The following is a 72,089-nucleotide window of genomic DNA, read 5'->3' on the forward strand; positions in this document are numbered from 1 at the left end:
ACGAATGTATTTTCGAATAGCAACGGAGGGGAACTCGCGGGGGGTCAAGTGACGCGGGCCACGTACCATTAACATGCTTAGTTTGTGGTACCGAGCGCGAAAGAAAGTCATCGTGTTTTTGTTTTGTTACTATGTAAACTAACGTAATTTAATACTTAGGTACATATTCTATAACGGTGCGCTCAAACTGTTAATCTACATTTAATTTAGATTATTATTTGAAATACTAAGCAATGTAGAATTTAAATCACATTCATTCATGTTTTCCTCAGATTTTCGATTTCCTCCGATTTTAAGATTTTCTTATCAGTGTTCAATTTTAATTTAGTTAATTTTTATAAGAGACAATTAAGAACATTCAAAAATAAAGTGTCACGTATTTTTTTTAAACGACGAATGACGAAAAACGACGTAATCGCGGACGAAGTCGCGGGCAACAGCTAGTAAATAAATAAATGAGTAATTAATGACAGTTGTCAGTGCGTTCCGTTCGTCGCAGCATACAAATCTGTGCATTAAGTCGAATTAACATCGTTAAACGAGCGGAATTGTGGCGTTTTTTTTGTTGGCAACACCAATTAGTGTTGGAGGGAAACCAGTATGTAAACTTGTACATGGTCTTGCCAACCGTGAATTTTTTTCTTCACTATTGACATAAGCTTGTTATTTCAGTTTTACAACCACTATAGAGAGTCTAGTATAAAAGTTCTTAATTGGGCAATAACGTGGCAATTAATGTTATGTAAATTTTGTGTTATTTACTCGTTAAAGGTTAGTACGGTAGTTTACTAATTTGTTTTTTGATTCATTAATATTCCGTTATTTTAAACGACCGTAAATTATTTTCACATACGCTTGTCATGCTAAAAATGAGTTGAATGCAATATTTTAACCATTTTGACAAATTTAATTGAGTTTATTACTTACTCGAAAGCATATTAGTTAAATAATGGAATTAATTTGTACGACAAGTACACTTATACATTAAAATGGTTTAAGAAATATGTGGATTGTAGATACATATTTTATTAAAAAAAATAACGTCTGAAATAATTGATAACAGCCGCACATGCACTGCACAGCTTATCAAACTTTTCAGTAATCCTTCTGATTTGTTTTTATTTCATAAGTATCTACCTATATAATATAATCTGATGATTGATTTTGTTTTATATAGTTTTTGTGTCATTTTATGATATTTTACTAGATGTTCAATCCTATCTAGATTTGGAGAGATTTTGAGTCGAAGAGTACAAGTAAGTATTATGTGTACCTATTATTCATTCCTTGTTAAATTTTTAACCGTTGTGAGAGAGACAAATAAAGGTTTTTATTATTTATTATTATAATGATTATAATAAAAAAACTAAATACAGTTGTAACTTCGTTTTATTTAAGAATAAAGGAAACAAAATGCTTGACGATATTTTACATTTACAAGTCTACTATAACAGGAATTCACCTAATACCGAATTGATATTAAACAGTAAATTAACCTTTAAAAAATCTATTTTATAATATTAATCTTACGTATACAATAAATTAATGAATATTTACAATACATTTTTTTCTATCATTACTATAATTTTGTACAAAATAGGCCAAAACATTGGGCATAGCCAAAAATAATTATGTTTATTGGAAGCAGAATTAATAGTTCCATTTAATGTACCTATAATCTATATTATTTATTGAAACATGTATAGATCTATTTATCTAGATAAGAAATGTAGCCTGTAATACACTGTTCGAAAAATCATTCACAAAAAAATACACCATATAGGTATCTGTAGAGCTTTGCGGTATATGTATTTTCACATTAATTTTTAATACAATCGATAACCGAGTTTAGTAGGTAGGTACATAACACAAGTAAATTAATTAAAACAATAATTAATCTGATTGCAATGTTACAAACGGACTTTACATATATTTATGATTGTACTGTGTACATTAGTTTTATTTAAACATTTCAACATAAAGTCGTCTAAACGTAACAAAGTCTGGTATTTGTCAAGCAATTAAGTTTAAACATGATAGGTCAGTCCGAGCTCAGTTGACTTTTGCGAATTTATTAGTGAAGGGACCTTTACAGTCATCTTTAGAACAAGATAATAACTAGCAAAACTATAGTTTAAATTTAAACTTCTATTAGACATAAATTCTTGAAATAAATCTTTTAGAATAAACATTAAAATCAATACATAATTAGTTAGTCACTTTTTTGAAATTTTTACCATTAAACAATGTCAGTCTCGAAAACCCAAATAAATATACTCAGTCTAATAATAAAAATAAATCGACATTATAATTGAATTCGTTACATAATTAATATATATGTATTAACTATAAAGATTATTAGAAGTAAAATAAGTACATAGGTACAAATGCAAACAAGGCAAACAATAGGTAATAATAATATTTAATTTAGACACTTTAATATTGAAGATTGAATTATTGGAAGGCTAGGCTATCTATTAGCTATAACTTAAATGATATCTAAAAAAACTATTACCATGGACTAATAAAATTATATTAGTCCATGCTATTACGGATATAATAGTTAAATGATACAGTATGTACGTGCCTTTATTTACAAATTTTATGAGGGTATGAAACAATGACAATAAGGATTGCACTTATTTGTAATAACAGTATGTCTATGTGTCTAAACCTTTATTCCTATTTATATTTTACTGACTCATATTGTACTAAAACTATGACGTGAGAATCGCAGATCTACCATATATTACACTCAATGCGTTCATGTCACTAAAATCACGTACAAGTATCCGAATTCGATTTTAAATGTCTTCCACAAATCAAGATGGCGGCTGTTCACGCGTTCCCGCGTGTTCCGAATGTCAATGCGGTTGGAGGGAATTCAGGATATTCATATTTATGGCGTGTTGGTGCGACGGTGGACCTCCCAAGAAGCTTAGTTGCGGTCTCGTGGCCGCGGCCATTGCGGCAAAAAGGGGGGGTGCCCCTCCCCCTCCGAATAAGGCAAAAGAGGGTGGAAGCAGAGGCCTCGCTGATAGACGAAGCTTTTCTATTTCAGCTTCTTGCAGACGTTTCGCTTTGGCCCGCCGATTTTGAAACCATATTTTCACCTGCAACGAAAGTACGTGATAATATTGCATAATGGTATAGGTAATATGTTACATGTGTTAAACTGTTGACATACAAATCTTGATAAATGTATTGATAGGTACTAGGACTAATTTGTCGTCAACGACCGTAAGCGTAAAGTATGTTAAATATAATAATTATGCTAAATTAATGCCCATACATGGCCACTTACAGTTCAATCGTACTTGCATACGGTTTTTAAAAGAGATTTAATCAACTATAAGTATTCGAATATTATTACCAAAGCTGGATTGACGATAATGTATTAAAGAACATAAACATGTATAAGCTGAAACAGCCGTTCGAAGATGGAAATATTTATTGAAAATTGATATCATTAATTCGTATCAATTCATATAGGTAAATAAGTAAAAACAGTCATTTAAAACTTCAACTAGTCAATACAAAAATGATGATGACTTATACAATATGGGAGTTCCTACTACCAAGCTACTACCTACTTACTTTATCGCATAAACTTAATATAAAACAAGCGTCAGATGACCAATTCAATATGTTTTAGATCTGTTGTTTTGGTCAAATCTTCAAAAAAAAAATGATCTTTCAAATTATGGCGAATTAATCATCGAGATAAAGTGTTGGAATATTGTTTGTCCTTTTGATTGCACTCATATAAAAATAGGTGGATATGGAAGTAACCTGTACTACAGCTAATAGACACAAAATTGACGCCCCATAAGAATTTAAGGCAGTATATACACATGCAGTATTGACTAATGAAATTACCTGTGTTTCAGTGAGCCTCAAAGACGACGAGAACTCCGCCCTCTCAGCTATGCTTAAGTACTGCTTGTCTCTAAACTTCTTCTCCAACGCAAGCAACTGCTGCGTTGTGAATGGTGTCCGTGGTTTTCTGTTGGGCTTGTGCTTTCGTAGTTGACAACGAACTACTGGCGGACCGCTGGGAGCACCTGCTGTAATAGAAATAAATAAATATTTCAGGACAATTTTCACACACGGCACGATCTGATCCCATACTAAGCTTTCGCTTGTGTTATGGAAACCAGATGGCTGATAAACATATATATAATACATATATAATTTTAAATAAATAATTATATAGATAATTAATTAACACCCAGACACAGAGCAAACATCTATGTTCATCACACAACTATTTGCCCCGGGTGGGAATCGAACCCACGACCTCTGGCTTGGAAGGCAGGGCCACTACCAACCAAGCCAACCGGTCAGTCAGTATAAATAACTATGTACATATTAATAGCCAGTGGGTCGTCTTGTTCCTAACATTCTCTTAGAGAACACTTGATCAATGATATTGGGACTCATTTGTCTTCAACGTAAGCGTAAAGTATCTTAATATCTTAATCTTAATATCTTAATCTTAATACTATTATAAAGGCGAAAGTTTGTAAGTATGTATGGATGTATGGATGTTTGTTACTCTTTCACGTAAAAGCTACTGAACCGATTACAATGAAATTTAGCACACATATAGAGGGTAACTTGGATTAACACATAGGATAGGTTTTATCCCGGAAATCCCACGGGAACGGGAACTATGCGGGTTTTCCTTTGAAAACGCGGGCGAAGCCGCGGGCGGAAATCTAGTGTTGGTATCAAATCAAATCATCAAATCATGGTACTTGGTAGTAGCCTATGTGCTAATCCAGACTGTAATCTATTGTCTATAATCTCTGTTTAATTGAATTAACTGAATAGAAAGAAAGAATAGTAGTACATATATATATTATCCTAGAAGACGAGATAAATCTTTCTATACTGAAAAGCGTGTCCTGAATCACTCGGAGATTCACAACACAACTTAAAGACTATAAAGACAGCTAAGTATAATTTAAATATTCACATTTCTATAGTATTTAAACAGGTCAATAAACGGAAACAGGACAGCCATTATACAGTGCAGCGATTCGAGGTTAATATTCAAAGGAACAATATCGATTCTATACCGATACATCCGGTAAACATTGTATTCGGTAAATTAATTAACGTGTGACGTCATAAATTAGGCGGTAAAATGTTTTAGAGGTTACCATGGCAATTTTTTAAGCATTTCTTTACGCATTATAGTTTAGTGAATAACGTCAAGTGCAATTAGTTAAAAGGATTTTAATTAACATATTTTAGCAAATAGGTAGATTTCCATGAAAGCTAAAAATTCATATAAATATGTAGGTATATATATTGATGTAAGAAATCGATTTTGGATTTTTTTGTGCAAAAAGAATTGGAATAGATGACGTAGATATATTATGTTATTTGTTGTAACAATTTACCAAAAAGATGGTAGGTATATTTTACTTATTGAAGTCATATAATATATAATGTTTGTTTAACATATTCTGACCTATATTAATATTAAGTGTCCAAAGACATGATTATTCAAATGACATAAAGCGATTATAAACACTTTATTTATCGTTCGTTGACTTTATTGTTCCATGACCTACATTAACATACAAACAGCGCAGTCAAATCTATTATGCTATCACTGCTATAATTAACATTAATTAAATGATTAAGGAATGCATATGCATGTGCATATACTTAATTCTACTGTGGTAAAGCTAAAAAAACAAAGATATTGAAAAATATCAGTTTTACTATTGATATCAAACTATAATATGTGACAAGTTTATTTGTGATCAAAGTTATGTGTAGTTACGTATCTAAATAAACTCAAACATTTAATTATTCAATAAGACTTCTTTTAGTCCGGGATACATCGCCCATTTTTGCAAGTGATTACTATCAAGCTAATTTTTCGTGAGTAGCTTTATTTTGATGAGATGCCCAATAATTTCATGTACGAAACTCTCGATTGTGGTAGCTTACAGAGGTAACAAGGATAAAAATTTTTGATTTGACGGTTCTCAAATATTTATTACGCAATTTGTAGGACAATATGTCTGTTGAATTATATAAGTATTAAATAAGTGAAAATAAAAAAATCAGCTGGTTAGTAATCATTTATGATGACTTCGTTATCGATACACATTGGAAAGGGGGACTCTTTGATCAAACCATAGATTTTGTAGGACAAATATTTTTTCGAATAATTTAGATAATTATCTTGAGATTGAACAAAAAAAAACATTCAGTTAGTAATTAATATTTGAGAACCATCAAATCAAAATATTTTATCCTTGTTTCCTCTGGTAGCTACCACAATCGAGAGTTTTGTACATGAAATTATTGGGCATCTCATCAAAATAAAGCTACTCACGAAAAATTAGCTTGATAGTAATCACTTGCAAAAATGGGCGATGTATCCCGGACTATTTTAGAAGCACTTTCGAATCGTCATTACTTATATTCACTAACATTAGTTAATAAGTCACGTACTAACATTAATGGATCTCTGTAATCTAATTGTTTAAATAAATAAATAAATAAATAAATAAAATAAATAAAGCACAATACCGAAAAAAAAAAAAAAAAATTACATATTTTTAACATTTACCACCGATTCGGAAAGCAGCTTGTATATCTATGGAGAAGAACCGGCAATAATTCACAAAGTCATAGACAACCAACCAATACTTATAATTGGTATAAATTGTATAATTTTTTAATACATACAAAGTAGTTTTACAATTATTCTTTCAGTTTTAGTTAGGTCTTCATAAACTAAAGCCTTTCGTTTTGATAGTAAATAAAAAAATCGTACTTATTATTATTCTAACCAAGCGAAGCGAAAGCGAATCATGATTGTTATTAAAGAATTAGCTTTGATCGGAAAAAGCTATAGATTAAAGGATGAAGAAAAGCTAAGAATTTAATAACTACTATAGGTATTATTCGACCAAGCCAATTAGACGCTCGGGTGGAATGCGGCCTCCCCGCCCGCTTACCGCCTCAGGTACCGCGTTCGCCTTAGTACGGTTCGCAGCATCGACGCATTCGTATGTTTCGCATCGCTAGTTATTTCTGTACTTTTTATTGAAATCGTTAAATCTTGTTATTGACTGTTAAGTTTTTAGTTGTTAATTATTTAAGTTTTACTGTGTTGTTATTCCTATGAATAGCCCTCGAAATGGGGAAAAATAAGACTATTCATAGCGGAGAGCGAACAGTGATATTACGAGTGTTACATTTTTTGCTATCTGTAACCGAGACATGGGCGGGTGACGTCACAGTTGAAAAGGGTCTAGTTGGCTTGGTCACGTAGTACCTATATTTCTACAAACAAATAAGCAACTAACTCGGCTTTAGCCATCCGTAACACTTCAATATGGTTGATTGAATTGAATTGTAATTGGCATTGCGAGAAAACTAAAAATATTCGGTATTTTCTCGTTTCTCGATAATTAAACAAAACAATAAGCGCATAGACAAGTGTTTGTGTAAACAACAGTGTTGTTCAATTATTTTGAATAATTGTACTTGTATACGTAGTATATTATTATTAGTCTGTGATTGTACCTAATTTATAAACACGTTGTATGAATTAAAAAAATACGTAGATTACTTCTTCAAAGAAAAGTGCCATTGAAAATAGTATTTTTTTAAAAATTCGATATTTTTATGAAGTAGGTACCTTTTTCACATTCGTTATTCAAATATATTGAGACCCAGATTACCTACTGACTTACTTTAAGTATGAACCGCATGTTAATTTTTTTATTAAACATTGCAAATAAATACCGGACGTCGTTGTTTTAGGACGTTAACGGCATCCTCACAAATAAATGACATGCGAAATGAAGTTAAAAGCAAACAGATGAATGGTTATGATAATCAGCAAGATTATTATTTTAACGGACTGAAATTCTATGAGACAACTGAATTGAATAGAATACAAATATTCTTATATCTTAGTTTCCCACTCATATTGCCAGTAAATACCGCTGCATTGACGGCAGATGTTATTGAGACCCGATACAATACAGTAAGATACAAACTAAAAAGGCAAGTATAAATGCCTTTTGCGAGTGATAAAATACAAACAATTTCAATGGCCCAACCCTTAGACATATCAATGCGATGCCTTACGCTAATGAAGATATAATATCCATCTCTATACGTATTTATTTTCCCGCGCGTACGGCACCGCCATTTTGTTTTGATGACAGACTATAGACAATTTGTGCGTAATGACGCTCAATTATGCGCGCTCTTTGTTTTTAATAGGATTTAGTTGTCAATGTCGAAATTTAATTGGTATTGTAATCTCTTTCGGTCAAATGCGTTATGCAGATGTTTATTAAGGCTTTAAATTGGTTGGATTTATATGAATTGCATATTCACGTTTTCAATGGCTATCTAACGATAGTTTACTTAGCCGTATGATTTATATAGCCATTATTACTGAATATTTCCGTTATAAATATATTTGTTCATTAAAAACTTGCCATATTTCTTCGTAATCTATGTGTTTATTTGTATTTAGATCAAAAACAGAAATAATAAGATATTATCATAATAAAGGGTAATTATGTTTGTACTTACATAAGTTAGTTTTTCAAAGTAATTAATTAAAAAACGTCACGTCCTCTAATGATCTAAAGAAATGATGAAGGGTTATTTGTTTTTCTAATGATAAAATAAATTGACTAGGTGTGTTACGCTTTTATAATATCTAGGTACACCTACTCATAAACACAAAACAAAACCAAACAAGTCTTTTAATTTATACTTCAAAGGGGATTGATAAGTTTCAGTCAACACAATAAAAACACCCTACATACCTATCAACTTATAAAACAACCCCATTTCACATAACCGATATTACACAGAGTGTAACTAAGTAGTTTGTGAATGTGTCCAATTAAATCGGAATATAAACGTGTGTATGATCTGTGCATTTTCCGGTAAATAAAATTATCGATGCTTCACTGCTCTCGATGTTTTTACCGATGTTTCTGCGAATCGATAGACATCTCGATTCGTATTAGATTTAATTGATTCTGTATTAATGTTTCCGATAAACTAGGTTTAATTAATTACTGAATGATTTTGTTTCGTAAATTATTTTGAAATTGCTTGGCTATCTTGGTCTGGATTTTGTGTCGCATGTAGGCGCTTTCTACTGCTAATTGCTGATATTTTTTACCATTGATAACTTTAAAATTGAATACCTATGTGATGTGACTGTGTAGTGTGTTTTGTAAACTTTTACGAATAATAATTTCAATAATGTTTGTATAATACTTTCCTACGCTAAACTTTACCGCATGTTTTAAAATACTGACAACCTATCTAATAATTAGCGAACTAGAGAAAAACGAATAGCAATTAGTAAAAAAATATATTTTTAATAACGGTTATTTTAAAATATTTAGGTAGGTAGGTCTACTAATTTTTATTTATGAAGATTATTACCAAGTATCTTGTGTTTTAGAAAATTATCTGTCAAAACGAGCATTTATAAATTGATAATAAATAGTCATTGGTACACCCGTCTCCGCCTGTTTTTGCAGAGTTATCATCCATGTTAAAGAATAAATAATAGTTGAGGTCTTGTCAATACAAAATGGCAACCTCAATAAAAACTTGACGATGGTCGATTGTATAATTTTTGCTTCACCTTTCTGGCTTATCAGTTACTCAACTCTTCACACTTACGCAATTAGCCGTAAGTCAGACAAGGACAGCGATAACGCATGGCGGCGAAGGAAATTTTATAGCTTTTCACGGATGTTTAATTTTTATAGAGAGTAGGTTTTAGTTTTAATAACGATAACAATTTCATATAAAATTATCGATTTATCGATTTGCTTATTTCTTAAGCTGATAATGGCAATTAATGGCAGGCTTTGCCTTTAATTCTGTGCTATAGGAAAGTTTTGAAATGAATTTAAAAGATAAATTAAATCGCGTGTTTCTGTAAAAGATACAATAAAAGGTAGTAGTACCTTTAGGGCATTAAGTACCTACATAATAGATTTAAACATAAACTATAGGTAGTTAAGAAAAAAATAATAATTTTATTTTTCTGATCTTTTGGAGCTAAGAAAGCTGAGAATTTTGTAATATGTATTATAGGAATATTAAAAGTAGTTTTCCTTTTCAAATCTATCAAATACGAGGTAGGTAACTATAATATGATATCATAGAAAAAAACATTTATATAAATAATTTTTAATCTGTATTTAACCGCACAAAAAGCATAGTCTGTGGTCACAGTCTGTGGTCGTGGCACAGACCACAGACAACAGACTACAAACAACAATTTTACAATTTGTCCCGCGCGCGCTTTTTGCGCTTCTGTAATTGGCGTTCACCTGCGTACGCTCCCCGCCAGCATAGCGCCCAAATATGGCATCCCGCTCAGACATTTCGCTTTTTAAGACTATCTGACAAATGTGTAATTATTAATATCGCTCCCGCAGACGCATTTGGCCACGATTCGCATACCAAGGGTTTTTCTTGAGGCTACGTTCTTTCAGCGTTGAGTTTTGATGATGCAGGTTTTCCGCTATTCATAAAAATGTTATTAATAAAATTAATATACCATCATTAGTTGATATTTACAACAATAAAGCCAAATATTCACCCGCGTAAAAAGAAAAACCCGCATAATTCCCGTTCCCGTGGGATTTCTGGCATAAAAACTATCCCATGTCCTTTTTCGGATCTCGATGGACCTCTTTACCAAATTTCATCTAAATCGGTTCAGTTGTTGAGGCGTCAAGAAAAGATAGACAGATAGAGTCACTTTAGCACTTATACATATATCTACAGGGTGTAATCGTTAAGTGTGATTATTTCGTAACTTTTACAGATACCAAAAAACTTTAAACTGATATCGACAGCCCTTAGGAACGAACGGTTTATTTATATCATCATGCTAAGACAAACAGGAGCGGAGCAATGCGAGTAAAACCGCAGGGCACAGGTTGTTAAGATAAGAAAAGGTGGAAATATGTTTAAAATTACGATTCATGTTTTAGAGAATGACAAATATTGTTCACGTTACATCGTTATTTCTTAATTATTTAATAATTTTATAACCATTCAAGGACTGTCATCACAGAAAACGTATAGATATAAATTTTAAAGTTTATTATCAGAGGACATTTTAATGATGTTATAAATAATAAGTCTATAAAAGGTTTAATTATAAAAATCAAAGGTGTGGCAAATTAAATGGTTCCTCTCGCTAATTTTCACCTGTCCAATACAGTGCAGCTGCGAATCTAAAATATGGAAATTATTGTAAAAACACTTGTAAATTCAACTAAACAATTCTATAATTTAGCACGCTAACTTTTCAGTAATTAGGATTAGCTTTCCTTTATGTTTTATGAAATTTTGTAGTGTGGTAGAGTTGACAAATTGAACAATGAACATACTTATTACTTACCTACTTTACAGATAACAATAACAATTTTTGTTTTTGAACTTATGTTAGTACATACTAGTAATAAATATAGGAAGATAAAAATGAAAAAAAATATTTTTATCAACTAATTATTTAGGTACAGTAAATTATTCCTTTCTAGAGAATTTCTACCGTTTGACTTAAAAAAAAAGAAATCATGAAGCAAAAATATTTGAATTAACTGTTACATTTTCTCGTATTTAAGTACACGATTTCCTATATTCCATCTTGAAACACCTCAAATGAAACTATTTACTATCATTACCGCGTCTAGGATCACTAGGGGGTCCCACCTCATTACCTTATAATTACATACATACTTATTAGAAATTTGCTGTATTCGCTTATACAGGGTGTCCCACTATTGGTATACTAAGCGCGAAGGAACTTGTAGTTTTGCATACACTGATCACATAAAAAATACTTAAAAAAAAAAATTGGGTCCTAAATTTTTCCTGAAAATCCATGTTTTCTTCTCTAGCTTCGCGCAGCCGGCATATACTGCTTCTCTAATATGAGCATTTGTCTATGAAAACATAATCTTAAACGATAGCTCACGTGCTGGTGGCAAAGTTGGGCAGGTTGCTTGTTTTGGGTGTACACATAGAGTTTTAAGAATTCATCTATTTGAAAAAAAAATGTGTCTGTATTTTTTAAATTATTTTTTACGTACTCAGCGTATGCAAAACTATAACCTCCTTTGAGCTTAGTATACCAACAGTGGGACACCCTGTATATGGTATAAGTAACCATTACACCTAGTGAACCCCCCGTGGCGAATCACGGGAAAGCCTACTTTTTATACGAAAATTTACAATTCATTAATGCAATTTTAACAAGAAATAATTTATATGAAGTAGGTACTTGAGATGTTTTTAAACGTTAACAAGCTGGGTTTTTGTTTGTTACTTTGCGTTTCTTTTGGAGTATATTTATAAAGGTATTATTTGCTCAATTATATTTATTTTTATATTATAATTATAATAAATAGGTATTTACAAGCCTGTAGACCGTAGTAGGCTTTACTTGGGTTAATTACAGAATTTTAAATTTTATGAAAAAAAGTTAAAATGCTTCTTTCTATAGTCTGATGTATAAACAACAATTGAGAGTGAAATCAGGGTGTGAAAAATGTATGTTAAAAAAACATGCATAGCTTAATGAAACAATTACATGTTCTAAGTGATTTGCGAATATTCAATTAAATACTTATATAATATGTATCTATAATTTTATCGTATCTACATACTGCAGTACCTATACAAGTTTTCATTAGAGATACGTAGATATTTGTTACAAGATTTTCTACTTAATTTTTCTTTAATTGCAATATATTTCCACGTATGTAGGCACACGTTTTTAAATATTTAAATGAACACCGTATCAGTATCTCAAATGTAATTGAAACATATTCCACGAAAGGGAAACTATTCATTGAGTTTATAAAGCGATTTGTACACTATATTTGTACCTCGAAAGTTGTATTCGAGCTATCTCTAATTGCGTCTCGTTTAAGGCAAAACCGGGGCGGTTGGCTAGTTAAGTCAAAAGGAGAAACGATTTCTTGCAATACCCCATAATTTATTACCTGGTTTTAAAATGTTACGCGTAGCAAGAAAATATTTTAAGATGGAAAACATATGGCTATATTTGGGTTTATAACATCGTGATGCGTAGATATGGTTGGAAAGTTCTTTGCTTTCAAGTATCGTACGATTGGTTTATGTGAGATACCGTTTAATGTGTTATGTGGATTATTTAATAGTGTGGTACTAAGTCGAGTATGGTTTGATCACGCTCTGTTCCAGGATATAACAAAATAGACTTTTCATTTAAAGGTGCCTATGGTATATGATATAAGCAGGGTTTAAAGAGGGTTAGGGTTGGGTTTAAATCTTGTGTTCTAAAAAGTTTTTTTTTTTTTATAAAGGAAAGGTTACGGACTACGGTTTGTATTCTGTTGAGTAAAGATAAATACTAAGTATGCAAGTTAGGTACTATATAATTTATTTGCAGTTAACTCAAATACGCATACACCCTCACTCAGTAGCCGAAAGGTGCGTATCTACTGGGTACAGATAAATGATAAAAACTGAATCATCTATTTTTTTCATAAAATACAAAGGGTTAATCCCAGATGTTCTCAAACATGGCGATAGAAGTCTTCTGCAAATATATTTTTTATTGCTAATCTAAAATAGTCTTTATGTAGTTGACACATCGTGTGTTTTTAAGTGGTTTTTAATTTTTATACTACCTATCTATACTAGATAATATTATAAAGCTGAAGAGTTTGTTTGTTTGAGCGCGCTAATCTCGGGAACTACTGGTCCGATTTGAAAAATTCTTTCGGCGTTAGATAGCCCATTTATCGAGGAAGGTTATAGGCTATATATCATCACGCTACGACCAGCAGGAGTGGAGCCACGGAGGTGAAACCGCGCGGAGCAGCTAGTACATATATAATAAATGCTGATGGTATGAAGTATTCGTTATTACCACCTAACAGTTTTAAACAGCAGATTAGTTGGGAAGAGGCTATCCGCTATAGCATTCGAAACAAATGAGGAAACTACGCAGTTTTATAATGGGACAAAAAACATTTCACACTAACAAACTAGTTTGACATTGAATGCACTAGAAAAAGAGTTTCTATGAACGTTCATATAAATTCCTTTTATCTGAAAGTTTTTCTGAACAAAATATACGTTCATTCATTAGGAGTAACGGTTGCTTTCCGTTCATTCATCGGTCATCATTCAATTCATATTGATCGTTAGCAAATTCATAAGAAAATCTGGTGTTGCCCTAGAATCTGGTTCCATACGTATTAATAAAAATATAGTAAACTAGCTGTGCACCCCGGCTTTGCATGTATACCTACTGTCGAAGATTAGTCATATCAACTCAGAAACCTCCGTGGGTTCATGCACAACACTTTACTGACGATCACAATATTATGATGAAATGTTATACATTATACGATTCTATAAAATACATCAAACAAATATAATTTATTTTTATTTGGATAAATGATATTGTACTAAAACCGCTCTACATAGGTATTATAAAATTCATTAACAACTCTATCAGTCTAAATTTTAATTGAGGACAAAATACAAGAATAAATAATATTCTAGATTTAGAATTTCATAAACATTTAAACTAAATTCGACATAAATAGGCAATCAAACCGTAGTTACATATAATATTGTGTAATTATAAAGACTCAAGATCTCATTGGTCAAATAATTACCAGATACAAATCAATTGGATATGCAGGAAATAATTAAATTGAAAACCTGACTTTCTTGATTAAAAGTATAATCTTTTAATTGATTTACGATCGCTTCTTTGTTGCAGCTTACGTAAAATGGAACTTTAATGAAGCAAGTACGAATAGAACTTTAATTGTGCACTTAATTAGAGTAATTTCAATTACATAGTAGTTCAAAATATGACGCACGCTATGTTAGTTACTATTCTTTCCTAGGGGCACCTAGACAAGGGTGTAGAGTTTATAATTTTTCAGTGTAACCTCTTTGGTGGTATATATATTTAAAAAAAGTAAAGATGGCTCATTTTTGGCGCGGTTTTGGAAGGAAAAGTCCTGTAAATTCAGTGACATCCGTGAATTCATATGTGATTTGTACTTGTGTTCGTGACATAGTTTTCAAATAGCACCTTGAAGTTAAAGATTATAGTTTATAGAATTCAATTTTCATTGGTATTTTTCAATAGTTTTAACATAATGCTGTTAATTTGCTCGTCAATTATTTTTCAATAGTAGGTACTTCTCAATTACAATATTCAGGCATCAGACAAGAAGAATTTCTTGTTCTGAACTATCTATGTAATTCTTGGTAACAACTTCATTTTTTATTGAAGAAATTCTTATAATAAATGCAACTCAAAGCTTTCTTATCTGGTCTGATTACCATGTTAGATTGTCGGATACAATTATAATATAACAATAATTAGTTATGTATGAATTAATTATGGGATTTAATGAAGCGGCGCAGTTTAACTTGAGATTATTTTTTTACAAACTTCGCGTGATTATTATATGTGATGTTTAGCGTACATAATATTATATTATAATAATATTCTTTATGTTAATACAATTAAATCCAGGAAATGTTATGTTATTATATATTAATATATCTATGAATATAGATTTACCTAGTTAGGTGAGAAGTTTTTGTTTCAGTGCTTGCTTATTTAAATTATTTACAGTACGGCCGGCAAAAAAGATATTATGTTAAATATTTTTAATTTCATGTCGGTAATATACATACATATAATATGGTATAATGGCCTATTATCATATTTAACAACATGTACCTATCTATATGCTTGAAATAATTCATAAAATACTTATATGCAATAAATATTTGTTTAAACTAGGACCTATTTGAAACCCCTATGCATTTGTTTCCAATTTGCTAAAACCTTTAGTCATAATGATTAAAAATTCTTATTTATTCCGAAAAATATTAAAACTATCTACGACCTGTGCTACGACTCATAAATTATGAGGGTAATTATACTAATTGCATGTTTTACTAATTCAGATGACATGAGAATGTGTACACATGAAAATTCTTGAAAATATTTATTATTTATTTATTTAGAACTAGCTGTTCCCCGCGGTTTCACACGCATTGCTCCGCCCCTGTTGGTCTTAGCGTGATGATATTATAGCCTTCCTCGATGAATGGGCTATCTAACACGGAAATAATTTTTCAAATCCGACCAGTAACCTGAGGTTAGCGCGTTCAATCAAACAAACAAACAAAATCATCAGTTTTATAACTTTAGTATAGAGTATAGATTTATCACAACCAAGTCCAAATATCTTGTTGTTGGCTCTAAAAAGCAACTCTCCCACTTGGACGAAGAATATATCAGGATTTGTGTAAACTCCATTTCTATAGAACGGGTTGCTGTTGCTCGAAACTTGGGCATCGATTTCGACAGTCAGTTAAGGTTTGAAGATTATGTTATTAACATATCTATTTATTATTATTTATCTTATTTCATACTCCTTCCATCAGAGGCGCAAACTAGTCATGTGGGTATCTGGCAGAATTACCAGCGTTGTGGAGTTTGCCTCTGCAACATTATGCTGAGCCAGGGCCTTTTTGCAGCTACAATGCAAGTTTGATATAATTAATGTCAGTTATAATTCGATTGTTATCATATATTTTATTTTTGTATTTTTTTTGTATTTTTTGATGGTGTCTAAGAATGTATAAGCTTATCATTGTGTTGTTTGGTTGCAATAAATCTTTTTGTATTGTATTGTATTGTATTATTGTAACAGATAGCGTTTACAATTCTTATTATCACTTCTGACTATTTATAATTGTCTGTACGCAATCAACTTAAAAAGAGCTAAACTCTTAATTAATGGTCATATGGTTTCATTAACAGACAGAGTGATGCATGGGTAAGAAAATTTAATAATTGTTAAGAATTTTGTACAATAAATTAACTGGATTTTTTGTGAAATTAGCAAAATCTGACAGGAAATATCATCACTGAACAATATTAACTGTAAAGTAATGAATTACATAAAATAATAAATTGATTGATCTTGTTAAAATGTTAATAATTTATATCGAATAAGATTAATATTAACTGCTATTCGATTAGTCTAAGAATATAATATAATACTCATATGTATTGAATAAAATGGACAAATGACATTAATGATGTTATCAGGCCATTATTTACGTAATTGAAGTTATTTTATTTATATATGGTAATTAATTTTTATATTTTATACAATAGACGGTTAATCATATTATTTGCGAACAAACAATTAACTGCCTAATACAAAATACATTTTAAAAAGTCCAATCTATATAGGACGTTTTAAAATGTATTTTGTAAAACGAAACCTCTCTACTGAAATACTATAATAATAATAGTTTAAAAAAACTAAAAAACACGCTTTTTATAGAAAACCGAACTAAAAAATAGAAAATTTTATCAAATTAGTGTATTGTCATCGGTCCTCAATAAATCTACAAAGTTTGAACGAAATCTGGCCGTTTAAAGTGGGTCAAAATCGCGCCCAAAGAAGTCGGTTACAAACAAACATACAGGTGAAGCTAATATAAAGCGTGTAAAAATCATTTGTTACCCATCATGAGTGGACCGCACTTGCTTATGCTTAACCAAAAGTTGTTGTACACTCAACAGAGTGTTATTTTTTATAATGTTGAATGCATAGATTTTGCTTGTATTGGGTAAATGTATGGTTCCATCTGTTTGCCAAAATATCTAAAATTTCTCAATTAAAGGAGACGATTTGTTTTGTTTGGAGAATAGGCCCACCTCAATTTCTTAGCGTATATTAATGAAATGTGTGTTAATTTGTTCCTTGAAGTCCCCAGATTATAGTGGTGAAATTACTTTTACATGTTTTAACCGGAATCTTTAGAAACACGATGTGCAAACATTTACCTCCTTCCTACATAAAAACTAACTGATAATGAGCGATTTGTCTTGTGTGACCCATCCGAATCATTGGGTTACAATATATTTAAATGAATGTTTAAATAAATATTAGAAAACATCACATACATTGTCACGATTCCAAGCTCGGAAATCGGAAACAGCGAAGTTACCACAAACACAGAGACCCGATTTGGTTATATAAATAGTATAGAAAATAAGTGATATAAGTGTGTGTACCTCAAGTTTCTGGACCTTATGCGATTTTAGCGAATGGGAAAACTGATTAAATAAGAAATTATTAGTTTAGTAGGTAGGTAGGTACGTGATTTATGACTAGGAGTAGGTACCTACATAATATTAAGATAGGTAGCCATTTGCACAGCTATGCTATTATTCATGTTCTATTGTAATATTAAACGCTCTTAAGTTGTAGCAATTACATTTTAAAATAGGGAATAAAACATTGTTTATGTTAAAAACATTACAACTACGACAGGAAGAATCTGACGTCTATCAAAGCAGCCAATAGATGTAACGTTTCGTTACACGGATTTTTTTAGCTTAGTAGAAACAAATTGTTTTATTTGATTAATAATTACAGGATTTAAAATCGCTATCAATCACATTCTTCCATATAAATAGGAATAAAAACAGTTTCTAAAGTGATTTGTTTAAGGCAGTTTTTTTCGCTTTTTGGTTTTATTTTCATTATATCGATAAAAACGTTTCGTTCCAGTTATTTTTAATGTTGGCCATTGTTCTTGGTTTCTAGACAGCAGGGATGATATCAAAATAAAGCTTTTTAATTCGATTTCATGATTCCGGTTTCGTTTGTAAAACAACGAAGCTTCAAAATTCATAATATAATTTTATATTTTTACACGTTTTTTTTTATTACTATACGTTACCGAGTCTTGGTGGGCCCACAAAAAATAGTCTCCTTTCGAGTTTCAATTTTAAAACTTTTCGAGTAAATAAAAGAGACAGCTATGTCAATAACATCCATACAAAGATTCTTGGTACCTATTTGTAATATTAAATACCAACTTCTGAGTAACCGGACTGCTCATAAAACTAATAAACTATACAGTGTTTCATAAAGCTGTATAAAAATGGTGATAAAACCAATATTGTGGATCAAGGAACGTTATCAATACAGAATGTCGCACATGAGTAAATTGAATCGAAATCAATTATTTACAGCTATTGTTATTTCTTATATTAAATCGCGTGCGGTTTTGTTCGAACGATTAATTTCCTTTTACGTTATTTATGAATAATATATAAATTATATTATGTTATTAGTTTTACAAATCAGCGCGTGTGAGGCGAATAAAATGATTTATTTTATGCAAGCGTATTTGGATTTGTTTGTGGTACATTATTATGTAAGAACATGTTGTTTTGAATAGGTATATCTATCTATACATAATATTATAAAGCCCAAGAGTTTTTTTATTTGATCGCGCTAATCTCAGGAACTACTGGTCCGACTTGCAAAATTCTTTCGGTGTTAGATAGCCCATCATTTATCGAGGAAGGCTGTTTATCATCACGCTAAGACTAAAAGGAGTGGAGCGATGCGGCCCATGCGGGGAAAACCGCGGAGCGCAGTTAGTAAAATTTAAGTATATACTAATATTATAAAGTTCAAGAGTTTGTTTGTTTGTTTGAACGCGCTAATCTCAGGAGCTACTGGTCCGATATGAAAAATTCTTTCGGTGTTATATAAGCCATTTATCGAGGAAGTTGCTATAGGCTATACTTTTATCATCACGTTAAGACCAAAAGGAGTGGAGCCGGTAAAACCGCGGGGCACAGCTAGTTGGTAGATATATCTATAACTTATAAATATTGTATTAATTCTGTAGCGTAACTAACAGCTATTAATTAAAAATGTGAGGTTAATTGGCTTTTAATTTAATTAACATGATAAATATACTCTGTACTTGTACTTTAAACAGGTGAAAACAAACGAAATATAAATAAAAAAAGTTGTTAACCTTAATTTTCCAGTAGGCAGGTAGGTATGTAGTTACATAAATATATATATCACTATCTTTTTAATTAATTTGATAATAATTAGAGCAAAGAGAATAAGAAAATATATTTTTACTCGTTAAATAGAATAAGGTTATGAAATGTTATGCACCATCTTAAAAGGGATATTGTTAAAATAAATTTTGGCTGACGAACTGTCAAGGGAAAAACAAATATATCTACAGTACCTACCGAGTTTAGAAATTCTGCGCGATTGTAGATACTTAATAAATTGTAGATACAATAAAAAAAAAATTAAAAAAAGACGTGTGGCACTCGGGGACTGCCGCGGTAAAGCTATTGCATGCTATGCCTTCAAGCCACACCTCCGAGCCCGTCGGAGTGGGGAGCGTGAGGTTTTTTCGTTACGGAATTTCTCGATTCGGTCCCCGCGCTCAAGGCCCGCGATAGAAGCTATGCAATAGCTTAAAAAGATACTTACGGTGCATTTACATCAAACGAACATAGAGCTAAGGCTAGAGCTAGAGCAAGTGCATTATTTCGTGATCTTTTAGTGTAAACGAAAACTCGTATTCAGTGTTGTTCAGTATTAGAACATTGCATATAATATTTTAGAACGAAAAGAACTACGAAAGAGCTCTACGCCTGTTTACACTAAAATAATTTGACATAGTGGGGTTAGAATGAGCATTCGATTGATGTAAATAGGTAGATACACCGTTAGAGAAGGTAAGTTGAACCTTATGTAAGAGTGTTTTGTATCTAGTAGGTAGTTAGTAAGGTCTTAAATACCAAAATAAATATGCCAAAAAGCTTATAAATAATGTTTTTAATAGGCCCAATAAATTCCAAAAGCCTCTAAATTAAACAAAATTGATTATTTTAGTCGCAACGGGTGACTCAATTAGCTTAAAATGTTGAATAAAATATTCATGTTCATTAATTTATGAATTTATTAATATTAAACAAAATATATGATGTGTAAATCATTTAAGCGTGTAATAGAGTTATTAAAATGTGATTAAATTTTTTACTAGAGAGGAAAAGAGATAGAGATAGAACCGAATAACAAAAATTTTCAGTGTTTCTATAACTAGCAGAGGTTTATCTATTTGTAAATTTGCATTTCCCTGTTTTTGCATTAAACCAGCTCTGTACCTATAATCAATACGGATATTGGATGTATAAAATTATAGGCAATTTCGTTAAGTTATAATATAAAAATTGTAAATGGAATAAGGCACATCAATACATCTTTAATTAATGTCTTTAAGTTTTAATCCTTAACCTCTATTTTAGATCTTGATGTAAAAAGAAGAAAAGTAGACAGTTGTCTAAAAATTTTTTAGAAAAAAAAAACAATTCCCTAAAATACTGTCAATTGACAAATTTTTTACCGTCCTCGTAAAATTTTAGTAACTATTGCTGTAAGAAAATATACAGTAGATTAATAACGGAATTAAATTCCGTCTATTTTACACATGATATAGTGCCCTTTAAACCTGTCACCAGAATCAATGATTTCGAGTAATTAACAACATTTTTTATACTTCCAAATATTAGCATATGTAATAAATTAAATGGTTTACGAGGTTGTCTAATAATAATTAGACTAATCATATGCAGATGTCGCATGCTTATATGGCATGTCAATCAAACTATGACAGAATCGTTTAGTTTCATTAGTATGCCAAACATGTTACTGGCTTTTAATTAATTTGATAAATACATTTACACAATGTTATTTGGAGTTCCGTAAATGTATCTTCGTTTCTTTTTTTTTATTGACCGAAAATATTGTTTTTTTTTTTTAATTATGTAATTTGTCAACTAGATATAGGAGGCTCTTTTCTTGATAAGACCTAAGGATGTAAAAAAAATAAAATAATCGTTTATTTTCCACCATTATTTACTACATACATTTAATCACCCAGGTTCCTAATATATTTATATACTGTACTGTAGTATATAAACTGTTTTTCAGGAGCCTCTTTTCACACTAAGATGTGACACTATATTAGATTGCCGTATCACGAGTTCATTCAGCTAATTAGAGAGTACCTAATGATTTGTAACTACCTACATATTAAATTCATGAAATTCGTAAAGGCATTTAATTCCTTGAATTAAAAAGGACATTTATAATTTATATTCCGTTCTTATACTTCTGTTTTAATTCAAATTAGACTTTGAGGCTTCTTTTCTTTTTAATTTATGTAATTAATTTGACGTTGATTAATTTAATGTGAGGCATTTTCTACTTAACCTTTGTCTAGCCTATTAAAACAGTGACCAGCTTAAATTTTGGTTTTTATATTAATGGTGTTGTTTAACCAAATAAGGATATACCTACTAAAGAAAATACGCAACTTTTTTCAACAAGACATTCGTTTTTAGCTTCAATCGAAAACATATAGGGAGCCGGACCTAATGTTATTGTAATTTTATTTATTTATTAATATTCGGTCCGGGTATAAAATACATTCTTTGATTCAATTAATAAGTCAGTAAAAGACAAGACATTAACAATATCAACAGAACCTATAGATGAAAAAGATTTCAACTGATATCTGAATTTTCGTAAAAATACTTATATTTTTAACAAATGGCGGCCCTAAGTCGAAGTTCATTCACCTTCAAACATGCATAAATAAGTCGTCATATTCAGTCTAGACAAATGCCATTAATTTCTCCGCTAGGTGGCGCTGACACATCATCGTTTATCACAATAATTAACGGATTGACACAAATACTAGGAAATGCGCGGGAAATAAAAAATGTGATAGTTAAAATACCAACTTTTATAATGGACGGCTAATAGAAAATATTGTCGCTAATTGGGTCGCAGGAAGTCAGAAATGTGGCATATTAATTTATGGGGTATTTTTTATATTAATATTTGCGAAACGTGACAAATATTGAATGACAAGGAAGCAATTGTCAGTGTTTCTGATCATCGAATTTTTTACAATTTTGAAAAAAAAACATTAATAAATTAAATAAAAATAAGTATAACTATAGAGAAACGCTAAATTTTCAACCAACGTGAAACAATTCAAAATGTGACGGTGATTATGTACAGATAAAAAATATGCAAACCATGCAAACCGAATTTTATATCCAGTAGTCAGCCATGTTTATTATAAAACAGTGTTTTGGCATAATTATGCGTTTCCGGCGTTGTTAAAATTAAGACGTTTTTGACGTACAATTAATCCACTGAGATTAAAACAAAGCATGATTATTTAACAACAAAAAATAGGTGCAAGTGCGTCTTACTTCAAGATTAGATATTCGCTCTAGCATCACCTCTGTTAAATATGACTGAGGGCTGATTTTTAAATCCTTGGTTAATACTTATACCTACTTAACCATGGATTGAAAAATCGGCCCTTAAAGAATATTTGTTATTTGTCGATTGAGAGATTGTGACAAAGAATATTTAAAACATCGTATTATAGGCGAGATGGAATTAGGTACAATGTCATTTATAATGTAAGCATTTTAATATTTAAATTTTAATGCTATATGAACTTAAAAAATTGTATTACCTAAATATGTATAAGTTTATAAGATACTCTGAAATATAAGTTAACTAGTAGCTTTTCTTCTGCAGCTTTTGCAGATATTTTTTAAAACATTCATTAATTAGAATCTAATCTTTCTCTAGATAGAGTTAATAAAAATAACCGTAGAACTGACACAGTAGCTTGTTTCATAATAAAAAATGGTTATAAAAGCAAGAATGCAAATATGCTACCTATTCTTTTTTGGCATAGCGACATTAGGAGGTACCTACTAAAAATAATAACTGTTTATAATTGGTTTATAAGTAACAAGTAAAAGTAAACAAGAATTGTCACCAATGTTCTCAAAATGAGTTGTTCCTGCGCGAAGTCAGAACGTCTTTGGGGCCATCTAGTAATTAGTACTAATGTAATATTATTAATTATATATTCTACCAGGACATCAGAATATGAATTTTCTGTGGTATATATAAATTATGCTACTAGGTTTCTAATTAAAACGAAGTACCGGTTTATTCGCCGAATTTAAATTAGCATACAAAGCCAAATTAACCTTTAAACTTGTTAACGAGTTTTTGTAATTTCTCTTGAATTTGTAAGTAATTTCAATACGGCCATGGCCTTGTCTAGAATGACCGATGTTTTTCCTTGCATATGCATTTATATACCTACCTTTTGTATATAAATTGTTTTTGTGACTTTAACAAAAAAAAAACTTGATAAATTATGTATTTTTTGCCATTTGTACTTTTCCTTTACCAATATTATATGCTTTATACTAGCTTTCGCTCGCGGGTTTGTCCGTGTAATCAAAGGATTCCCATGGAAATAAAAGGTACGTTTCAACGCCATAAAAAGTAGCCCAAATCACTAACTAGTATCTAGCCTCCTAACTATGTCCAGACACAAAAATCATATTATGAAAAAGCTCCGTTTTCACGTGAAAGATAAACAAACAAACATACATTCACGTTTGTAACTAACATTTCGACCTTTGTAACGTTACAAATAATATTATAATGTAGATATTTGTACATTTTTCATAACACTCTTTCCATCGAGAATTATTATAACTATAAGAGTTCAGAATACAAATATCGAATACATGAAAATTCTATTAATTAATTCAATTTCCTAAAGCAAAATTAATGTAAATATATTTAAAATGTGACACAAATTCAAGAAATAACAAAATGTTACTATTGTTATAAGTTACTTGTACCCTATATGTATTACAAACGGCACGTGTAATGAATTTATGCGAGTTGGCATTTGGTTAAATTTTAACACGTGAATATTTTGAATGTGCTTCATAAATTAATAAGTTATTGTTTGGGAATTAATAATTAATATGTAACATTTACAAAATGTCACTTTTTAATAATGTTACCATATTCGTAAAATTTTAAATAATGCTAATTAACACACTAAGCATTTCTTGAAAATGTTTGGAATCAAATAGCCTTAAGTATTTAATTTTTAAGGTTCCGTAGGTACCCACTGTCTAAGTCTGTTTGTCGGTATGTCCATCTGTCCGTCCGTCTATCAGGTTATAACTAATGAAGTGTGATAGATAAATATGTAGTTGAAATTTTCAGAGATGTTGTATTTCTGTTGCCGCTTTATAAAAACAATTGGTATCGAGAGTCCGACCTGCACTTGAAAGATTTTTATTATTTAGTATCCGTGCCTATGCACAGCTACTTAATTTGGAGTGAATCCTGATGATAGGAATAAGACATTTTACTGCGGTAAAAAACCTTTATTACAAGAGTTTAGAGAGTAAAGAGAGTTGAGGCTATAGAGCCTCGTACCTACTGACACAAAAATCATATCTACCACGAAGTCGCTCTGTTGCGACGTCAATGAAAGAAAAACAAACATATTTATAAATTTTTAATGTTATTAAAACATAACATCATATCATTAGCACGCTTATATTTTATTTATATTAGATTCATCTTTTATCTGTTACATTTGCATGTAATCGCCTCCTTTGCAGTCGATTTGAAGTACATTTATCAAGGATCGATAATCCATACTAATATTATAAATGCGAAAGTAACTCTGTCTGTCTGTCTGTTACTCAATCACGCCTTAACTACTGAACCAATTTGCATGAAATTTGGTATAGAAATATTTTGATACCCGAGAAAGGACATAGGATAGGTTTTATCCCGGAAATCCTACGGGAACGGGTTTTTCTTTGAAAACGCGGGCGAAGCCGCGGGCGGAAAGCCAGTAATACAATAATTTAATGGATTTATCTTATTAAAGCGTGTTTTTTTTTTATTAATTGTTTAAATAGTTTTCATATGCAGGTAGACTGTTACTATAGCACCTCCAATTAAATGTATAACAAAATGCTAATAAAATGAATTTACAATAGTCCTTGAATTGTTAAAACTTTCCAAACATTAGAAAAACTTATATAGTACAACAATTTAGTAGGTAGGTATATAGTTACTAACTATACTGAATTAAAAATCTAATTAATACACAATACAAAAGGAAGTACAATTCTGCATACATTTTGATTAAACTTTTGATTCACCTTGGCCTTACAATGTGTACCTATATATTTCTACTAGCTTTCCAGTTTTCACCCGCGGCATCGCCCGCGCAGTCAAAGAAAAACCCGCATAGTTCCCATTCCCGTGGGATTTCCGAGATAAAACCTAGCCTATGTCCTTTCTCGGGTATCAAAATATCTCTATACCAAATTTCATGCAAATTGGTTCAGTAGTTAAGGCGTGATTGAGTAACAGACAGACAGACAGAGTTACTTTCGCATTTATAATATTAGTATGGAATATGGATGTAACGACTTGATTTTGACCCACTAATTCAAACTTTGTACACTCATCAAGGATCGGTGACATTTTTTTTCTTTCGTCCGCCTGGACATTTTTTCTTTTTTTCTTAGTAAGGTTTTATACATTCCAACAATTATTGTCCTAATCCAAATGAATGAAAATCTAACCAATCAAAATTTTGAAATCGGTTCAACTGTTCTTTAGATAAGTTTACGTTTAATTATAACTAACCCAGCTTTTATATTGAGTACTAGCGGTCCGCCCCGGCTTCGCCCGTGGTACATATTTATGTTTTCTCTACATAAAAACCATCCTGGTACTTCAAGGAATATAATAAAAAAAGAATTATCGAAATCGGTCCACCCGTTCTCGAGTTATGCGCTTACCAACACATTTTAGGATTCATTTTTATATTATAGAAGATGTATAATGTATTTATGTAACTATGTAGGTACAGAATACAGATTCATAATATTTTCCGTATTTACCTTTATTGTTTATATTGAATATTGATAGGATAAACACTTGGTTAAAAATTGGATTAAGAGGCGTTATTTAGTTTCGCTATGTTTGTCCTCAATGGACTCCTAAATCTCTTAAACCGATTGCAATAAAATTCGCACACCATGTACAGTTCGATCCAACTTGAGAGATAGGATAGTTTAAACATGTAGGTACCACGGGCGAAGCCGGGGCGGACCACTAGTATTATAAATAAACTTTTCGTTTTGTAAGGTGTGTGTGTTTTGTTTCTTGCTTGTCACAACTTTTATGTGTATAATATGAAAGGTCCTTTTGGGACATTAAATTATGAAAGAATTGAAAATAAGTTACCACGCCGTGATTCGAAAATATTGTATAATTACTTCAAAATATAAAAAATTGAGACTTTTTATAGCATTTGCGCAACGGTGGTTAATTCCTGTAAAGGTCATAAATGATGCGTCTTTTGAATAAATATTATCAAAAATTCAAAGTCATTGAGCATTTACTCATAATTAATTCCGAACCTTCAGTCGAAATTAAACTTTTTAATGTTCTTTGTTTTGAAACAAATAATTTTATATTAATTCGACAATTAGCATACAAATTATGGTCAACGACGTTCTTTGTTTATTTGGGAATAAGAATTTATGTTTTGTGTGGTTTTGTAAAAATAAGAAATTTATTGTTTGGTACTACTGTGTACAATGGAGTTTTTGTTAACGAAACTCGTGAAAAGATGCGTTTAAATTAGGTATGTATATTGTTTAAATTGTCACTTTTGTTAATAAAATGTATGAGCCATTAAATGCGGAATTTCAATTTAAAAAAGTATTATTCTTGGATAACAATTATGTAGGTGTTAATGCTGATAGTATAAGCTCCAATAAAGTTTGAACTCTCTAAGATAGAGACGGACACCCTCTCAGTATTTTTTGGGGCAACAAAATATTAAATAATGGGTAATCTGAATCGAATAAAAATAATATAATTAACGTAAACTAGGTATAGATTAATTATAAAAAGCCGTTTATATAATATAGGTAAATCCCAACTTAATATTATGTATAAATGAGAAAGCAACTCTGTCTGTCTGTCTGTTACGCTTTACCTCTCAACCGATTTTGATGAAATTTGGCACAGACAATCTTTAGACCCTGAGAAAGAACATAGGCTACCTTTTATCAAAACCCCACGCGGGCGAAGCCGCGGGCGGAAGCTAGTAGGAAATAAAAAACAAAAGAGGTTAGTTTAGCAGCTAGCATCTTATAATGAGAATAGGGTGATTAATTGTGTCTGTGATTCGAAATAAGGTAAGTATCTTTATAGTAGGTATCTACGGAATCCGTGTCTATAATATTTGAAAATATAGTTTAGATACGTAGGAAATGATTGATAATATATTAGTTATACGTGAAGCAAAACCTTTGTACCTACCCTTTTTTACGGAAATTGCGCGGACGGTTATAGAGTATGAAATTTGGCTTAGATGTTATAGATAGACAGAGGAGAGGACTGCATTAAAAAAATAGCATAGGTAAAAAAAATATATCTTCTTATATATAAAATTCTCGTGTCACAATGTTAGTCTGCATACTCCTCCGAAACGGGTGGACCGATTCTCATGAAATTTTCTGTGCATATCGGGTAAGTCTGAGAATCGGCCAACATCTATTTTTCATATGTACCACGGGCGAAGCCGGGGCGGACCGCTAGTAAATCTATAAAAAATAAATACAACACGCACTACCGTGCATTTGACACACATGCAGGAATACTATGTACATATTTTGTTTATGGTCAATTTTTAACAACTGCGCGACCACTCGTGGTCTTCTTCATATTTTTCCTTCCATATTGGTTGTTTTTTTAAAAAAAGCTGTCATGTACCTAGTTGTATAGTTTATCCATATTTGCGATTATGTAACTACTAATTATACAGTAGCTCTGTTGGTATTCTACACATGCTAAAATTTGCATGCAAATCTATACTACTAATATTATAAAGCTGAAGAGTTTGTTTGTTTGAACGCGCTAATCTCGGGAACTACTGGTACGATTTGAAAAATTCTTTCAGTGTTGATAGCCCATTTATCGAGGAAGGTTATAGGCTATGTATCATCACGCTACGACCAACAGGAGTGGAGCCACGGGGGTGAAACCGCGCGGAGCAGCTAGTACTGAATACAACCAAATATTGCACATTGATATACTAAAAACTACAATGTAGAGCTTCCGCATTTATTTTAATAATATGTTGGTTTTACATGTTATTACGTATCATTAGAATTGAAATGAAATCTATAAAATAGTTAAGAAGTATTAATATGTGTACTATAAGATAAGGCCCTAGAAAGGGCTAATAGAAAATGAACCTGGAAAATTGGAAATGGGAAGTGGGAACGCTCTAGTTTCTGTTCGACTGGACTTCTGAATTCTGATGATAATAATTTCTTTCGTTTCTATGGTAAAAATAGTCTTATAAATTATCGGAAGCTTGTACCTACCTAATAAAAATGGTTGCAGATTTTTAGCCGCTACACTAGTGGCTAGAAATATTAATTACCTAATAAGAAGTAGCTAAAAATTTTCACAAATAGGCAATATTTTAAATCTGGTTTTCTCATGTGAAAATTCATAATTTTTTTCACATTTTCTTGACGTTAATGGTTTAATATATTTTAATTGCAAAACACTTGTCATTGTTAAAGGTCTGTAAGTTGGTAGGTACAGATAATAAATGCTTGTGACCCTATGAATTAAATGCAATTTATTAATTTATACGTCAATAAATATATAATTAACCTTTTTAAATATGTTTATTGTCATATACCTACATGTATCCATTAGCTTTAATCAGTTTTGGATTACCTATAATAATTTAAAATTGTACTTTATATCATTGTGGCTCATTAAATGGTAGAGTTATTTCCCATAGAAATTATGGCAATAGTCTGTAGGAATTTCATTTTTATTATAAGCTTTGAAATAAACAGACACCGCAATACTGTGGTATTACAATATTATTTCCTAGCCAGGTAAGTAATTTCATTTAAAAGTCAACAAACAATTGCTATTTTTCTTAAAAGAGGTATGTAGGTACCTATTTAATCATTCGGCAGATAAATTTCAAGAGAAGACTATATTATTAGTGTTAATAAAATCTAGCAATCTGCAAATTTGCAACACACTTAAGATACTCTACCGTCTACGTTACGAGTTACGACAATTTATACTCTAGGTACATTATTATTCTATATCTAATTATAGACAATCTTATTAGACATGTTATTATAAAACATTGTCGTTTATTATTAGTTACCTATCATGTCCAAAGTTATCTGTAAAAACCTGCGCACCTGCACGACAGGTAGGTATCTACTTATGTATGAATAAAAAAAGTTCTTACTATTAGGTGATCCAGCTCTGAACATGGGGTTGGGTGCCATCCAGGGGAAGGCACCAAACGGCCAAGCATGCGGCGCCGGGCCTTGGTAGAGCCGTGGCAGCAGCGGCTGTGGCACCACCACACCGCGACTTTCCATCTCCTCCCCATCATTCGTGCTCTCCCTTTCATCCCGCTCATCCCCAACATTCGACTCTACATCCTCTATATCTACGTCGCTGTCGTCGCTCTCCAACGCGCTCTCCGCGTCATTGCTCTGCAGCTCCGGCGTGTCTCTCGGCGCGCTGCTCTTGCTCCCCAGCAGAGAGTCCACGCTGAACGATATGCGGCCTCTCCCGCCCGTCTCGGCGGAGTCCGACCGCTCGCATTCCAGCGACGTCTTCATTTCATTGACATTTCCCGATCACCTCCCCGTCGGCCGTGACATTGACATTTTTCACGTGTTTAGAATGTGCCTTAATAATCAAAGTTCGTCAGTTCAAAGCTACGATCACATCACTGTCCGCGGAAGCGCGATTGAAATATCACAGTCACAGTGATTAATCACAGATCACAATTAGTGATTCGGTGCGCAGGACGCAGTGTCGCGAATACGTTCAAAAGCCGCGAAGTCCGCGAAATGATTCGCGTGGCGGCTGGCGGAGTAATCGCGTCTGTATTGGGGAGACCGCGGCCCGCCTTTCCCCACGCGAGAGAGACGCAGCTACCGACCGAGGAATTTTAATAAGCGGCGCGGAGCGAACGAGACGACGATACAATTCAACATGTGTGTAAACGCGATATTAAGTAGGCGGAGACCGTCGCGCTCAAATTAATCGCCTCTGTGGAATACGCCTTATAAAATTTCACGCTGCCGTTACAAATTCGACCGTATCTAAGTGCGCTAAGGTGTAGTTCAGCGTTGAGTGTATACAGTAATAGTGACGTGATAATAGTGAACACGTCAGATTGCAGTTGCTATTGTGTTGAATGAAAAAGGAGTAAATAGACGACTACCGACGGTGGAGGGGACTTTACGATTTAATTATTCGCGCATACGGAGGCATTTTGTAGCGAGCTAATGTCTCATTGTCTCATTAATATCTCGGGCCGGCCATGTTTGATTTGTTTATGACACGGGCGAGGTGCAAATGTTGATGTTGCTGGTTCGAATGTCTATTGTCTGGTGGGAACTGAGATTGGAGCGATGTAACAAACTGGAGAATTAATTTAGTAGCAAGCGACGCTTGTTAGCGTGTGCTTTGTAAGTTGTAACTTTGTTAAATGTTATGATTATGTAATTACAAGTTTTAATGAAAAATTATAGTGATGCTGAATTACAGGTCTCCATTGCGATTATTTGGATAACTATAGACGTAGCTAGGATATCTAGGTAATATGAAACTTCACCTTTTATTTCTTTTAAACGATAGCCATTTCTTCTCTTTAGAGAGAATTTATAAGTTTTATAACCTACTTACTACAGTAATAAATAGGGTATACCTAATAGGTTATATGTATGGAGAGCTCTACTCTACAGAGTAGAGCTCTCCCTACATACTCTACAGAGTAGAGCTCTACTCTACAGAGTAGAGCTCTCCCTACACTTAGGTAATGTTTTTAAGTCCTTAGTCCTTAGTAGATAAGTGACCCTTAAACCTATCACCTAAGCATAACGTGACATTACCTAAGAGCCAAGAGGATTAACAATATATCCAAATTAAACCATTCACTAACGATTTTGTCAATGCAAAATGCAATCCAAAATTAATGACATTAGATAAGCGAAATAAACAAGATCAAACGATGTCATTAAATTGACATAAATATGTCAAAGCCGGGATCAAATTGTTAGCGCTATATCGTTTAGTTAATCGCATTATCTGTGCATTTGTATACATTCTCGACCTTATTCGACTGGAAAAGGGTTCAAAATAGGAGCTTTATTTGCGAAAATCACGGACAGTTATTATAAAAGTGTTATGGGAAAATAGTTCTTATTACAATGGGATAAAGTTGATAAGTAATTGAGGTGTTCCCCTAGCCAATTACAGTGATTTAATTGTTAGGGACCATCGCTTAATGAAAAGAGTGTAATACGTTATCGGTTGTATGAAAATTCGTTTGATCATAAATGGTGGCATTATAAATGTTTTGTTTTTACTTTTTATGTTGATAACTTTGATTATTATTTTTGTGACGTAGGAAATTAGTTTGTTTGTTAGGTCGGTATTTAGAGTTGTTTTATTAGAATGTGTGGCAAATTTATGAAAATTACTAGCGGTCCGCCCCGGCTTCGCCCGTGGTACATATGAAAAATAGATGTTGGCCTATTCTCAGACTTACCCGATATGCACAGAAAATTTCATGAGAATCGGTCCACCCGTTTCGGAGGAGTAGGTATGCAGACTAACATTGTGACACGAGAATTTTATATATATAAGAGAATATACTTATACAGTACCTGGGTTTTAATACCAGAAGGTGCAAGTCAGTAGGTAAGTCATAACTAATAGGTAGGTAGAATAAAATATACAAATGCAGTAAAGTTAATTTAGAAGTAGGTAAATGATATTTTTTTTTGCTATGAATATGAATGAAATAAAATGAATGAAGTAGGTACCTATAGTTAATTGAGTACCGAAGTGGTGTTTTTATCCAGAATAACAGAAAGCTCTAGGATATTGCTTTATTGCTATAGGTAATATTTTCACGCTTGTAGTAGATAGGTACCTAGTACCTACTGCCTATAGGCACAGCACAGGTAGTAGGTACCCATAGGTAATATTAGATATAATATCTAAACATAGGTATTAGTTATAACTATTAGGAAATGATTTAAACGACAAAATTAATAAATAGACAGGTAAATATCTAATAATGAACATGAGGTAGGTACCTACCTATCTACTTTACCGAATTTATTACAAATTTTCTTTCACTGATTTGATTATTCTCATCTTATTACCTATACATAATCGTTGTTATTATTATTTATTTTATTAAACACTAAATTAAGAATTCGTTAATAACAAGCTTGGCTTATTCAAAATGAACAATAACTTAATTTAATTAGAAAGCGGTGAAAGTTGAAACCTTCTAAAATACGGCACTGAAAAGTCTTGCATAAATAAAGGAAAAAAATGCCTTACATAATAAAACTTGAGTTTCAAGAGGCCCTCGGCGAAGCGATTTAAGTGAAAATTTATACTGAAATAATACGAAAAGGGCAATCTTTTTGTAATAACGACTTTCATATTCCCGAGTGGAGCAAACAATTTAGCGGAGATGAGATATTTTTTTTATTAAAAACCGGGGACGAGGGGGATCGGCCATTACTCCGCGCGAAATGAGTTTTTAGTTAGCGCGCTTTTTTCGTTTATACGGGGTGATCTAATTGTCAAAGGCCAATTAATAGACAATTTGTTAGGTATCTATGTATTTGAAAGAAGTTCAATATATAGTGGTCTCGGAAGGTTAGCTCTTTGACTGATTTATCCCCATTAACAATACAATTGCCAGAAAAAAGCTTATAAGCTTTTTTATTTTGAAGCAATATACCTACCTACCTATACTTCCTAAGCGTTATTTAGTGAAAATTATAAGTCAAATCAGTTTAATATCATAATAAGACAGAAGGATAGGATGTAGCTGACCGTCTCATTAAATTTTAATTAACTTACAGGTTACTAGTTAATTAACATTTTAAACCTACATAACCAGTATGTAGGTACTTGTTCTGCAATTTGAATAAGTCAATTCTTATGAGCAAATAGCAATAAATGAAGGCAATGAATTCTACATTTATTCAAGTGCAAACGTTCTCTGGTAGAGCAAATCTGTAATTTCAAATGCAGTTTCTTTTGAAACACATCTATAAATCCCTTTAAACTTAAATGTCATTTGTGAAACATACATAAACTTATGTTAAATGTCTTGCCGTCAAAATTCTCGCACAACCAAATCCATTGCCACCAATAAAAAAAAAAAAAACAAAAAAGAAAGTAAAGTAGCGTCCTGTCAAAATTCTTCCACCAAATACTAGCCATCGATAAAAAAAATATGCAACGTCTTGTCAAAATTCTCCCATTAAATCCTGGCCACCAATAAAAAAAAAAAGAAAATTTTCCAAACAGCCTGTGCCTGTCTCTGGCAGAGCGGCAAAAGTAATAAAACGTGCGTCGCCTACCCGCCGCTGACGTCGTAAAAACATTTCCCTTTTAATATTCCACAATTGCCACTTTTCCTTATATTTTTATGCTTAATGTCCGTCCAGATAACTGTATCCTGGGGGTGCGAATGCGTAATTTCATTTTAATGGTTAAGTTTTTATTACGGAAAAGATTAGTGCTACCATTTAGAGGTTAATTAATAGACAAATTAAGTTATTGTAAATCGTCAAATAGTAAATAGGTACAGCAATTAAATAAATAAATAAATATTATAGCTTCTGTCACTTGTGAAAGTAGTAACAATAAAGAACAATGTTAATAACTTAATTTTAGTAGATTCTGGTACCTTTCACTGTATCTCTACATAATAGTTTTTAGTTAAAAACCTTGCTTAGCATAGGTAATAATTATTATTTACAATTGATATTATATTTCTTACTGAATACATATTAAGCACTGTATAATGTTTATGCATCTACCATTATCCTTAATTTTAAAAGGTTTTCGTTTTATAAACATTTCTTTAACAACACATCATACCCAAAACAAACGCATATTAGCACCGAAGTTCACAAAAATTGAAATAAAAAGTCCCAAACATCACGACATTAACCATGTCCTTTGTCCGCTCGAAAATAAACGCCACCTTATTAGAACGAGTCGTGTAAAGCCTAAAAACAAACAGAGCCCTAAAACAAGCAAACATCAAGCTCCCACTTAAGCATCACTTAAACCGACCATTTTAAAATGACCCCTCACCGCTTCCCCATCGAGATAAACCGTCTCATTAAAATGGGGCTCTACATTATTTAAACGCATTATACGTTGAACAAATATTGTTCCAAACGTGTAACAACGTTGGAGAAATGTAACAAGTTCAGATTTCGTACGGCGCCTCCGGGCCAAGCAGATTATGGCTTGGCCGGTTCCAATGTTTGTGTAACAAAAATGGAACGATGTTTTCGCATTAACACCTTTTACTGTTGTGCTTTTAAGGAGTTTAAACATGCTGTGTGTGGTCTAGTAGGCCGATGATTTTTAATCTGTGACTCTCCTTTTAACGTGTTTGCGTTGAGAATTAGTACCTAATTGTACAGGAGAAGCTCTTTGTTCGAATCAGTTTGAGGGTTTTATTTACGCGGTTTATTACGCTGTAACAATTTTATTTAAACTGTTTTTAAACAGGCTTTTCTATAACAATGAGTTTACATCTGACTATACGATTTATTATTAAAATTGGAATCTAAACGCGTGCTCATGAACACGTGCAAAATCCCTTTTATGTTCAACTCTCAAGGGTCCTTTGATACCGTGACTATAAGAAGGTGACGCGAAAAAACGTCAATAAACAACAATAAAATTATAACGACCATTCTAAATTCAAAATTTCTTGACAGCCAGGTGATTCTTTTAGAAAACAAAATAAGGTTGAGGTTGCATTGTCAGCTTGTTGTCTATGGGAAGGTATAAATTTGTAATCTATATCAAAAATGATGTCTTCTTTTCCGTGAAGATATTTAGATAACATTAGTGGCTTCTAAACGGTTGTCCGGCTTCAATGGGTTCCCATATAAAACACCATTCAAAAACTATGAATGGCTGACGTTTTTCCATGAGATGGTTTTATGTTGATAAATACGCGACTAATCAAATTATTTATGGCATTAAATCGTAATAAAATTTTAAGGACATCTGCTCAGCGGTTTATTTCGTTTGAAATTATTTGAAAGGGTTCGCTTGTGATGTTAACTTATGTTATTTGATTGTTTTGGAGGGAAAGAAAGAAACAGAAGTGTCAAAATGACGTGCGAAGTTTAGTTTTTTAATCTTTGTGTGTTGTCTGTTAAGATTTACTATGTATTTTATAGAATATCGCAAATATTTTCAAATACGCAACAATTGAAGATTCAGAAAGAACTAGCTTTTTGAATCTTCAATAAAACATACGCATTTGGTTCAATTTAATTAATTAACTAAGAATAATTTCTTACAAATGTGCATTATCTTTAAATTAATATCCACACTAATTACCGACATGTAGCAATTGTTTTACATAAAAAATATAATAATAACATAATTCACAAATAACAACCATATACATTTCAAGTCTACTTTACATGAATCCCGTCTCAAAGCTTATTAACTTATAAAGTAAATTAAACGAGGGTGGAGTAAACATCAGTGTTCACCTCATTAACTCTCAGTTAAGGACCATTATATACTTTATGTATTCCTAAATTACCTATCAGAGGGAGCTTACCCTAAACCAGTGTAACATGACCTATACGTATAGAACTTTGCATATACAAGTGACTAAAAGTCAGGGGTCTTGGTAAATTGGTCGGTTATTATTAGGTGTTTTAAAGTGTTTGATTATGGAGTTGTTGAAATTTAATGCGGTTGTTGTTGGTCTTGTTGAATAAATGATACGGAAACCATTAATCGGAGTGTTGTTTTTGATAAATATAAAACTTGGGAGGAATTTGGAAGATTGTAGATGATTGCGAGCATTTATCATATGGATGGGTACATATCATGTTGGTTAAATAGGTAGGTATATACGTTATTTCGACATTTCAGTATGTTTACATATTACTAGCGGTCAGTCCCGGCTTCGCCCGTGGTACATATTTCGCAATAAAAGGTAGCCTATGTTCTTTCTCAGGGTCTAAAGATTATCTGTGCCAAATTTCATCAAAATCGGTCCAGTAGTTTATGCGTGAAAACCATACATACATACATACAAACCTTTCCTCTTTATAATATAAGTATAGATAAGATGCTGTGTACCTACATTAAGGTTTATTACTGTAAATTTTTTTGGTTACATTTTTCCTCTCTGTCTATTATATTTTTTCTCATCTCATAATGTTCTCCAATATATTATTTAATATTATTTTTATCTATTAATTACAATACAAACGGAAAACATTAACTTGACGCCCCATATGTCCAAGCGAGTCTATTTATCGCAGTTCTATTGTCACCGCTCCATTATACGGAGTGCGTATTTAATACGAAATGTTAGGGATACTATAATGTTGGATTTTTAAAGACATCATTTGGGTTTTAGTCACACGAAGTTGACATGTTTGAGGTAAAAAGTTAGTTTATTTATATCACTCAATAGCTAATTATTATTTTGTTTGTATGTCTTTCTATACATAATATGTAGTACATAATATGTACACACAGACCGACTTTACCATTTATTTTAATATTAAGAGAGCACTCGTTCGGTCTGTAACCGGAAATTATCTCTATCACTCTATCTTTATTCTATTGCTCTTATTACTTTGATAGTTGTTTCATACTGGTAAATTTATAGATACCTATATCTAGTAATTTATAATTTATATACTTATAGGTATAGTACTTGTAGGTATAGTAATTTAGAAATTAAAATATGTTTTATATTATAATAGCGATTATTGTTGGAACAAACGAGATAGAGGAAAGCTATTTTGCTTGATGAAACACAGTATCTAACATTCACGGTTTTCTATTTCAGGACTATCTTCTGTGAATGTGTTTTAAGTTTTAACACCGTCTACGAGTGAGGTTTGTTGATAGGAATACAATGATATAACGTGTAATAACTCATTTCAAATGATGATGATATATAATATGTAATTATATATCATCATCATTTGAAATGAGTTATATATGTAATTAGAATATAAGTTGGTCTTACCAACTTATATTCTAATTACATACTATACGAGTATCATACTCGATAGATTACTATAGTAAAGCTTAAATACTTGACTCTCTTTTTAAAATAATATGAAACTATCCCTAAATCGCCTCACGTGTGCACACCCTCGCAAACACAATATAGACCCAAACGCGCATTCAGACCCATTTTAATGACCGACTGATAGCCGTTTAAAAACGAATTTGCTCACTTCTACTACATTTAGCAATTATTCACATAATGGTGTAGCGTGAATTCATTTCTACGTATTGGATGCTTTTATGTGCAGATAAATGATTTTACTGATTATTTTATTTTCTTGTTTGATTTTTCGCGAGTATTAGGTTTAGAGTTTAGACTCATGTCTCCCCGTGACCACACTCCTTGTAAAGTGTGCGAAACGTCGGATTATTAACATAATTAATAAATTGCGTTTAAAATCCGTTAAGTCTTTAATTTCTAACTGATTATCATTATAACTATTAGCTTTCCGCCCGCGGCTTTGCCAGCATTGTCTACAACTTACCAAATTATATATGTACTAAAACCTTCAAGAGCAGTGGTGGCTCAGTGGTGAGACTTCGAATCGATAAGTCCGGGGTTCGAGACCAGGCGAGCGCGCAGAAAATAAATTGATTTTTCAATTTATCTGCGCATGTTGTAACATCACCACTGCTCGAACGGTGAAGGAAAACATCGTGAGGAAACCGACATGTCGAAGAATCAAAAGTTCGACGATATGTGTCATCCGCCAACCCGCATTTGGCCAGCGTGGTGGATTATGGCCTGTACCCTCATAGGAGGCCCGTGTCCCAGCAGTGGGAACATATATGGGCTGATGATGATGAAAACCTTCAAGAGCTCTATCTATTTAAAAAAATCGAAATCCGTTGCGTAGTTTTAAAGGTAGAGACAGACAGACAGCGACATTGACTTTGTTTTATATATACTATTGTAATCATGTCATACCTATAGTTAATTTGTTTTCGAAAGACAATTAGGCTATCCTTGAAATAAAATAATCTATTATAATTGCACACAAAAAATGTCACCTTGATTTGACTTTATATTGTGAATATAAACTAGGTATTCCTTCTATAAATTGACTCTGAAAAACAAATTAGCTATTGTTGTTTACTATTTTTTCTATTATGCCGATTCCAAAGTTTAAAAGTCTTACATAAATGTTTTAATTATGAAAATTACTGTACATACTTATACAATCTATAATTAATGACCATTATTCTTATTTTATATCAATAAAAAGTATCAAAAGTGTTCGTTGCATTTGTGTACTTTTTTAGCAAAATTCACATTGAAAGTATTGGATGTATTTGAAGGTATTGATAAAAAAGCATGTTCACAATATAATAAAATTATACTAGCCGCTCGCCCCGGTTTTGCCCGCGTATAGACGGGGAAAATAAAAAATAGATCCTTTGTCATTTAGAAATGTATGGTAAGTTTTAAGATATACCTTAGATCATCTTAATTTTGGCTAGATTCTAATGTTATATTAACTATATCTTCTTCTTTATATATAAAAATGAATCGCAAAATGTGTTGGTAAGCGCATAACTCGAGAACGGCTGAACCGATTTCGATAATTCTTTTTTTATTATATTCCTTGAAGTACGAGGATGGTTCTTATGTAGAGAAAACGTAAACATGTACCACGGGCGAAGCCGGGGCGGACCGCTAGTTAACTATATTAATATGGTACATATTAGCATTTATCCTTAAAGTAGATAGGTATTATTTAATTGTTAAACGATAACTATTTATAGAGAGAGGAAATACAAATTCGATAACGTTGCAAATTGACAGGAAAAGATAATTAATTGTATTATTGCTAATTTGTTTACGGAAAAGGACGTTTTGGAATTTTTAACAATGTTGAGAGTAAAATTACAAGGTCGCGTCATGGTAATACCGTCACGTAATGGAGTAAGGCGACGATTTTGATAGGTGTCTTTGAATCTCGCCAATGAAGTTTCACTTTTGACACGTGTGCACGGCTCACACGCTCGTTTTTCTATATGTAAATCCTGTGTGTAAATCAAATTTTGAAGTAAATTTTACGTGAAAGACCTCGAAATATTTATGTACATATAGTTACGAGAAAACTAATAATTATTCATAATTTTGTATAAAATGGTATTTTAATTCAACGTTCCTGGTTTCCTGGTCAAGGTGAAAATCGTTGAATATTTTTTTAGTCGTTTAGGTTATGAATATAAATACTAAATTGTATAATTCATATTCATAATTAAATTTATTTCATACCGGAAATGGTTCATTAAATAAGGATTTATTTCACACTTTCGCATTTATAATATTAAGTAAGGACTTAATATTATAAATGCGAAAGTGTCTACGCCTATTTATTATTTCGCTCAAGCGTAAGTGGTGTAGTAGGTATATTTAGTTATATTTTGCGTACTGATCGTGTATAGTTTGGAACGAAGAAGCAAGCATCCGCGTTACAAAGTATACACGATCAGTACGCAAAATTCGTGTATATATTGTAATAACAAACTTAAAAACAGCATTACAAAGTATACATGAGCAGTTTCCTATGGTTGCGTTCTGGCTATGTATAGTTTGGAAATACGCATCCTCGATACAAAAAATATACGATCAGTACGCAACATTACATACACAATACACATGCATTTTAATAATAGATTTCAAAATAATTTGGAAAATCCAAAAGTGCACGCCTCATAATTTTTTTTTAATAAATATTTATTAATTATTATTTTTGTTTATTTAATATCAATTAAACCACATCGAATCAGACCCTGAAAAATGAAAGGGTTCTATTCCTGAGCATACTCAAGCGTAAGAGAAAAAAAAGACTCGATTAGTAAAGTATTTCGGTCGCTATCGTGTTAACAAGAAAAAGGATCCGCACATACAGACACACGGACGTCCATGACAGAACTTTTTTAAACTGTTTTTTAACTAGTTTAAATAACAAAAATGACATCAAAAATATCATGAACGTTAAAAATAGTGCTTTTTCTTAATATGTGTGTGTATGTATTATCTTACAAGTGCAATGTATGATACATAAAGACATTTTAAGTTTGAAAAATCAGATGTTTTGCGCGAAGTGACAGTAGTACCCACCTCAACGCTTCGCTTATGAGGCGTGCAAAAAACAGCAATACAATAATAAAAGCGCGAGCAATGGAAAGACGCCGCGCTTACTCCGAAACATACACGATTAGTCCGCATGCGTACTGGCGCTGTATATTTTGGAGCGCTATTCTTACTTACTTCACTACAAAGTATACGCGAGTACTTGCGTACTGCTGTTGTATAGATTGGAAGAACTTTGTGAAAAAGTTATTTCCAAACTATACGTGATTAGTTTCACACCGTTGCGTACTGGCCTTGTATAGTTTGGAAAGACGCGTTTGGGCTGTGCGTTGATAGATCACTATATCAGTCACCTTTGACTTTTATATTATATACCTATAGATAGATGAAAGAAATTTTCGCGCGAAATAAAGCATTGGAAGTCAACGCTCTAACTAGTATTGTCGATAACAATTCAATTTTTTTTATGCACCTCGATAATAATTTCTCCTTGAAAGTACATTTACATTTTGTTTTAAATTCGTTAATAATTTTATACTGATTGTTCTAGAACCTAGACCTAAAAACAAAATTAGGCTTGCAAAGCAATATGTAGGTATATTAGTTTCATTATACATATTTATAGATACTAGGTGCGCCACGCTGTTTTACCCGCATTGCTCCGATCCTATATTATATTGGTCTTAGCGTGATAGCATAGGGTATCCTAGATTAAATGGACTATGTTACAGAGAAATATTTTTCAAATCGCACAACTAGTTTTTGAGATTAGCACGCTCTATAAACAAACAATCAAACTTTTCAGCTTACCTATTAGGTAGTATAAATTAGTATTCCTTAAAATAAATAACAATAGCCGTCAAAAAACAGGAAAACCACAAACGTAATAATTCATTATAATCGAATTCAAATAATAATTAACATTAATTAACATTGGCAATTATATTTTTTCCTTGTAACTCTGCTAACCTCATAATTTGTGGTTTTTGAAACATACTCTACTTTAGTAGAGTATGTTTCAATTTACATGCATAAGAGCTTTAGCTTATGCATGTAAAATTATATTTGGTTTATCCTTATAATTCAGAATTACAGAACAAGGAAGTATTTTAAATAATCTTTAATCTATTCATTATAATCCTTAAAATATTATTAATTTGCAAGCAGAATTATTATTATTTATGTTACTTCGATTACTTAAAGGAAAATTGCAATTAAATTAATTATTAAACAAAGGATAGGATTAGAGGAAATAAAAAAATAAACGATAATAATTCTTACTATTGTCTTACTAATTGAGACCTATTAAATATAAACTTTTATTCCTCACAACAACTAAAAGGACATATTTATTGTTCTAAAAGTCAAGAGAACTTTCAGTAACACATTGTTCAATACAAACACGAACATTTAGTCCCCTATAAAGAAACCAAAAAGCGTTCCAAATCGTATAAACGCATTTCGGGTTCATAATAGGCCACTTTAACTCCCCAAATAGGGGACGGAATAAACTACACATAAATATACTGCGAGCGACAACCTTACTGAATGATTTGACAATTACAATTGAGTTTATTGAATTAAATTGCACTTTTGAAGGGTACGTTGTGATTGTAACGTGACGCTAACTCATTGATTAAATTACCTATGATCTGCTAGGAGTGGTTGTGTAACTGTTAAAGTGATAGTTAGATGTGTTGTCAAACAGTTGAGAGTCGATTGATATTTTGTTTTTAGATTTGTTAGACCTTTGAGATATGGAGTTGATACTTTATTGTTGATCGTATGTGTATGTGTAATTTTAAATATAATAGTGTATATATGACGATAGAGAGAGTCATGGAGAGTCAGATTATTACAAAAGCATAATTTGAACAAAAGGCGGCCTTATTGCTAAACAACAATCTCTAGCAAGCAACCTGGCGGGAGAGGAAATGCAAGAAGATTATGGGACAGTGCAAAAATACAAACTAAAATATTTTTGCCATAAAAACTAAAAATAAAATAAATATATCTATAAATAAAATAAACATATTGTAATAACAGGACAACCAAATCCATTGTCGTCATTAATGTATAGAGATTAATAATGAAATATCATCATGAATAGAAGAAAATTTGTAACTTTGGGATAATCCATTAAATATAGCATTTGCAGTAATCAACACTTGATGTTCCGCCAATAAATTTACATGAAATATCCTCCTTTGGATCTATTCGACTTGAATTGGAGTAAAACCTAAGACAAACTAGCTTTTTACATTCAAGAAGAATACATACTATGTATTTGTAAACATGAAAATCGGTCAAGTAGCCTATCCATTGCTAACTAGATTAATTTAAGTCTGTAAAGATCTTTTTACGCAAGTTGGGTTATTTAATATGAAAGTAAATTAATTAAATTTTTTAGTTAGAATAGTTAGTATGAGAAAATAAAAAATAATTGTTAAATTAGCACAATCAATCTCTGTCACAGTTAAGCATATGTAAATGTTTGTCAAGTAACATATTTTAATATAGCAAAGGGTCGTTATAACCCACCCCTAGAAATGCGTTTAGTCGGTATTAAATTTGATATTTTTCCATATCATTGCAGGGTGGGATGCTGGGGGTTAGGGGATGGTGTTATGCGAAAGGGTGATTCATATTTTATGAAATAAATTGCCTTTAATAAGCAATCCTACTAAACGCATGTACGTAACCCAAACGTGAATATTGTATCTATGCATGTATGGATGTTTGTTACTCTTTCACGCCAAAATACCTTTTTACCCGGGTATTTACGGGTACCACGCGAGTGACTCCACGGGTCCTAACTAGTTTAAAATAAAATTGAGGTAATTATTTTATAATATGTATTATTATCGAATATGTGTGACATTTAGCCTATAGATATTCGTAGACTGCCTAAAACGCGACCTTGATCCATTCTTTTTAACAATTCTAATTATAATCAATTTGCGTGAATTACTAATAAGTATTTACAATCATGCCACGTAAACGTGCTTTAGTTTTTAATTCTTATAATCTATTATTCATTATTGACTTTTATTTTCATTGTTAATTTACACTCTTTCATTGTTTTATTTAATGAAATTAGTAGGTACGCCTGTTGACTATTTTTGAACTTATATAAAAATAAAAGCATAATAAGATATTAATATAATAATTTATAATTATGAAAGCAAAAGACCCGACTGATAATAATTAATTTATGAAGCCTATATGTCACTACCCCAATTCTGATATTCTAAATCAAAATCCGTCGATTAGAAATATACATACCTACACTCGAAAAACATCCTCCTTCTTTCGCTCTCGGGTAAAAAGCAGTAGCAAATAATTACATGTAGTTCCAAAGTTTCTGTTGCATAAGACCGTCCCCTTAATTCGGATAGGCCCCGGCAAACCCGGTATCAGGGCTGATCCAATAATCGGCCCATTTGAATTCATTAATGTATTTGTACTCTATCGTTATTGCACCGGGAATTTACTGCTTTTTCTTAATTTCCGCTCTGAATTATTGTAATATTATATCTGTAGGGTTCATGAGCTAAATTGTAAAGGGTGCAATGGTTAGTTATTGTTTTTGATGAATATCTAGTGGTCCTAAGTTTGATCGTGATGTTTTTTGAACCTAATTAATACCTACTTATTTGACTTTAGTGTTATGTTTTTTTGTAACGAAAGTACTTAAATACTTTCTTAAAATATTCTTTATTTTTTATTTATATATCAAAACTTGTTGCAATCTATAATCAGAAGTAAATATACTAATAGTTATTCGAATATTAAACTTCTTCAATATGAGATGGAATCTGGAACACATGAATACGAAAGTTAATAGTTTCTAAAATCAACCATTTATCAATGAACACCCAAAATTGTTAGAATTCTGACAATCGGCAACTACACATGCTCCCATCCTTTCATCATGGAACATCATTAATTATACATATCATTAATCATTAAAATGAGACTTAAAAGGAGAGAAAATGAAGTGAAGATATTGAAGTAAACACGGTTCTAATGATACAATTGAAAGATTAATTATTTCGAATCATAGTTGTTGAATGAACGGGTTACCGTACTTTCTAGGATACTTATTATGAAAAATATACCTTGATTTTTGGAATATAGAGTTCAAAATAGAGTTGTATAAATCTTGGCGTCGGCATGTCTGATTATAAGTATTTGTTATTGATTTTTTCCAATAGAATGACTGAGTATATTTCATTGATAATTCACAATGGATTCTGTAAGATTTCGTGGTAACACTTCATTCACAATTTCACACTATTTGTGCGATACTTATAAGGGTTTTTAAAACGTATTTAAGAGTAATTATTTGGTGTACTTTATTGTGTACAATTACATTAATGCAGCTGAGTTTCGTGACACTCGAAGGCACTCACGGTATTTAAATATTACCTTTGTTATCTTCAATAGACTCAATTCATCTTTTCATTGCTGGCTTCGCTATACACATCTCAAAAATAAGCAGTAATTATACTAGTAAGTACCTCCATATGATTTGGATAGCATTTATTGTATCTTTTTATAATTGTACTAATGACTTGATTAATTTTTAACGGCGAAGAAAAACATCGTGAGCAAATCAAAATGTTTTGTTTGGAAATAAACTGGTGACGATGAAGGAAATTAAAGATAATGATCATTTAAAAATGAAAAGAGGTGGTTGAAAATAATGACACGAAGTGAAATTGTGTTATCCATTATTTTATTTCGATATTTCAGGGATGTTTTTATAGCTCATAAGATTGTTATATTTTATTACTATGAGGCTCAGAAGCTGGGATGGCACAACATGAAACAGTAAATTTAGTATTACCTATAATATGTAAGTAGGTAATATTATGTACTTACACAAAATCTTAATTCACTTTCTATTAGCAGAACTGTGATTATTATCTAGTTAACAATAGACATTTAATAAATTATCTTTGTTACTAAATAGAATTAAACGACGGTAGAGTAATAAATAGCCACTTACAGTTATTATTATCAATAATACTTCGATTAAAAAATATATAAAGCAACGAATAATGACTCCCGGTAGCATAATAGGCGTCCTATAAATTAGAAATATTGTCGCGTACAGTGGTATAGGTAGGAACCGCAGATAAAACATGGGTAAAATATTTATTTTGTAGTTTTAAAACTGATGTGTTCTGTTTAACTATAATAATAGCTTGTTTCTTTATTTATGTGTCAGTTAAACATAATTGATTTGATTAAGAATTATTATTTATTAATAAAAAAATCCTGCATGTTAAGTCTCATGAAAATTGGTCGAGCCTTTGAGGTATTCATTAACGTAACTTTCTCAATGTGAACATATGTTAATTATTAAATTACAACTGGTAGGATTAGTACATTAGACATACCTCACATACCTACAGTTTATTGTAAACTGGAAAACTTATATTTATATGGTAAATTCTTACATTTTTATGCACTATAATTCATTCTCTACATAATATATGTTCACAAGTAGAGCAATCTTAAACTATAATCGGCATATAAATGATCAAAATGATGACAAAACGCACTGTTGCATCTGCCCATACACAATATACTATTAACAGATGTTTGGAGGGAAAAACTAACAATGGCTATAAGTGACAGTACAGTTAAATAATAAACTTTAACGACACCTTATTAAGAATGTATTTGTACACTCCAACTATTATATTGTAATTTATTACAAATAATATTGTATTCACAATTTTTTTGTACATTTATAACGGGATTAAATTCGACTACTGTTCGTAAAATGCTTTGATTTTTAATATAATCTGAGTGTGGGTTAGATTCTCTATGTAGAATATCTACTAGTTTCTGCCTGCGGCTTCATTTACGTAGTTACCATATACACTCATCGAATCTATCTCTGTGCCAAAATATAACAAATGTGATAAGCCGTTTTTGCACAAGAACAACAAAAAATAAACATACAACAATCCTAAAAAGCAAGAGCTTTTAAAATATGTAGTATACCTATAGAAGGAAGTCTTTATGGAAAAATAAAAAAGAAAAAAACCTTAGATTAAGTATTGGTCTCCGCGCGCGCGCTACGACTAGATACCGCCCCACCTAAAAACAATAGCTCCGTGAGTGCGGCAACTCATTTCTGTAGTGTGTGTTAGGCAATTTGTAAAGACGCTAGTGTGTGTGAAGAATTGGGCTGCCAGCTACATAAATTTTACCTCATAAATGGGAAATCTGCCATCTTGGAAAGAAGTTTTGAAAAATATTTTTTTTCATCCTTACCTGGCCGGGAATCGAATCCATGAACTATTTGAGTCGCATGACTCAAATCCACTTGCGACGCTACTATACTATAGTCACAAAGGTTGTTTAAAAGTAAAAAAGCGGAAATAAAAAAATAACATATTATATGAGTCAGTTAAACATGTATTAAACAAGAATAAATTATTGTTATTATACTTTTTTATACATGTGTTAGTAATAGCATTGAAAAAAAAGTTCAAATTATTGCTTAGAGATTCCCTCAACCACGTGTATTTTTTTGGATATGCAGTACGGCAACATTGAATGGCGTCGTATTTTCGTAGAAAAAATTTTCGAAGTAAAGGAGAAATTTCGAATAATACGATACTTAGTGATGGTACGTGATCCCAGTGTCTTTCTTATTTTGTGTTGTATTATTTTTAAATAGTTTTATGACACAAATAGGCATTTTACTTCAAATTTTGTTCAAAATCTTTATAAACTATCGGTTCGCCCTCTCCACACAATGCATGTGACACGACTGGCTTGGGTACGCCGAATTCGGCGTACTATTAGTTGCCGCATTTTTCAAGTACGCCGGCGGTATCTAGTCGTAGCGCGCGCGCGGAGACCAATCCATAATCTAAGAAAAAAACCATAGAGACTTTGATGTCACCTAGAACCTGAAGTAAGGAAAGCTTGTAGTATGCAAACAAGATAGTACATAAACGTATGACCTAGGTCATAGACAAATACCATCTAGAAACCTACTATAGTCTGCATTGCTGATTTTTCAAACTTTCCAAATAAATACTAATTAATTAGGTACGTGTTGTAAAAATAAAAAGCTTACATTGTAAGTGTAAGTCATTAAATGTATAATTTAAACACAAAAAGTATAACTACCTACTACAGCAATTTATAAAACAATGGACTTATATGAAACAGACATTCTTATTCTTTAGAAGCGGGATAAATGAAATAAAACACCAGCAGTTTAAAAAAATAATTTATTCAATAACGCATCATCTGGTTTTATATGAATCATTAAAATTAAATAACGCGAATATAAATCTTAATTATGACAGCACTAAATGTTAACCGCAAAAACGTGTCCCGGCGGCCGGCGCTAATCACCCGCCATTGTATCTTGTCACTTCGCACTAATTTCAATGTGACAGCAAAAAGCGCGGCAAAAACTTTTTTTTTAATTAGTCGAAACAGTGCCTAAAAAAAGAAATGTAATTTAACACAAAATAATCACAGGTACGTGTGTAATCACTGAATTGTTTTCTGTATGCAGAATTTTTTTTATTGTCTTTCTTCTGTGTTTTGTACGTTGGTAGAGTAGTACCTACTTACATATAGTTACAAACAGATAGTGTTTGGCGAATTATTAAAACAATGTGCAGTAAATGGTTATAAATACATAATCACCAAATTAGTATCTACCGTAAATTTGAAAAACTATTCCATCCATAAATATTGTACCCAGCAAATCTGTTGTGGATTATTGATAATCTGTGCCACATCCGCAGACGTCAAAAAAAGTGGCGCCAAGTGTCATAGGTCAGTGAGCTAGGACCCGCCTCTTGACTTTGCCCACATCTGACGAAATTTAATAGCGCCGATTTCAAATGAAGCGCTTTGCGAGATTTTTTGTTTGTGTGGCTATGGTATTATATTTCTTAGACTATAATATTATGAAGCGATTGGTTTTAAAGTGATAGTTTTGGTAAAATAAATTCAAAGGAAAGTAAGATCGTTATTTCGAGTAACATTTTATTTGCAAGAAATTTTTCGAAATCTTGTTTAATTTTTATCCAAGATTTGCACTGTATTTTTAACCAAATACATAGGTATAGCTTTTATTTATTTTTAAAAGAAAATCAATCAATCATAGATTCATGTATTTAGCTAATTAACTTTAGGTAGAGTCGCTTTGCCATTTTAATATATGAATTGATAATTTTCAGATAGAATTTAATTTAAATGACAGACGTATGTAGGTATGTTGTTTTAACATTTACGAACATTGACTAAAGTAAATTGTCGTTTTACTAAAGGGTAAATATTTTAGAAGCAATAGTGAATAATTTAAGTGTAATTTTAGATTTGATAATTTTAAGACATGCAATTTATTAACAAAGCACACCGAATATGAGCAAATTGTATATTTAATAAAATATGTATACAATTATGTAGAGGGAAAGTTTTGTCTGTTGGTAAATTATGTACCTATTTAAACTTATTGATTTTTAAAACCCTGAGAAACACTGAGAGTGGTATCTATCCAGGGCTAAATTTTTCTTATCGTGGTACAGGTGAAACCGGAGCAAGCCGCTAGTCCTACTAGTCCTGTCCTATCCTACTAATATTATAAATGCGGAAGTTTGTGAGGATGGATGTGTGTGTGTATGTTTGTTACTCTTTCACGCAAATACTTCTGAACCGCTTAAAATGAAATTTAGCACACATATTTTACTTGGATTAACATATAGGATAGATTTTATCCCGGAAATCCCACGGGAATGGGAACTATGCGGGTTTTTCTTTGAAAACGTGGGCGAAGCCGCGGGCGTAAAGCTAGCGTATACAAATACAATATATGAAACCAAGTACCCAAATCGTCGCAGTAATAAAGTGTGAAAGAATTCAAAATGGCGGTCATAATTCAAAAATCTCGCAAATTCAGTAACGAACCGTAGCGGACTCAGGTAGCCCGGTCGAATGGCAAAGACACCGCTTTTGAGTTACATCCATAAAACGGTTTCGCTTTTAATTTTGGTTGCCTGTTAATCAAGCCGGCTTAATGTATGGGAGTTATTTATATAGGTTTTAGGGTAGTAAGTGCAACTTGATATGTCTAGATAATGCAATAACATAGTATCTACCTATCTATGTACAATAATTGTACCTCTATTATTTTAATATATGTACATATAGTAGGTAAAAGTTTTAACTAATAAAGTAGTTTTATTCAATAAGGTTTAGGTTTCAATAATATTTATTCAAATATCCATTTATTGGGACAAAATTCAACGTGTTTGTCCATTTCTTTTATAAAAAAAAACCTTTAAATACGAATGAAATTATCAAAGCACATAATACTTTTGAATGTATCATATACTTACCTATAAGTATGAATCTCACACAAACAACGTCGAAGGCACGAGCCAGCATAACATTTATAAAATATAATTAAACTAAGCTCCATACAAAAATCCCTACAAATAAACCACTGCCTTTGAACGCAAATACCGTCAAAGATTTGTTGAAAGAGAAACAATATTTACGATCAAACGCAGCCAGATGTCGCAGTGTTGCCAAATACATTTAATTTCGAACGCAAAATGGCAAATTTATGGCGGCAATATTTAATTTTTTCGACCTTTTTCGCCGCCGCGGTTTTATTACTTTTTTCGGCGGGCAACCCTAATCCGGGTGACTTGTTAAGTGATTCCTGTAGATTAATGGCTGGTTAATGAGGCCTTATTACGCTGCCAACACGGGCTTAATCGATTTCCAAGTTTATCGGTCGTTAGTCGATTATGTAGTCAGCGGTTGGTTGATGCTTTTTTATCTGTGGTAAGTATTAATTTTTATCTGAGATCGAGTGGAGTTATTTTTCAGGAAAGTTACATTCATACAAAGGGGATGAATTTTGATAGTAATCATTGAAAATGTAGTAAGAAAAAGAAATCGGCTGTAAAAATACTGTAAGTACCTACTTTATGAAATTCATAGAGCATTCTTAAATATACGAAAATGCTAAGAATTTGTAATATTTTCATGTGCTAACTGCTAAATGTATAGATAATTTAGTTTTTTCTCGACATTTTTTGGCACCATCATGATTTGAAACCTAGCATAATAAAGCATCTAGGAACGTACAATATAGGTGGTTTATTTCATTTTATTTATGACTAGATTTCCGCCCGCGGCTTCGCTCGCGTTTTCAAAGAAAAACCCGCATAGTTTCCGTTCCCGTGGGATTTCCGGGATAAAACCTATCCTATGTGCTAATGCGAGTTACCCTCTATATGTGTGCTAATTTTCATTGTAATCGGTTCAGTAGTATTTGCGTGAAAGAGTAACAAACACACACACACACACACACGCATCCTCACAAACTTTCGCATTTATAATATTAGTAGGATATTGTTCTATAGGTAATAGATTTTTTTAAACTTTTTTATTTAACCTCCAAGCTTCTTTTTACCCAAGTGATAGCCACATGTTTAAAAAAGAAACACATTTTTATTGGGTGCGGCTGATTATTGAATTGAATGATTTATGAGGGTTATAATAAAAGTGTTTGTCATATTTTGTCAATTTCATCCTTTTTGGTGCTTACAAATGAACATTTATAAGCGATTTGTAATTAGAGTTGATGTGATTGTAACATAAAAAGTATCACATTCGTTTTAGTTTTTGTACAAGGTAGCCTGATAAATATTCGACTCTATCTATGAAGTTGGCTTGGATGGTAGTGGCCCTGCCTTCCAAGCCAGAGGTCGTGGGTTCGATTCCCACCCGGCGTAAATATTTGTGTGATGAACATAGATGTTTGCTCTGTGTCTGGGTGTTATGTATCTATATAAGTATTTATTTAAAATTATATATGTATGTTTATCAGCCATCTGGTTTCCATAAAACAAGCGAAAGCTTAGTATGGGATCGATCGTGCCGTGTGTGAAAATTGTCCTGAAATATTTATTATTTATTTCCAGACAGTTTACGCCGTGAATGGCACTGACTGGCAAATTAATATTATGATCGCATAGTTATTGCGATCATTATTTGAATTTGCCACTCAGTTCAATTCACGGCGTAAACTGTCTGGCAATAAGAGGTCATAATGCGGCCCCTGCTGTACGTGAAAGAGTTAAAACATTCACCCATCCATGCATCCACATACTTTCAGACCAACATAACCATAATGTCGTAACCAATAAAGCCAATAAATACTTGCATAACCTTTTCATATTATTTAATTAATGGTTTCAAAAGTGAAATCGACTCGTATCTTATCGCCTCCGCTTCAGGCGTGAACTAATTAAACGAATTAACATAACGTAACTGTAAGTTAAGTTTTAATTAAACAATCGCACAATCTTTATGTTCGTTTGAGAGAGGTTTATTAATATGTATCTATCAGGATATGGCGATAACCTTTCGACTGTGTGGAATTGCAAGCCTTCGCGGATAATTGATTTTTGTGTTTTATGAACTCAAGAACAATTCCTATTTCCTACAATGCGAAAGTTTCTGACGATGGACGTATGTGTATGTAGGTATGTATGTTTGTTACGGAAAGGGAACTATTCGGGATTTTCTTTGAAAACGCGGGCGAATTCTTTGAAAACATACACAATAATATTTAGGTAAAATCTGAGCTTGACTATTTCATTCGTTCTAGTAATCACATAAAAACTATAAGCTTAAAAAATGTCTCGAAAACTTTCTCAAAATACCTAGCAAAACAAATTTAAGAACCTAAAGGATCGAGTAGGCATAGGATAAGTGTAGGTTGCAGATGTTAGCCCCTCGTTAGCGAACATGCGCCGTTCTGCCTACATCTTAATTAAGGAGCCTGCGTCCGGAACATGGTACGGCAACACGAAAGTAGCCATGCAATTAAATATTTTATTTTTTCGAAGGTGTATTCGTTGATAAATTAACATTTAATTCAAGCTTAGGTGTTTGAATACTACTAGCATATTTAAGATTTTATATGGATCGGTAAAAAAATGAGCTTAATAGAGCTCAAATGTTTTGTAATTTCGTTCGGTATATCTTATGAGCTTAGAGTTTTACTGTACAAAAATAGAAACGCTTGTAACAATGTTGTTTTAATTTCCTTTGTAGTTTATCCATTTGTTTCTGCAATGCATGTGAAATAGATGCTAGCTAGTCAAAATAATATCCTGTAAGGTACATGTATAAGTATATAATAGTATAGTAGTTGTAATATTGTTTTATCCATTCTCTTCACCACTAAATGCACAGAGTATATAATAGTACAGTAGTAGTAATATGCTTCTATCCATTCCCTTCACCACTAAACAATAGTTCATTCTTACAACCCCTCTAAAGACCATTTAAACAATTAAACTAAACCTGCTACTTTCTCGCTGCCATACCCTTATTAGGTCGAATATTGATGACCAATTAAGCGTCGTGTTCAAGCAATCTCGGCTACCAAAGATAAGGGTATTTGTTGGCGTCTACCAGGAGACAACTTTATGCTAATTTCACCCCCCCTCCCCCTCCTCCCAACTCTTAATCGACCGGACTGGGTCCATTGAATCTTTCTGCTCTGTTAATTGACTTAAAGGTTTCACAAACCGGTTTCGAAAGCTTTTTCAAAATACGCCAGCTCGAAAAACTGGTCCCGGAACGTTTCAATTTTTGGCTATGGAAAGCTGTTCTTGGATAGTAATAATTAAGTTAAGACAACAATTAAGTTGTAATTAAAATAATAACGTGCTGAACTGAAAGTGCAGATAGCATAGAGTTACATTTTAATAGAGAACTAAGTTACATTATCTCTCTCTTACCTAGCTTATTTCACTCTTCTTTATTGTTATCGTATCTTCTTTCCTATCCTTATTTTGTTATATATTATTATATTTATTCATTGTATATGATATATTAATTTTATCTTGTTCATTTACGCCTTATTTTTTACTCACCCACCTCAATCAAAATCTCTCCTTACGCATATACATACGGTAGCCTGGAAGAGATCGCTACCTAGCGATAAGGCCGCCGTTTGTACATGTCTTTCTCTATTTTATGTTCTTTCTGTATTTGTACTTTCTGATATGTGTGCAATAAAGTATAAAATAAAATAAATAAATAAGCGTATAAGATAGTAGATGCAAATGTGTGAACATTTTACACTTAAACAAGTAACTCTCTCATAAATACCAGATACCAATATCTTATAGTTGTTACGATACGAAGGATAATTGTATGAAACGTAATTACATTTCATAATAGCGTCAATAATTCGCACAAAAAGGCCATTCATCAAGCAATGTTTGTCAGATCGTCTCAACTTCGAGTGCGCCTTTTCACTACTCGATTTCACTCATAAAATTTATGAAGATTACAACCGACAATCACGCCTACTCACAAGGAATCAATGGACACTTACCTTCACCTATACGAGAGATTTATTAGACCCTATTCGAACATAATCTCCACTAATTCACCGTAGAAAAACGTCGACTTTATAACCACCTGGACAATCGACGCTTTGTTGTTAGACTCAATATATTTTAAATGACTCCTTGACGGCCGCTCGTGAAGCCGATCCTATTGTGACTGACTGGAGTTCCTTTTTCCAAATCGAATGCCAGGATATTTATTTTGAATTAAGAATAATTTCTTTTTTAGCTGCTGTCTGAAGACGTGTGCCGCGCATTAGTGGCCTTTGTTGACGGTATATTAATGAAGGTTGCTTATTTTTTTTTCTTGGACTACCGCATGGCTTGAGAAATGGTTTTAGTAATTCACACAATATGAATTTCGTATAGGAATTGAATATATTCGATCATTGTAATTAGGAATGCGTTAAAATATGCGGTTTAAGGAAAAATATACACAGTTATGCAAATATTGTAAGAAATTGTCAACACAAAGCTAATAAAATATATTAGCACAATTTAAGTGGAAGATGTGACGGCATTGTTCGGAAACATACATTTATTATTAGGTCCTTGCTAATTGCTTTATGCAAAATACAAGAGCACTTGATATTCGACTTGAGAGCTTTATAAATAATTGTCAAAGTTATGTATAATAATACTGCTTAATCTGTGAATAGTCGTAACAGATTATTATTAAATAGGTACTAAGTAAGTGGAATGTCTCTACAATATTACAAGAAATCGACTAATAAGTGTACGTATTAATGTAGATTGTAGCAGCATTAATAAATAAAGAGATTATTATACTACCCCAATAAATATAGCTCCCAGAACAGTAAAATCAATCACAAGATTACCATACACACAAAAACGTCTGACAAATTTAGAATTTTTAAAATTGGAATCAAGTTTTTTTAATGGAATAAGTGCAACACAGATCATAAATAAACGTCCATAAATAAATATATGACGAATTATACCAAAAATAGAGAAATATGACGTCAGAACAAGGTGTAGACCACTGAAACCGGTAAAACGGTAAAGTATTGTTTATTAATTAGCCAATGTTAATTATAGATACGTATGTGTAAATTAGTGGAATTCTATAAGGATGTTTAGATGCTATCGGTTTTTGTGAATATATACCTACATGTGTAATAGCGTATTTTATTATAGATTATCTATTATTAGACGATCTATTTCATGCGCACATTATTGTAGAATTATTTAAACATAATGTAAAATAAATAAGAATACTGTAAATAAAAATATATATTGTTTCAGTTTTGTGAAAGAAAAAAAGTATTCTGTTTTGTAGGTTGACTCCTCTAAAGGGCCAATGCGCATTTTTTCATAGAATTTTTTGAATCAGTTTTTCTTTTTAAACGCAATTAGAAACACACATACAAAAAACACCGAACCTTCTAATTGATCTTAAATTAAACCAACGAGAGAAAAGATTTCGATATCTCATTAATAATGACTCTAATTAATAAATCACAAGCTCTGATCCATCTTCCCAGGTGTTGATCTAATTTCTCTAAGTGACGATAATAGTTCCTCACTCAAGACTGAATCAAGTCTGTGGGAAAATTATCTTCAATTTTGAGTATTTTTGTATACATGGTGCTCCTTTTTATTTTCAGATTTTGAACAGTTTACAAAATAAATATTCTTAATTTTATACATTTTATATGCTAGAGAAGTGGCGAAAAATAGAAAAAAAGTATAAGTTTTATAACAAAAATTTTATACGATGTTCGAAGATCATGATTCTGTTATAACGAAGTTAACGATTGTAATTTTCTTTATAATTAAAACATAAGGTAACAAAATTGAAACATGAATCGCTATTTATTTATAATCACAATACTAAATTAATGATACTTTACAATTATAGTCATCTATGAAATTCCCAAACACCCTGTATACGCAGTTACTTCCTATTAGCCGATAAGTAGCGTGCATACAGACGTACATGTACCGTGGGTAAGACTGGAGGATATTACATTAGCGAATTGTAAACTAACGTCAAATGGTGTGAGAACTTGCGTCTGGGAAGCTTTACCGTTCGTTGATTAAAATAAACACCCTGTATCAAGTTGTGAAAGAGTCTTGTTGGAAGGTTTTAGATTCATACTTGAGAGAAATATGGCTTTTACAGTAGGATGTGATTTAGTAGAACAAATTCGCTCCCCTGTTGTACAATAAAAAAAAAATGTTGAATATGAATCTCGGTTTTTCCTTTGAAATTACATAGTTTTATATTCATCTTGTTTGCTCTACAGGTTCTCAAGCTTTCTCTTCCAATTAGGTTTAGTAGGTACCTACTTATCGTATAGAATATTTAAATATGTAGGAACTAGTAAAAATAATTCGACCTTAGCAAGATTTCCAACCAAACAAAGGACAATATTAATAATTTAAAGTAAATTTTCCCGCCAAAACAAAGATGGTGGGTAGATGAGTAAAAGGATAATTGTATGTTGGTGTCTCGAAGGTTCTAATGAGTTGTAATACGTGCCACACAGAGTGCATCGCGGATAGCTTAGTGTGGAGATGGAAATATTTTCTTGTATGAGTAACTAGCTGTGCTCCGCGGTTTTACCCGCAGGGTTTCGCTCCTGTTGGTCTTAGCGTGATGATATATAGCCTATAGCCTTCCTCGATAAATGGGCTATCTAACACCGAAAACATTTTTCAAATCGGACCAGTAGTTCCCGAGATTAGCGCGTTCAAACAAACAAACTCTTCAGCTTTATAATATTAAGTATAGATATGAACATGGTAAATAGTAATATTGTAGTGAGATTTTCATCGTGAAGCAAGTATGCAACTATACGCTGCTCTTTTTATTTCTAGAAGTTTACGTGTGTACAAGTTAAGAAATAAGATGGAAATGTAAGTATGTATGTTCATGTAACATGAAATAAATAATATCAATATGTAATGTTATTAAATATAATAACATTAAGGATCTGTTTTTCATTATCGTAATTAACAAGCGTTTTTCAAACCTACGCATTTATGAATACATAATAGAATTTACTGAATTGTTATTTAACATCTTTTTTATTAATAAGTGAAAACGCGTAATAGTTTTACCTATTGAAATAGTAAATACTTCAATCTTACAATCATATCTAAAGTTAACAGTAAATTTTCATCGCCATTAGATCATTTGTTGATTTTGACTCAAGATACGATAGAAACTGCAAATTAAATACAAAATGGACGCAGAATGATCTAGAATGAAACAGCTAATAAAAACATCAAGCACTTATCGTTTATAATCAGTGCGATATTTTCAGTCTGCGAATAATTAGCATTTGGTATCGAGTTGTGTTAAATTAAGATTTACTAGTAATGTGTTACAGATGAGTGTGAATGAGGAACATTAAAATTTAATGAAATAGTAGATATTTGTTAGGTTATTTTAGTAGGTACCTAATATTTTTAAGTTTTTATTGGTGATAATATTTTTTTTTCTATTTTAAACGCATGCAAATACAAGGCCAATATTTAAAGAAATATTGTATTTTTGTCATTAGTAAAATCAGAATAATATCATCGTAAAAACAAGATCGTTTTTTGTATTTTAAATTTTAACAAACAGAAACTTCAAAAATACATAAATAAACCTAATCCTCACTATCGATTGAAAAATGGTATCAAATTATATTTTATAAAGCCTCTTCCACACTAGCTAAGGTGTGCCGCGCATCTTACGACTTCATTAGAACGCGTCAAGCGGACAGTCACGACACGACTACATACTTTCCCGACCAATAGCTAGGGTTAATATTGTTTAACCGACTTGTAAAATTGAGGAAAATTTAAGATAATTTGTTTATGTAACTTTAAGTTTTAAAGGTAACAAGTTGGAAATGGTTATATATTCTGTAAGTCTGTAACCAATATGTTGAACAGATTCGAATTCATAATGATGACGAGAAATTATGATCGAAACAAGTGGTTTCAAATTCGTAGTTATACATTATATTTTTTAACCAATAGACTTGCTCTTAAGTTACATGTATTAATCTAATACCCTCGTCATAATGATTGCGGTTACATATTAAAAAAAATAGTTGTCGCTCATTTTAATTTCGTTAATATACTTAGAAACAAAAGTTCCTGTTTCATATGATCACATCAAAACTACCTTCAAGAACACAGTTAACGCAAGACAAAACATTGGTGGTAAAGCAATAGTTAAAAGGTGAATAGGTCTCAGATAGCGTTGTTAATGGTGCGAGACATCGCTCGATACATATCTGCTGGATTAAGAAATAATTACAATAGATCCGCGATACCCTGGCGGTTAGTCGTGATGGGTGTGGCGTGGTCTTTATAATTTTGTTGCAAATGTTTTGGAATTGTTAACTGTTGTAACTGTATAGTGTTGTTAATTGATTGGTGGATTGTAAAATAATAATTGCAATCTTTCGTTATTTCTATAAAATATATAGGTAGGTATAGTTAAAAACAATTGTAAAGTTTTATGAACTAAAATGTTTTGAGTTTGCGAGTATAACTGAAAATTTTAAATACGAAAGTGTTTGCTATTTTCGATTAAAGTGAGGCAAATAAAGAAGATATGTTATAAGAATTATTAAGTATTCCCTCTTCTCCTTATTAAATTAATTAAAATTCTATATTTTAAACATTAATCTCTACGTATTCCCTACTCTACACAACAAACAGAATCAATTAGCGATTTTTCTGCAAGGTCGATGCAGCGCTAATAAATAATTCTAATAAAGTACAGATTGTAGATATAATAATTTATGTGGTTGGTTGTTTGTCGTGAGCGTAATAAGTTAATAAGCTAGTACCATTGGTAATTACAAATTACGGAGCGCCTCGGCCGCCTTGATAATTCTTAAGATAACTTCAGTGTGGGGCGCATTCTGTTAAATTGTGTAGTTGTTTTATTTATTTTTTTATATTTATTTTAAGCTAAATTGTGAAGTGGATTTATTTATTATTTTGTAGTGATGATGTAAGCTAGCTATTTAGGTGGTAAATGAATATAATGATTTATGTTTTAACGGATTCCTACTGATATGATATGATTGTGTTTGAGAGATGAGATTGCTATTACTATTAATGACTATTTTCCTCAGATATGCTTATATGCAGATACGCTTGTATCTGAAAGTTTCTTGATACAAGCATATCGTGCATATTCTTATTATATTTATTTTATTAAAATAAAGCTCACAGAACTTACCTTTAGAAACTGTATCGCCATGTGGTTAATTAGACGATAAAAAGTACTTCTCTTGCACTATTTATAATTCTTTCTATAAAAGTATCTGAATTAGCTAGACCAAATATTCAAAACTACATCCTTGGAACATCAAAATTCAATAGCTCTTACAACTATAAATAAAAACATACAATAAATAAATATATTTATGTAATTTCAAATATCTAGTGAATAGCCCCCTAGCCAGGTAGCCTAAGTAAGCTGTAATGCACTTAGCCACGAGCGAGAGCTTATCGTACTTGCATGTATGGTCTGCTAAGATATTCACTTGGCTATAAATTACTTAAACTTGTGTAAAGTAATTATAATTGAGCGAGGGCTGTGAGAAGTTTTAATTGAGGTTATTTTTTTATTTGTGATTAGTTTATAGGTAGGTAAGACGAGTTTATGTATTTATATCTATACCTACTTAGTCTATACTCTATACTTATATTTAAAGCTGAAGAGTTTGTTTGTTTGAAAGCGCTAATCTCAGGAACTACTGGAAATTTTTTTTCGGTGTTAGATAGCCCATTTATCGAGGAAGACTAAAGGCTAGGCTATCCAAGAGGAGCGGAGCACAGCTAGTAAGTTATAGGTATTTCGGTACTGGTTAATTTTGTGTGAAATAAATTCAATTAAACAATATTTTTTGCTATATTTGTTTCGAGTTTTGCTATATTAGATATCTATTTTTTGCTTTAATTCTTATTACCATCAACTAGGTAAAATGCCTCAATAATAATACTTCGCATAAAATACAAATAAATTTAAAAACGAAAGTACGACGTATAGGTATTCATAGAGAAAGTGAAAATCATATTTCGAATCAATTTATTATTTTATTCTTCATTTAAGATCTTAATGATTCGGTCGTCAATGAATGGTATGCCTAGATTTCCTAATACATATTTCACTATGGTTGGATACAATTTGATAGAGCAATAATGACTGCGTTGTGTCAGTAATGCAAAGTTTGGTATAAGCTTAAGCGTTAAGCGGAAAGCGTTTAACAAATAATGCTACATATATTATGTCTAGTAGAAATAGAGGGATAAGTTATAAGACACATTTTGCCCAAGTGTACACAAATTGTGTATTGTCTCTTTAATATACGTATAATATAGATAAAAATCTCCGGTTCATTATAGTATATTTTATCATATTATACCTCTTTATGTACCTACTTAATATTACCCTTTATCTCACGCTGAACGCATACAAAATTAAAAGCAACGGTCGCTCTAGCGAATATTCAATTACCTTCAATGAAATACTCATTCGATTATTATATCTTACCTATAGAAATAATTTGTTAAAGATATAACTTTATTTTTTTATCGCTCCGCTAATCGCGTCGCTTAGGTATAAAATCGATTTCTCCAAGATAACGTTCCATATATAGGTACGCAATTACGCACTACACATTACGCACATGCAGTTCTGTATAGTTCAATTTACTTGAAATCAGTTATTGCTACGGATTTAATTATGTAAATAGCAGTTTGGAATCGTTTTACCATAGTATAATGAGAACAAGTAGGCCGAATCCCGGCGTTTAGGAGCGCACGGTATCTAAACTCGCGAGGCGCAGGGTTGTCACTTGTCACGTTGATATTTAAAAAAAATAAGTGTGGCACTCAAGGACTGCCGCGGTAAAGCTATTGCATAGCATCGCATCGCATATGCCAGTTGGAGTGGGGGGTGTTAGGTTTTTTCGTTACGGAATTTTTACATTCGTTCGCCGCGCTCAAAGCCTGAGATAAAAGCTATGCAATAGCTTAATAAACACCGACCGCTCAAAGCAATGGCGCGGCCCTAACGAGAACGGTCCATGAGAAGGAACCGAGCGGCGTTGTGTGCGTTCGTCAAGCTTGCGTACGTACATGAGCGGTCCCTTTATATGGTTCTCTATATACTATGGTTTTACTCACGTTCAGTTCATTATTTTTTAGTGTCAATTAACGTTTATACATTCGATAAGATAAACTATTAATAACAGTGATTTATTATACACCCACACATGTATAATTTTATTCGAATACAGATTAATGTTGTTAGATATTGTTATAATTATTCGTTATTGATACGGAGGCTTTAATTAATGTGTTTTGTGCTTTTTAATTTGTTAACTGTTTTGTGATTTGCATTTTTAACTACTTAACAGTACAGAATTAGAAATGATAAAACTAAAGAATATAATATAATTCTATACTTATACCGATAATATAATAAACGTGCGTATTTAAGGATCTCAATGAATGTGAAAAAATTCAGATATTCCAGAGGTACTTCTTTATACACCTATTTTTTATTTAACACCAAAAAGTATAAATAATTCTTTGACAACGTATTAAGCGTAGGTACGTGTTTTAACTACTGCCTACTGAGCAGATTGAAGAAATATATAAGTTAATCCCCATCCTCATACCATGCAAAATCACACCCCAATTTATAGATCCAGTAATTCCCGTTATACCCATAACCCAATTCTTATTTTTAATATCTTTAAAAGATTAATCAAAAGTCCCGTAATGGTTAGGGAGCCAGGTGCAAATTTGGTTAACTATTTCCTCTCAAGAGATAATTCGTCAGACGCATGAGAGTATAGTATTATAAAGCCTCGTGAACGTCAGCTGGCGCTCGGTTGGGGGGGTGGGCGGTTGTAGCCTCCCACGCACATAGGAAAAAAAATACATTCATTCATTCATTTCCTCTCAGCTAAAAATTTGTCAAATTGTAGCTAACCCAATATCTCAACGAAAAAAAATAGTCAGCTGGTTAAAACATGGTGTATTATACGTCAGCTGGTGTCTCGAACATGAAAGTTAAATTTAAAGAAAAATTTATTTTCCGTTATTTCCTCTCAAACAAAAATTTACCTGATGATAGCTTATATGTAACTGTGGATAAATATATATGTCAGCTGGCTGTATCTTGGTGGAAAAACCGTCAGCTGATACGGGAGGCTACAACCGCTCTTCCCCCCAACCGAGCTCCAGCTGACGTTCACGAGGCTTCATAATACTATACTTTGATGCATTTTACTAATTACCGCTTGAGAGGAACTTGGTCATAAAATCTGCTGCTGGCTCCCGGACCATAAGTCACGAACGACATAGCTGAATAAGAAATACTTAATTGACGACAAATATTGTTGGTCACGGTAATTAGTCGAGTACATAGTGACGTCATAGCTGATGGTCAGCCGTGACGGGTCACGGGTTAAATCTTGATTGAAGATGAATGGAAAAATCAATTTGAGATGATATTCTGAGAAACAGTTGTTTAGTAAATGTGTGAAAAATTATTATTAGGATTTTGTGACTTGGTTGGAGTGTTCTTTGGAAACTGGATAGATTTTGAGCGAACATTCTGAAAATAATGAATATTTAAGGCTTTTTATCCCAAAAAATGTTATATAGAGTCAATAGAGTCAATTAATAACCACCTACTATTTAATTAATAATTCTTTATTTTGGAAGTCTTGAAAGATAAACTTTTAAAACAATTCACTATCTGTTACGGTTGCGTGTTTAAAAAATGGATGTAAGTTCTTTGAAGCCAAAATTAAAAATAAAAAAACGCACTAGCGTCATTTCATTTATTAATTAAATTAATTCATTCTGTAGCTTTTAATTTAGGTATATAACACTTACACCTTGAAGACTGAAGTACCTTAAACACATTTAAGCACATCCAATATTTAAGAATCAATCGCAAAGACATAAATCTCCGATCCCATTTTCTTCAATTCCATTGACCACAATATTTTGTGTATCTCAAAGGTGGTCCATTCTTAAGAAACTAATGCAATACAACTCAAATTAGCTAGCCGTTGTAACCAGGTGTCTCTTGAAAAGGTACAGTTGCTGTTTTATGGACATAATTTATTGTCTATTTTGAAGTACAATGCAATAATTATAGGGCTTTTGCAGTTCAAGTATATGTTTGTAAGTAAGTTCACTTCATTTAATATTTAGGAGATTGGTTATAAAAGTGTGCATAAGAAACAAAATTATTGGCATTTAAAGTAAGTAGATTGAACAAAAAACAGATTACATATATTTAGTAGTTCTTACATCGAATATTTACAGTTCAATCGTTTTGATTAGACTAGGTACCTACACGTGCTTCAATTTCCCTTTCTCGAAGAAAGCAATTTATGAATAAAACCGTATCTCTATGTATATGTGCACTACCCATACTTATGAATTTAATTTCACGGAAAAATAATATCATCTAAATAGAATAAAAATCCTCGGAGGACCAAAAAAGTGAAAATTCACAATGCTATGAGTATGCATCTTATATCTTATCAAAGCAATTCTTAGTAACAGTAGTTAGAAACAGTTGTTTCTACCACTAGCCCGCGAACAGAAGGAATTAAACTATCGATTGACCAGAAATCTATAGTACCTAATATTATAAAGCTTTCTTGTTTGTTCGTTTGTTTGAACGCGCTAATCTGGGGTACTACTGGTCCGATTTGAAAAATTCTTCCGGTGTTAGATAGACCATTTATCGAGGAAGGCTATATATAGGCTATAATATATCATTACGCTAAGACCAATAGAAACGGAGCCATGTGGGTGAAACCGCGAAGCGCAGCTAGTCCATCATAAACCCAAGAGGCTCCTAGTCCTATCATTAAAGCTAATAAAACAGACTTCACTAAGCATACGGTCCGAGTGCGGGCGCCAAAAGGTAAATATTCTTTGTGTAAGCCGCCTCGGAAATTAGTCAAAGGCTTGCTTGTATTTGTTTTCACTAAATATGCTTCGGCTACCGGCTTACTGCATTAGTTGTGGACATGCTTTGACTTCCATGTACTTTGGATCTGGTTTTGTCGTATCGGTTTAAAAATTATTGAGGTTGAACCTACTTATTTCAATATCTCTGCCTACTGGTTCATCGGTTAGAGATTATGAATGACAGTTATAGTTTTGAATGAGATGATTGATTTGCAACTACCTAAATCGTGCAAAAATGGTGGAACATATTTTGAAGCAACAACAAGCGCCTGTTTAGTCAAAAAAAACTGAACCAGTAGGTAAGTAAAGAATACAAAAAATACGTTATTTAAAAGATTTGTCAACAGCTCTGACATAAACAAGATAATTACTGCGAAATATGCTGTTTATCCTACAAAATAATCAACAACCTAATGCTAAGCAAGCATACGGCGTGACCTCTAGATTAAGTAGGTAAATAAGGTTTTCTTAAAAGTCAATTGCTAAAAGTCGCGCTTTACACCGAATGTGCAGACAATAAAACAAATAAGTGTTCGTTTATGATTTTTGACGTATTTTTAGAATGTAACAACTATAGCTAGGTAAACGGAATTAAACGCACTATATGTATTTCTTAAAGAATAATATCAATAATCGTGATCAGTTATGACATATTATGTTCCTCAAGTTATAACAGACTAGCTGTGTTCCGCGGTTTTACCCGCAGTGCTCCGCTCCTGTTGGTCTTAGCGAGGTGATATTATATATAGCCTATAGTCTTCCTCGATATTAGTAAAAATTCCTTCCTACAATAATAGTATAGATTCCATAAATATCTATATAACTAATGATATTAATTAAAGAAAGCGCAGCTAACATAGTGCAAGAAGACCTATACGCGCGCATAAGTTTAATTATTTTGATTTATGTTTAAAACACTCATATCTATAGAACTTACTAGTTAACTTCAAGCCCACAAAATTTGCAACAGATGTTCCCATAAAAAGTTCTTAATGGACAACTATAGTTTATTCATAAATCGTAACTAATTGTTCCTTTATTCTTCTCAAGTTTTTGGAAGAATGAATAATGTGAGGCGTGAAATAGCCGCATTTTTTTTGATAAGATTTTGTACCGTGAAGTAGGCGCCACGTGGTCATAAAACTTAGACTATGCCTTTAGTTTGACCGCTAGGACGTAGGTAGTATGGTGAAATGAACAGATTCAACACTACAAAATTATTTCTTTGCGAATTAATGTTTTATTTGATCAATGTGTGTGTAATACGTCTTGTTAATTAAAAAATAATACTTAATTAAAAAAAATTAAACAAACTCTTTAAACTATTTTAGTGTGAAAAATAATATAATTTTGCAAATAACACATTTCTTCCTAGCACTTGCAACTTAAACATTTTTTTAAACCATCAATTTTATAACACTCATTCCGAGTAATATTATTCCATTCTTGTTCAAATTATTTGTTATAATATATTTAATTCCATACTATTAGAATAATACATCCATCCATAATATAATAATATTCCGTACATAGAAAATAACACACGTTTTATCGTTTATTCTACCCTATACTATCAACAAGCTTCTTAAGCGGCATTACAAAGGCTTGCAAGCACAAATTTGTTCCTAATGATCTGCCGTGAAGCTGGTCAAGACGAGACGGTTTGACGACATTCAAAAACTTTGTTTTAATTTTTGCGACAAAAGTTTTCACTTTTATGTAAAATAATTCATTTCGCAAAGATCACAAATTATTAATTGATATTGACATTCATTTTTCATCAGAAACAGGTGTAATTCTTTTAATTTTGAGAATAGGTGCCTATACTTACCTATGTAACAAACATAGAGATTAAAATTTTGATATTAAGTATGTGATTCGGTTTATTTTCTTGTTAAATTTCTGAGAAGCTTTATTTAATTAAAACAGTCAACGCATCAAAACAAAAATAACAGCCTACACGTCGTTGTTTGAAGGAATCGTTATATTTTAACGAGAGCTAAAAATCTGGAATATTCCATCAATAGTTCTATGCATTCCATTAAAAACGTAAGTAGATAAGTCTATCGTAATAAGCTTTGGAACGAATATTATAATGGTGCATTTCTGCAAGGGACCTTGTTAGCAATGTTATTTCAAAGAGCATTTGATTTAAGTAGGTAGAAGAAACGTCTCTATGTAATTCATACGATAGAAAGCTTTAAAATGTAAGGGATCAGACGCACTGCAGAAAAATGGCTGCGATTTCAGGAATTTTATTTGATTTATTTGTGGCTATTGGTATTTCACAATTATTAGATGCATTGTGTTAAATAAATTTACAATCGTCATTTATCACGGCTACTGCGATGTTTTTAATTAAAATTTGATTAGATCTGCATAGGCATAAATTTTAAAATCTAGGTAGGTAGGTTTAGGCAAACCTAGGTAGGTTTTGTACTTCGCATCCAAACAGATATATATTATACTGTACATTGTAATATTAAATGTTGTGGTACAATAAATGATTAAATAAATAAATAATAAATAGGTAGCATATCTGCAGGAGGCCGAGGGGCCAAATAACAATATTCACCCAAATACCATAACTTAGAAACATTAGGTTGATAAATATTAAGTATAGTAATGGAACGCACGCCATCTACTTTTAAACGATAATTAACAATTCAAATCAAAACCGAAACGGAAAATTACAAGTCCAAAATTAGCAGTGCGCGGTAGGCCGCGTTTTTTATACGCCGTCAAAATGGCGGTTCGGAAGCCATTTTGCGTCCGCAATTTTAATTGGAACGATAAAGGGACGTTTTTCGCGGAATATTTGAAGGGAATGCGGTCGGTGTCCGCAAAAAGTTTTATCTGTTGTCGATTAAAATTCCTCATTGGAATCGAACAAATAAGTGCTTTTTGTGGGCCACGCCTGTGACACTTCGCGACAATGGCGACCATGTTTTGGATGCATCGTTTGACGCTAACACTGGCTTTTTATGGGGTTGAACGGTTGGACACTGAGAGAAGCTCTTTTTCTGCATGGTAAGAGGGCTATAGTGATTATTCGTAGTGGTTTAGCGGTGTCGATCTTCAATTGCCATGCCCTAGAAGAAAAAATGTGTTTTTCGTGTATCTAAACGAAGAGCGTCTGTGTATTGGAAATAAAAGAAACTGATTATGATACAGACAAAAATATATTATCTGCACCTTTCTGTTCACATGAAGTCATTAATAAATAAAATAAAGAAGCAGGAACGTTCTAGAAAGTTGTCTAGCCAAGGTGATGGCATCTGTATTTACAGATCTTTACATTTATTTTGTTAATCGTAGGTTCTTTCTGATTTGCTCTCTTCGCTCGCTCTTTGCTCTGCTTCTATTCTAAAATAGAATAGGTACCTAATACAGACACTATTCAAAGAAGATGGCCTCAAAAAAGTAAGCGATCCGTTATGTGTATTCAATTTTAAATAAATAAAGACTGATTATACAAAGTAACTATAATTATCTACCATTTACAACATTATTTTTTTTTTACTATCTTCTTCAACAATAGCAAAACTATAAGAAAATCGAAGACATATTTGTACACAACTATATCATTTGTCCTTCTTTTATACTCATACACCGAACATTGGCAGAAGCCCCTCATTCTACGAAACTTTCATACCGGAGAGGAACCACACACAAGTTCATATTCTCATTGCCTTTATGTTGCCTTTCTATAAAACTTTCATACCGGAGAGGAACCTCACACAAGTTCATGTTCCTGAAGAATCTCATTGCCTCGCCATCCAAACTAATCAAAATACACGTCACACGACACGTTACCTATAAAACATTGGAACAGCGGCACCGATCTTGTCATATTACACATATTACACATATTAATAGCTCTCTAATGGCTATTAAGCGTGAGTGAACTGTAGCTCATAAAAACATCAACTAAAACGTTCGGTTGACACGAGCTCACGTAAATCAAAACGTGGCTGTAAATCAAAGACGTGTAACGGATGTGTTTTGAACAGTTTAAATGTCATAAAGTATTTTTGTTTGATCATTTAGTTGGGGTATAAATTTCGAGTTTTTGGAATGGTACGCCGATTGCAATGGTAATGTTTTGCGGAAAAACTGTAGTTATTTCACATTTCGATTTTTATGATTTCAGTATTGATTAAAAGAGTCCTAGCACATATTAAAAGCAGAGTAGGGTATTTGAACTTGGAAGAGAATAGTCGGATAAAGTACTATCAAGTCAAAATTTATTTTTAGTGTTCATTTTATGCTTTAAATTCCAATAATAATAGATACCTACCTATTGCCTCATTTTGCTTTATTGGAAAAACCTCGTCAAATAGGAACGTATAATTAACAGTTCTTAAAAAAAACAAAGCTAATTAAGTTCCTCTGTAAACATGACTACATCATTGATTTGAATACCAATATCTACTTCTAAAATACAGTTAAATTCAAATTCAAATTCAAATTATATTTATTTGCAAGAATGTAGTTACAAATTATAGATGTTTTTAATTACAATATTATGTCGCTAATACATTCTACCCATTGATTGGGTGTGCAAATATTGAAAAAGAAAGTTGATTAGTCTAATTACAATTCAATTTTCACAATTACGCGAACGCACTACGATTAACACGATTATATCACACACTTATCACACACAATTCAGTTTACACTACTTAAAAGTCATAAATTCTTCAATGTCATAAAATTGTTTCACCATCAACCAGTTCGTCAGTTTATTTTTGAAAAAATTTACTGGTAGTTCCTTGAAATTGTCCGGTATTTTATTATATATTTTAATAGCCATAAATATTACACTGTTTTTAGCTTTGTTAATTCTACACGTTGGGAAATGTAATTTGTTTTGGTATCTTGTCAACATATGCGAATTTACTTCTCCTTTCTTCTTAAAGTATTCCGGGTGATATTTTACAAATAAACATACTTCTCTTATGTACATGCAAGTTAAAGTAAGGATCCGTAATTTACTAAACAGAGGTCTACAACTGTCTCTTTGGTTCAAACCGCACAGAGCTCTGATACATTTTTTTTGTGAGACAAATACCTTCCGCACATCACAAGATTGTCCCCAAAGAATGATTCCATACGAAAGTACAGAGGAAACGTAGGCATGATAAGCATTTATTGCTGCATTCATAGAAACAGTATCTCTTAAACGCCGTAATACGTAAACGAAACGATTAATTCTGTCACAAACGTAATCAATATGTTTGTTCCATTTTAGACCTTCATCCAACAAAAGACCCAAGAATTTATGATGATCTACTTGTTCTATTACTTGGTTATCACACTTTATATTTATGTTTATTTTGGAGCAATTCTTTGTATAAAATTGAATTATTTTTGTTTTTAATAAGTTAATTTTAAGATTGTTGTCTTCTAACCATTTTACAATATTTTTAACTGCTTCATTTATATCTCTCTCGTACGTTTCCTTTTCAGTACATTTAACAATTAGGGTAGTGTCGTCTGCGAATAAAACTGATTTGTGTTTCACTGATTTCGGTAGGTCATTAATATACAAGAGAAATAAAAACGGGCCGAGCACACTTCCTTGTGGTACACCTGATCTATTAGTTTTTTTTACTGATCTATATACGTTTCTTGATTGATTTACTATTTGTTGTATTTCCACAAACTGATCTCTATCCTTTAAATAACTAGCAATCCATTCTTTGGCAATTCCTCTTATACCATATTTATCTAACTTAAGCAAGAGTAATTCATGGTCTACAAAATCAAATGCCTTGCTCATATCTAGAAATATAGCGCTTACGGGTTTTTTTTCGATGAACGCTTGAATTATTTCTTTCACCATATCAAAGCATGCTAATGAAGTGGAACTATTTTTCCTAAATCCAAACTGTTCTTTACATAAGATCTTGTTTCTATCAATATAATTTCTAATTCTTTCTAAGATTACTTTTTCAAATATTTTAGATATCACTGGTATTAACGCTATCGGTCTGTAATTCTTAATATCTTTCGGATCGTCTTTTTTAAATAATGGTTTTATCACTGATGTTTTCAGCGCGTGTGGAAAAGTTCCCTGTTCCATCGATAAATTTACAAGAAAAGACAACGGTTCGCAAATATGGTCACTGCATGATTTTAATATTTTTGTACTTATTCCATCTGTTCCTACTGAATTAGTGTTATTAAGTGATTTTATTATTTTACAAATTTCGTTACTGTTTGTAGGTGTTAAGAAAATAGTATTGCAACTTTCTGTAGTCAAAGTCTTTTTTATGGCATTTACATCAAAATTAAATTTTGTTTGATTTGTGATGTCAATAAAAAAATTATTAAACTGTTCGCAAATTTCATTCATTGAGTCGTATATTTTATTATTAACTACAATCTCTTCAATTTCTGTAATATTGGTTTCGTCATTAATATTATTAGATATCATTTGCCATAAAGCTTTGTTTTTATTTTTTGCCAATTTAATAAATTTTTCACTTTGAATTTGTTTTGATTTAAGAATGCACCTTTTTAGTATATTTTTATATTTCACATAATGATTCCAACTATGAGTATACATTTTTTTTATATATATATTTTTAAGATAAAGTTGTCGCTTTCGTATACAACATTTCTTCAATCCTTTTGTTATCCAGTTAAGATTAGATTTTCCTGTACTTCTCTTTATCTTAATAATTGGAAAACAAAGATCATAAAACAGTTTGAATAACTCATAAAAAGCATTGAAGCATTCATTTAAGTTATTAAATTCATGTATTTCAGAGAAGCTTAACGATGACATACATTCACAAAATTTACGAATATTCTCATTACAGTAGTCTCTTTTTGTTTCAAACCAGGATACATTTGTTTTGCGCTTTATCATACTAACTTTTAATATCTGTGCCGTTTCATGGTCTGACAAACCGAGGTGTAGTACTTCTGTGTTCACATTTCTTTTTATATTTGTTGCTATTTGGTCTATGCATGCATTTTTCCTAGTAGGTGTTTTTATTAAGCATTCAATATTAAAGTTCTGTAGTAAAGTAATGAGTTCATCTGAAAACTTAGTCTTTTTAAGAATATCAATATTCCAATCTCCACATAATATTATTTTTTTATTTTTAAGTCCAATCCTTTGTAATATATCCTGAAGGTTTTTTATAAAAATATTTATGTTTTGACTAGGGATTCTATATATACAAATTATCACTGTATTTATGTGCTTTAATTCTATACCACAACATTCAAAAAATAAATTGCAACCATAATCCTTTATAAAGTCTAGATTGGTGCATGGAATGTCGTGCTTAACCAAAATACATGTTCCACCTCTTCTTTGTTTACGAGAAAATGATGATATTAACTTATATCCTGGTAATTTAAGTAACTGTTCATTTCCCTTTTTAATAAACGTTTCACATAAACATATGATGTCAATGTTGTGTGATTTATCTAGTTGTGATATTGCCAAATACAGTTCTTCTGACTTATTAATAGCTCCGGCTATATTTTGATGTAAAATTGTCAAAAATTGTGTTTTAGATACGAAAA

At 31.9% G+C, this 72,089-nt stretch overlaps 1 protein-coding gene across 1 annotated transcript; it reads right to left on the reverse strand.

The window, feature by feature from the left end:
* Positions 1–1,371: 1,371 nt before the first annotated feature.
* Positions 1,372–30,862, reverse strand: LOC149898268 (uncharacterized). Its single transcript, XM_090115529.1, has 3 exons — positions 30,166–30,862; positions 3,880–4,067; positions 1,372–3,113 (listed from the first exon to the last, which is right to left on the reverse strand). The coding sequence occupies exons 1-3, from the start codon at positions 30,545–30,547 to the stop codon at positions 2,865–2,867; spliced, it is 819 nt and encodes a 272-aa protein (XP_089971655.1). The 5' UTR covers positions 30,548–30,862; the 3' UTR covers positions 1,372–2,864.
* Positions 30,863–72,089: the final 41,227 nt, after the last annotated feature.

This window comes from Colias eurytheme, chromosome 23 (assembly GCF_061535395.1).
Source record: "Colias eurytheme isolate Ceu_HAF_F1 chromosome 23, ilColEury1 Martin Lab GWU primary, whole genome shotgun sequence".
Lineage (NCBI taxonomy): Eukaryota > Metazoa > Arthropoda > Insecta > Lepidoptera > Pieridae > Colias > Colias eurytheme.

Excerpts from the sequence above, each read along its gene's own strand:
- LOC149898268 (XM_090115529.1), bottom strand. The coding sequence starts at position 30,547 with ATGAAGACGTCGCTGGAATGCGAGCGGTCGGACTCCGCCGAGACGGGC. Across the intron at positions 4,068-30,165 it reads CAGAGCTGGATCACCTAATA|CAGGTGCTCCCAGCGGTCCG; the intron begins GTAAGAACTTTT and ends TTTCTATTACAG. Across the intron at positions 3,114-3,879 it reads TGAGGCTCACTGAAACACAG|GTGAAAATATGGTTTCAAAA; the intron begins GTAATTTCATTA and ends CTTTCGTTGCAG.